Source organism: Phyllobates terribilis, unplaced genomic scaffold (genome assembly GCF_046119375.1).
Source record: "Phyllobates terribilis strain yellow unplaced genomic scaffold, ASM4611937v1 Scaffold_5__5_contigs__length_657084704, whole genome shotgun sequence".
NCBI classification, from domain to species: domain Eukaryota; kingdom Metazoa; phylum Chordata; class Amphibia; order Anura; family Dendrobatidae; genus Phyllobates; species Phyllobates terribilis.
In genome coordinates this window covers 93403080-93471978 of record NW_027362765.1, presented here as the reverse complement: position 1 = coordinate 93471978, position 68899 = coordinate 93403080, and the positions used below count along the sequence as shown (strand labels likewise).

General features: G+C 45.2%; 4 protein-coding genes across 6 annotated transcripts; 2 read left to right on the top strand and 2 right to left on the bottom strand.

The window, feature by feature from the left end:
• Window positions 1–12404: 12404 nt before the first annotated feature.
• CPSF4L (cleavage and polyadenylation specific factor 4 like) lies at window positions 12405–33561 on the top strand. Its single transcript, XM_073680992.1, has 8 exons — window positions 12405–12507; window positions 15836–15886; window positions 17317–17469; window positions 29136–29231; window positions 30749–30842; window positions 31012–31054; window positions 32944–33144; window positions 33223–33561. The coding sequence occupies exons 1-8, from the start codon at window positions 12405–12407 to the stop codon at window positions 33289–33291; spliced, it is 810 nt and encodes a 269-aa protein (XP_073537093.1). The 3' UTR covers window positions 33292–33561.
• Window positions 33562–34673: 1112 nt separating this feature from the next.
• MTNAP1 (mitochondrial nucleoid associated protein 1) lies at window positions 34674–45289 on the bottom strand. Of its 3 annotated transcripts, none has more exons than XM_073682543.1 (5): window positions 45173–45289; window positions 42635–43675; window positions 42394–42540; window positions 40069–40185; window positions 34674–34907 (listed from the first exon to the last, which is right to left on the bottom strand). In XM_073682543.1, exons 2-5 carry the CDS (start codon window positions 43671–43673, stop codon window positions 34879–34881), a joined length of 1332 nt encoding a protein of 443 aa, XP_073538644.1. In that variant the 5' UTR covers window positions 43674–43675; window positions 45173–45289; the 3' UTR covers window positions 34674–34878. The 3 variants fall into 3 exon arrangements, with proteins under 3 accessions (XP_073538644.1, XP_073538645.1, XP_073538646.1); XM_073682544.1 differs by lacking the exon at window positions 45173–45289 and adding an exon at window positions 44917–45154; XM_073682545.1 differs by lacking the exons at window positions 34674–34907; window positions 40069–40185 and adding an exon at window positions 41395–41731.
• A 624-nt stretch (window positions 45290–45913) lies between these two features.
• Window positions 45914–56574, top strand: VCF1 (VCP nuclear cofactor family member 1). Its single transcript, XM_073682542.1, has 4 exons — window positions 45914–46076; window positions 47835–47973; window positions 49904–49997; window positions 53878–56574. The coding sequence occupies exons 2-4, from the start codon at window positions 47957–47959 to the stop codon at window positions 54088–54090; spliced, it is 324 nt and encodes a 107-aa protein (XP_073538643.1). The 5' UTR covers window positions 45914–46076; window positions 47835–47956; the 3' UTR covers window positions 54091–56574.
• On the bottom strand, window positions 56539–66850 carry COG1 (component of oligomeric golgi complex 1). The gene is made up of 14 exons (XM_073682541.1): window positions 66452–66850; window positions 65444–65676; window positions 65055–65236; window positions 64014–64184; window positions 63737–63893; window positions 63198–63408; window positions 61790–62572; window positions 61455–61601; window positions 60700–60861; window positions 59722–59846; window positions 59535–59643; window positions 59198–59307; window positions 58762–58837; window positions 56539–56758 (listed from the first exon to the last, which is right to left on the bottom strand). The coding sequence occupies exons 1-14, from the start codon at window positions 66752–66754 to the stop codon at window positions 56621–56623; spliced, it is 2907 nt and encodes a 968-aa protein (XP_073538642.1). The 5' UTR covers window positions 66755–66850; the 3' UTR covers window positions 56539–56620.
• Window positions 66851–68899: the final 2049 nt, after the last annotated feature.

Genomic DNA, 68899 nt, shown 5'->3' with positions numbered 1-68899 from the left:
TGGTAATATGTTAGAAGCAAGATTTCTATATTAGGGCTATGAAAGGTTCTCTTCTGATGAATCCCCAATTATAACGTGATTCATATGACACAAAAGTCATTTGCTGGAAAAAAAAACAGAACCCTATAAACATCTATCCCTTTTTCTGCATAAATGAAGAAATCTAAATTGTGCTCCTGTTGCAATCTAATGGATCTACATGGAAATTCACTCCTGCTGGGTTTGGTACAAAGTGTCCTCACAAAATACAGAGGGACAGATGTGAACGTGGCTCCTGTCACATGCCAGCCCGAAACGGCCACTCTATTTTACTGATACACTAGGCCTTTGTCTGTCTCCAGGGTCATGTGATGTAGGAGGGGGGTGAACCGCAGCCTGGGATCTGAGTCAAAATCATGCAAACAAACTAGAGATAAAGGATTTTATCATAGCTTGCTCGTTGCTTACTGCATAGAACTATATCACAATGTTATGTAATGGTCACAAGTGTAAAGGCCCCGTCACACTTAGCGACGCTGCAACGATCCCGACAACGATACGACCTGTCAGGGATCGTTGCTGCGTCGCTATGTGGTCGCTGGTGAGCTGTCAAACAGGCAGGCTCACCAACGATCAGGGGAGCAGCGACATCGTGGAAAGAATCTTTCCACGATGTCCTGCTCCTGGTTACGAGCCTGCTGAAGCAGGAGCAGGCTGGTAACTATGGTAAACATCGGGTTACTAGGGGCACACGCGCACCTAGTAACCCGCTGTTTATCATGGTTACCACTCTGCTACAGTGAGCGGGAGGTTACCGCTCACTTTAGCAGGCTCGTAACCATGATAAACAGCGGGTTATTAAGTGCGCGTGTGCCCCTAGTAACCCGATGTTTACCATAGTTACCAGCCTGATCGCTGCTCCCACTGGTCACACACAGCGATGTGTGCTGACCAACGGGAGAGCAACGACCAAAAAATGGTCCAGGACACTTTGCAGCGATCAGTGACCTCACAGCAGGGGCCTGATCGTTGCAAAGTGTCACACATAGCGACATCGCTGGTGAGGTCGCTGTTGCGTCACCAAAACCGTGACACAGCAGCGATCTCGCTAGCGATCTCGCTATGTGAGACGGGGGCTTAAGTGTTATAGTATAAGTCCACATATAGCACAATAATCTCCATTTCACAAACATTCTGACAATTTACTTTCAAGCATAGGGACTTTAAATCCCTATGCAACACCCAGCTTCGTAACTTGAATCTCGTGGACCTCATTGCTAACTCGCTAACAGGGCCCTCAACTATCAGAGGTCTAGTCTAGCACTGATTTCATATGGGCCAACAGGACTTTTTTGGGCACCCTAGGCTCCAGGGGCCGGGTGTGATTGCAACCCCTGGGCCCACTATTATTTTGTTTCTGTTCCACCCACGACTTGCACACCTTCTAAGCCCCTGCCCTACTCACTGCTTGTTCCGCGCTGCTCCACCCAGTACCTGACCATCGCTCTGAGCTGCCTTGTGCAACAGTTCCAGCTCTGCCATCTCCATCCAGCTATAGGGAGGCGCGCCAAACTCTGCAGGAATTTGTATCCACTCTGTCCTGCAGAGATCTGCATCCCTGGCCTATCACCTACCAACAGGTGATATATCAGACAACTTCACCCTCCACTCCTCACCTGAACTTAGGTTCCTAGTAGCTCTCTCTCTAGTTTCCTGTATTGGCCTATTCCTGTTTTGTCTCTCCTGTTATCGACCCGGCTAGCCTTCTCGTTTATCCTGATCTATGCTATGTATATTGAACCTGTACTGCCTGCCCTGACCTCTGATGGTCTGACCACGTCTTTACCTTCGTCCCCTGTACCTCGTACCCGTGTCTCTGACCCTCCAGTTAGCGGCTGCAGACCCGGGGACAGCCCTGTAGTGATACTTGGTGTCTATTGGCGTCCAAGCCTAGTCTCACCATCAGAGGCTCTAGTGAATACCTGGTAGCCACTTAGTCACGCCTCTCCAGGTTAGACCGGCCTGTGGCGCAGTGGGTCCACACCCACCAACATTACAGTTTCAAAAGCTGCTGTACAGACTTAGGTGTCTCCATGGTAACAGACTACAAATAAACCCTGTGCAGTCTGCTCCTTCAGTCACACTCTCATCTGTCTGTCCTTTACTTTTTCTAACCTTCCGAATGTACGTCGGTATATTGTAGGGGGACAAATAGAAAGAAACTTGACTGCAGATTTAGACTATACAGGGCTTGTTTGTTGTTCATTTTCTTGCAAGCGAGGTTTGCAAAGGAGCTGTATAAACACTTTGATATGATTATTAAAACTTATTGCAAAATTGATCAGTTTTTGAGACATAAAAAAAAAATGTACTGGAAGCGAGTCTCCTGACCCGGACTTGATAGGCTCATATGCATATGAGATTCTCAAGTTGACCTGCAGCCAATCCATGCATAGCAGTCTATACATATGAAGCTGTCAAGTTTGGGGCAGGACACCCGCGGAAAGTCTGTGCATCAAGGTCCATACTCCTGTATACATATGAGACTCTCAAGTTATGGTCAGGAGACCTGCTGCTAGTCCATGCATTGTGGTCCGTACTCGGACGCTCAAATGAGGCTCTAAAGGTTCACATTTAACTATGACAGCTACAGCACTGTCTTCCCATATTGGTGACAATTTTCATGACTAGAGTTAAAGGGATTGTCAAGGATTCAAAAAATATAACTGCTTCTCCCATAAACAGTGCCATCCCTGTCTACTGGTTGTGTTTGGTCCTACAGCTCAGCCCCAATCCCTTTAATATAGCAGAGCTGCAATTCCAGATGCAATCTGTAGACAGGAGTGGTACTGTTTATTTTGGAAGAAGGCATCCATGTTTTTCCAATCCAGGTACTACCAATTCTCTGCAAACTTTTCATACTTCCATGAGTGCCATTTAGAACCCAAGAAACTTTTAAAACTACTAAGTTCCAGCCACAAAACACCATTAAGTGCCTACTAGGGTGGTTAAAAAAAAAGCAATACCAGAGCCTGTATGGCATAGAAGCCACAACTTGGAGAGTGGTGGGCAGGTTAACTGAATAAGAAAGCACCTGTGGTGACACTTCATTTGGGAATTGCAGACCCACCCTAAATTGTCACTGTACCACCCAATTAATAATGCTTCAGTTGACAAAAATGTAAAAAAGTTTGTTAATTATATTCAAAAATGTATTAAAAATATTTAGCGCAACTCATTAAATACTTTGCTCCTCTTTGTGCCACCTCACTACTGCATACTCTTATGATAGTGTAGCAACTTGAAAAAATAGGTAACACACTAAAAACTGCAACTGTCCCTACCAGCTCCTGTAAAGACTAGAGATCCCGACTGCAAAGTCCTTAGTGGTTCCTGTGTGAGCTGAGATAGCCCTAACCACAGAATAGAAAACGGCAACTTGGACCCATGCTGCTTGAGAGGCACTCGAGTTGCTCCTAAAGAACCAGCGGGCATAGCAGAGTTAAAATTACTTACAGAAGGGAAAGTGTGTTGAAATAGAAAGAAATCCAAGAGTGAGTAAAACAAACCACAAAATACAAAATAAAAGTTTAAGTACGTACTGTTAGAGAATATGCCGCCTACTTCCTAAAAATAAACAAGATAGGTGCAGGGTAAAGAACATAAACAGCAAAGAGATAAACCCTAGCTGGTCTTTCACTGACTGGCTTAAACTACAGCAGTATTGCTGGACATCCAAATGAGACTATCACCAGCAGGAAATATCAGCAGGGGGAAAGTAATAAAACTTTAGTATATAAAGCCGCACCCGAAAGGTGATAGGGAAGACAATGATAAAATGAAAACACCTGTTACCCTTGTTTCAGTCTTTTCAGGATAACAGAAACTAAACACCAGAAAAAAAGGTGTATCTGCTGTGGCTCGGCAGGCAGAGAAGCCGACCACAAAGCACAGGCTCAAGGGTTCGAATCCAGATGCATGACACATACATGCCAACTGGCCCAAATTTCTTGAGACAGTCCCAATTTTTCAGGAGCAGTTCTAGTCCAAAAAGGGGCAGAGTTTACACAAACTACCTCTACAAATCCAGACAGGATTGGGGTGAAACTACGTGTACAGCCAAATGTGGCATGTCGTTAAAGGGAATCTGTCACCCCCTGGGACTTTTCAGACCGCTAATATGGGCATACAGGTGATAGAAATGTGAGTCTATACTTACCTGTATGGCCCATATTAGCGGTCTGATTTCTGTGTAATCACATTTTTATTAAATGATTTCTGCGGACGCCAAGAAATCCCCGCCTACTAACCCTAATATTGTGGGCAGGCTGGAGCTTGTGTGGAGCCCCTGAGGGTTCAGTTGCCACAGAGGTACTGTATCTCACCCAGAGGTGCGGTATTTCACTCTCAGGTAAGGAAGGAGTACGGCTCAGGACCCTAACACCTGCATCCAACACATACCCGCAGTGGGGGTAGGGCGAGATTGCTCCTACGGGAGAGCACAGCCCCGAGTCCCTAGCTGTGGGAGGGGTCTATGTAATGGGTGTGGGTGGAGACAGTAGGCAAGGGGAGCACAAGTTAAGGAGGTATAAAAGCAAGGAACCATCTTGGTTCAGGGAGAGAGTAGTCTGAGGAGAAGTGAAAGGAGCAGGGGCTCTGTAGGAGCTCTGCTCCAGAGGCGGGCCTAGGCAAGAGGCCTGAACCTAAGGAGGAGAGGGAGCAGGAGAGGCTCCAGGAACAAGGAGTGAAGGGACCCTAGGGGTACGGGCCGTGCAGCAAGCCGCCCGTACGCCCGATGCTACCAGGAGGTAGAGGGGTCAGGCCAGATAAGGGGAACCGGTCCCTCAACTAGTGGAGAAACTGAAAGGCTCAGCTACAAACCGGAGACTGCAGCACTGTATGTACTGTAAGCCAAAAGTCCACACCAGTCTCACTAAGAAGGTAGCCACATAGGACCCAGGGGACGGAACATACGTCTCCCGCCAAGGCCCCAGGGTACCGGATAGAAGTGTCGCTAGGTGTGAGGTGCAGGGAGAAGGCCAGAGGAAGAACACAGAAGGGGGTCCTGTTAAGTACTCCAGAGATACCTGAGGGTGGACTGAGCCCCTCACTGAGTACGCACAGCACGAGAGGGGAGGTTGTTCTGGTACCTGTAATCTGGAATGAAACAACTGTGAGTAAAGACCCTGGGACTGCACTATCTTGTCTCTGTGTTCCTTGCTGCGCCAGCACTCACTACACAACCACCATCATCCACATACACTGCCCTGAAGCTAACTCTTCCTGTGGGGAGTAATAATATCCTTGCAGCGATACCACCAGCTTCAGAGGACTGTTCCGCAGCGGCGGCCCCCTTTAGCCGCACTCCCCAGGTGGCGTAGTCGGACATTTACACCTATATATATATATATATATATATATATATATATATATATATATATATATATATATATATATATATATATATATATATATATATATATATATATATATATATATATATATATACATATATATATATAATTACGCCTTGGATGGACCGGGTCACCGCCACAGGGACTACAACCCCCAGCATCTACAGGCCCGGGTACCCCACGGCCCAGGGGGCGCGTCACTTGCGCAGAATTTCCCTTCTTCACAAGGCTGTACAGACAGCAGGGAGAAGAACGCCGTCCGTACAGGAGAAACAGCACAGGCGCGGGATCCGGAGAGGTGGGGTAAATATGATAATAGGACTAGTAGGTGGGGGTTTCTTGGCGTCCGAGGGACACCAAGCTTAGCAGAAATCATTTAATAAAAATGTGATTACACAGAAACCAGACCGCTAATATAGGCCATACAGGTAAGTATAGATTCACATTTCTATCATCTGTATGCCCATATTAGCGGTCTGAAAAGACCCAGGGGGTGACAGATTCCCTTTAAAGGTGCACTCACATGTATCAGCGGTATTGTGGTCCTTGCCAATCAGCATAGAATGCAAATGGTTTTATGATAAGCAGTTTTAACCCTTTTCTGACATTTGCTGTACATGTACGGCGCATGTTGGGTGTATGAAGATTTGTACATGGCAGATGCAGTCTGTGCTATACAGCCGGCAACTGCCTCCAACAGCAGTGACTGGAAGTAGCACCGATGCACTTTAACCATTTAAGTGTCGCTGTCAATCATTTGGTTTGGTTGCAGGTACACAGACACCCATTGCCCCCTTACCTTGACATAATTGCAGGTTGCTAAGGCAGCAAGGTCCACTGACGGCCCCCATCGCTGTCATCTTGGTCCTTTCATGAAGCTCAGCTACCGACTGGGTTTTACAGGAAATCGGCATTTTCTCTACATGCTGCAATACTGAAGTATCGCAGTATATAGAACAAGTGATCATAAATACAAGTACCCTATGAGAAATAGAAAAAAAAATATTCTAATTAAGTCTTTTTACCCAGTTAAAAAATAAAATAAGCATATTCTGTACCATCACGTCCACAAAAGTAAAATCAAAGTATAAAAATATTTGATCTGTAGGGTAAACATGTTATAGCAAAAATAATCAGTGTCAGAATTGATTTTCTTTTAGATCTCACTCCTCCTACCCAAAAAATGCAATAAAAAGCAATCAGAAAAATCAAGTTCCCAAGTTATGCAATGAATGCATTAAAAAGGAATCCCAAGAATCAATAGCGTAATTGCATTTTTTTTTTTCACCATTTCACCTGCGTGGAGTCACGTCATCCAAAAGTACAACTCATCTTGCAAAATAAAACCCACATACGGCTATGTTGATGCAAAAAATAATGACAAAATATGGCTTTTGGAACAAGGTGAGGAAATAAAAGTACAACATTAAATACAATAAATCTCACGGTCCTTAATGAGTTAAGCGGCTGTGCCACAATCCTTGCTACATGGCAAAAATGCACATTTATTTTTCAAATGTTTCTCTTTTTTAATTACATTCATCTGTGGTTGCTGCAAAATGTGGTCATTTTGTGGTAAACCCACATTACATGTAAAAGCGCCATAATAAATTTGTCGCTTTTAATGTCTTATCTCAGCCACTTTACATGACTGAGTATTTCCGCAAGCCAGGCATGTCAAACTCAAATACACAGAGGGCCAAAATGAAAGACTTGGACAAAGTCGCGCTTCAACCAGTATACAGAATAATCGGCTCCACCTAGTCCTCCATGCAGAATAATGGGCCCTACATAGTCCTCCATGCAGAATAATGGGCCCTACATAGTCCTCCATACAGAATAATGGCCCCACATAGTCTTCCATACAGAATAATGGGCACACATAGTCCTCCATGCAGAATAATGGGCCCCACATAGTCCTCCATGCAGAATAATGGGCCCCACATAGTCCTCCATGCAGAATAATGGGCCCCACATAGTCCTCCATGCAGAATAATGGGCCCCACATAGTCCTCCATGCAGAATAATGGGCCCCACATAGTCCTCCATGCAGAATAATGGGCCCCACATAGTCCTCCATGCAGAATAATGGGCCCCACATAGTCCTCCATGCTGAATAATGGGCCCCACATAGTCCTCCATGCTGAATAATGGGCCCCACATAGTCCTCCATGCTGAATAATGGGCCCCACATAGTCCTCCATGCTGAATAATGGGCCCCACATAGTCCTCCATGCTGAATAATGGGCCCCACATAGTCCTCCATGCTGAATAATGGGCCCCACATAGTCCTCCATGCTGAATAATGGGCCCCACATAGTCCTCCATGCTGAATAATGGGCCCCACATAGTCCTCCATGCTGAATAATGGGCCCCACATAGTCCTCCATGCTGAATAATGGGCCCCACATAGTCCTCCATGCTGAATAATGGGCCCCACATAGTCCTCCATGCTGAATAATGGGCCCCACATAGTCCTCCATGCTGAATAATGGGCCCCACATAGTCCTCCATGCTGAATAATGGGCCGCACATAGTCCTCCATGCTGAATAATGGGCCGCACATAGTCCTCCATGCTGAATAATGGGCCGCACATAGTCCTCCATGCTGAATAATGGGCCGCACATAGTCCTCCATACTGAATAATGGGCCGCACATAGTCCTCCATACTGAATAATGGGCCGCACATAGTCCTCCATACTGAATAATGGGCCGCACATAGTCCTCCATACTGAATAATGGGCCGCACATAGTCCTCCATACTGAATAATGGGCCCCACATAGTCCTCCATACTGTATAATGGGCCCCACATAGTCCTCCATACTGTATAATGGGCCCCACATAGTCCTCCATACTGAATAATGGGCCGCACATAGTCCTCCATACTGAATAATGGGCCCCACATAGTCCTCCATACTGAATAATGGGCCCCACATAGTCCTCCATACTGAATAATGGGCCCCACATAGTCCACCATACTGAATAATGGGCCCCACATAGTCCTCCATACTGAATAATGGGCCCCACATACTGTAGTCCTCCATACAGAATAATGGCTTCACCCCTGGGTGGTAATTATGGTGTCGCGGGCCAAATAAAACCACCCTGAGGGCCAGATTTTGCCCACTGGCCAGGGTTTGACATGTGTGGCATAAGTGAAACTTATGAAAACTGTGTCAGTTGTGGTTATGACACAGCCATGTACTCCTATTTTTTGGGGGGAATATTTTGTAGAATTACCAACATTTTCTGAGGTAAATCTCTTGACAACAGGCAGCACAATGTCTGTACACCTGTAGCTACCAATTAGAGCTCATTTTTTATTTTCTAAGTTGCACTGGAAAAATGAAACAAGACTTCTGATTGGTTACTATGGGCAACATAGCCAGTTTCTGAGGCAGCTCTGACACATGAGGCCTAGGGTTTTAGTTATTACAGTATCTATGCCTTGTGATTGCCACTGGTTTCCATAGTATATGACGTGAATAGATTACATTTTTCACAAAATTAACGAAAAAAGCTGCACTTTTATGAAAATTATATAAAAACACTGTTAAATGACTACAACGAGTGTGTGACGCTCCGGGTGGAGGAGAGACGAAGTTGTGACGAGACGCCTCTCCTTCCCTGCTCGCTAGCCCACCCTGAGAGATGGGGGTACTCGGATCCGGGCCTCTGTGTAGGGTGGATGCAGTCGTGGCCCAGGCCCGTTCCGTGCCCAGGGTTGTCACATAAAAATATGGTCTAGGAGGGACGGTGGTCTTCGAGTGGTTTTGAATGACTACGCCACCTGTGGTGCCTGGTGATTCGCCACCAGCGCTGCGGCAGTCCTCTGAGGCTGGATGTTGTGACAGCCAAAGATAGTACTACTCCCCACAGGCGGAGCAGGGCCTCAGGGCAGAGGGAACAGGAGGATGGGAGTGGTAGTAGGAGACGTGGTGCGGTGCCACGCTGTAATAAAGGACCGGAGGCAAGGGATGCAGTCTTCCAAACTTTACTCACGTTGTTAACGGTCATCTGCAAGGCCTCTCCTTGCTCCTCATGGTGCGCTGCGGCCACCAGGAAGGGGATTCGGCACACTCCAGGTAGTTCAGGTGCGCTAATCAGGACCCCCCAGCACCCAGGTTTTCCTAGCAACTCCCACTAGGTCCTCTCCTGTCCGTGAGTGCTACGTGTGGTAAGCCGGGTCTCCCTCTGGACTATGCACAGAACAAGGGTACGGGTGGCGACTCCGCTCCGTCCGTTACTCGGTGGGATCCACTGAGCCTTCCGGGCTTTCCTGACTAGGACGTGAAGTGACAAAGTCAGGTATCGGGGGCCGGTACCCCTCTTGCAACAGGAGTCCCTCTGACTAGGCCAGAATAAAGAATACAGGTGGCGTATGCCGCTCCGTCCGTATTCTCCGGGATCCTTTTGCCTGTGGAGCTTTACTCCTCCGCTCCCCTCCAGGCCTTCTTAGGTAGGGACCTTGACCGGGTAGAGACAGCCGTTAACTCTAACCCGCTCCTCGCCTCAAGGCCAGAGTACGAGGACCGTGTATCTTCAACAGCTGCAGGTTCTTACAGAAAGCCACGTTCAGTGATGAAGATCACAATCAAAGACCAAGAACCAAAGATGGCCGAATATTAAATATGAATTAGTAAGTGTAACCTCTAGGTGTGTCCTCCACCCTCACCCACTACTAGGTTCCCCCTATCTTTGGTTCCCCCATCTCCTCTTGTCCCGGCTGGGGCAGCACCCTGGTGCATATTAGCCCCCCCTACAGGTGGGAGAGGTGTAGTGTTGAATGCAGAGGTGGAGTCCTGACAGGTGCTCCATCCTTACCTCGGAGAGGAGATACCACACCTCATTAAAGAGATGCAGTACCCCTGAGGCGACCGAACCCTCAGGGGCGCCACAAGTGAATACGCCCTCATAACCTTTTCTATGAGGAAAGCACTACTTGCTGGCAGTAGCTACTTGCAGACTGCTGTAGGGACACTTTACAAAGGTTGAAAAAAGACCTAGGTCCATCAAGTTCAACCTTACTCCACCAATGATTTCACTATTATGGCTAACAGTTGGCTGCTACCCTCATGGGGTTCATAAAACAACAGCAGAGGGCATCCCAGTGACTGGCAACCATTATAAACTTTTGAGTGCGCTTTTCAGTCCATAATAGTGCCATAGGACACCTTAAAGGCACGACAAGCATGCACAAGATCTTGTAAAGGCATTATGCAGCGACTTCTCCATCGGGAGGTGCTGTGGACGTGGCATCCGCTGACTGCTAGTTAGGTCTTGTACTCCTGCATGCTCACTACATGCCACGTGGCCAATGGATACCACGGCCGTAGTGCCTCTCGCCCCCTGAAGTGAGAGGTGCTGGAGATCTCCTATAATCAGAATAGGACTCTTGCATGATAAATTCAGCGGCCTGTGTGAACCTAACCTTACACAGGCAGACTCTGAGATGGATTCACTCCTGGTCACTTCCATGGCATTATACGCCACATGTAAATCTATACTAAATGGCAGGTTTCATGGAGGTCATCACTGTCCCCTTACTATGGAACATGGATGTCTTAGTCAGGGGTTAATGCCGTTCTGAAAGTAAGGCTAAGTTCACACCACGGTATTTTCTCTCACCGAGAGACTTGGACTAATTATGCTAATCACACTCTGATCAAAGTATGTCAGAGTGTTATCTGCTTCTCTCAGATGAAAAAGAATTTCCAGTCATGTGAACAGCCCCATAGAATAACATGTTTTGTCGGATCACACTCAGACTAAAAATATGGTCGTCTGCACGAGCCCTAATAGTCTTTTCAGCTTAGGGCTCATTCCCATGCCAGTAATTTTCTCATACGACAAAATTGTTTCATCAGTGTGTTTTTTTTTTTTTTTTTAATCCGAATTTGTTCAATGGGTCAGGTTTTTACCATCAGCGTTTGGTCAAAGTTTCATCAGCTTTTTTTTTGGAGTAACAAAAAAAAAAAAAAAGTTTATCTATATTTTTCCTAGTTAGCAGTCTGTGCTCGGATGGCATCTGGGTGCTGTTGGATTTTTTTTCATGGACCCATAGACTTGCATTGCCAAATTTGATCCGGCACTCCGATCAAGATTGGACATGTCTCCATGATATTGCATGAACCACTCAGTCTGCCAAAAATTACGGACATGTGAACATCCCCATAGACTTTCAAAAGGTATGAGCAGTATCCGTGAAAAATACGGACTCGTATGAGAAAAACTGACGTGTGAATGAGGCCTTACCTTTAAGAATATTTCTTATTCAGGGGTAGAGGCTGGATATTGTACAAAACATAGCATGGAGGTCATGGTAAAATCATTCTGAGGCACCAAAGCATCTCATGCTTCAATGAGGTATGGTGATTTCCAAAACTATGGATGTTTTAGCATGAAAATGCTTGATCTAAAAAAACACATAATGGTTCCTGCACAGGTCGGTTAATCAATTGCTGCACTTGTGTGGTCACAGGTGTCTATTAGTCACGGTGGACAATTCTTAGAACAAGATTATGCTCCCCCTCTTATTCCTGGCATGAGACCATCTTTATTAAAGGTGGACAAGAGGTATGGACTTGGGGCGTGTTCTATGTGTACAGCGCTGTGGAATATGTTGGTGCTATATAAATAAAGCAAGGTTTAGATGGCTGGATTTCATGGTCTGTGTATAGACCACAATGCAATGACTGACCTTGGGTCTGCTGACCCAATCTTACAGCTTCATAGGCATATGCAAGGCTGTAAATTCGGGTCAGGAAACTTGCAGGCAATCTGTGCATTCCGGTACGAATATGGCCGTCTGAACCTGAAAAATAGAATTATTGCAATACAATATGCAAGTGGCATGATACAAAAAAAAATTGGCAGTATTCATGGTTAAGAATTTAGTTTTAGCAAGAATATTACTGGTAGAGGCACCAAAATGACGCGGATATAATTATAAAATATGTTTTTAGTATTTAATTTTAGGAGGAGCGCATTGGTCTGTTCAGTTGCAGTCATGCAGGAGTTAATCGCTGGGCTTGACAAATTAAATTTTGCATTTGAAAAGGATGTGGAAAATCAAAGAGGGTCCCAGATCCTGCCCTTCCAAGGCATGGACAGTAAGTATGATTTACAGTGTCCCGAACGGTCTGAGGACAATAATGCAGGATCGTCATGAAATATTCATTGGGATGTACGGAGGGGAACGCTTGGCTCAAAATCGGATGCATTATTAATCTAGCGAAAGTTTGCAAGGGGTTAATTTGGTGCAAGACTGAGAAATACAGTTCAGTGGTAAATTGGCTGATAAATCTAAACTGCTTCTAACATGTGACAGGTTCTGAGATCTCTGCTGACGGCTCAAAACACCGTATCACATGTGTGCTGCTTAGGAAGAAAAAGCACGCTCACAGCAGTGTATAGGCTCATACACTCTATAGTGTGCACCGCTTTGTGTGGGGGCACTAATACAGGCGCAGAGTCAGAAGTATAGTCCTTTGGGTCCTGGGACAAAATTCAGATCTGGTTTAAGAAGATCCTATAAAGAAATGTGTTGGTCCCACTCCAAGAAAAAAGTACAGATAAAATATATAAATCTCACAAAAAAATAGCAATAACATAATTTCCTAAGTAATGCTTCCAAGCGCTCGTGCACACAACCGTAAAGATCAGACAAGTCATTTTGACGGATAGCACTCGTCTCCATGTTATTCTATGGGGCCGTGCACATGTCTGATTTTTTTCCTGATGGAAAAATTGCAGCTTGCACGAGTTGCATCTGATTATCAAATCACACTCAGCCATTCGTGTCTACGGGTCTGTGCAAAAATCGGACAGCACTTGGATAACATCCGAATGCGGTCTGATTGTCACGGACTGACAGAATGGAGAAAATAAAGAATTTTTTTTTTTCTTCTCCACATCAGAGAAAATTGGATCACACTGAGAGTGTGATTAGCATAATTAGACTGATTTTCTCGAATGAGAGAAAATCGTTGTGTGACCCCAGCCTAAATAGAGAGCACTGGCAGCAAATGGGTTAACCTGCACTACCGTTGAAGGATAAGGAGACAAGGATCCAATTCTGCATTTTATTGGTCAATGTGTTTCGAAGTTTCAAACTTCATCAGGACAAAACCACGGTGATACCTGTGATACCTAGACTAAATAGCAGTCATACAGTTGCCAAAAATAAATATTAGCACCATACTACTTACTGAACAAAGTCCACTATACTAATAGTATACCAATAAAAAACTGCATAATATGTTAAATACCGCCACACATTGACCATTATTTATCACCACATATTGACTGAGTATACTGCTACTGAACAAAATCCACTGTACCAAGACCAATATACCATATACAAAGGATAAATACAGCCACGCCGTGACCGAACCACATACTAGTGCATCGCAACTGAATAATACTACCATACTGATCATTATCAAAAACCACAGTGCTAAAACTAATATTACCAGCAGTGATATAATACACTGGTAAATCCAGTGATCAACGGTGACATCTCCAATTGAAGTCTTTAATTTTCGTTTCTCTTCTTCATCTGACCCAGACCACTATAACTTCTTCCAGCCGTGACTCGTCTCTGCAGAAAGAAACACAAAGACATCTGTGGCTAATCATTTTTACAGCACCTCTCCACTTTTTCTCCCAATTCTACACTGTGCCATAGTACCGCGCTGATGCCCTGCACAGTGACAGTACCTTCCTTTTATTCCCCCTACAGGAACCCCGTCCTCAAAAATTAAATATAGTACAGTAGTGATGTATCCCTTTGTGACCCCTTTACAGTAGAAATGTCACCCTCTGTGGCCCCCCTACAGTATTAAAGCATATTATCCTTTTTTGACACCCCCATTGCGCCGCTGCACTGTTGAAATGTCCACCTCTGATCTCAAATACAACAGTAATACCCCCACCCCCATTAGAGTCCAAATTTTATGCCTCGATACAATTGGAAAGTCCCAGATTGTTGCTCCATAAATTAAAGGGAACTTGTCATGATGAAAATGCAGTCCAATCTGCCGGAACCAAGTTTATAGAGCAGCTGGAGTGAGGTACATTAATATATAGTTTTGTGAGAAAAGATTCAGTATATCCTGTGTATTCATCATATAAACCTCTGCTGTTTCTGGAATTTTTGGTCCAGTGGGCGGGGTTATCATTGATTGACAGCTCGCTTTGGATCAGTGTACCTACATAGATAGCTGCCATTCACTGGACCGAAAATCCCCAAAACGCAGGATAAACTAAATCTTTTCTTGCCAAACTATATATCAATCTACCCCACTATCACTGCTCTATAACGAAGTGTCAGCAGATTGGACTTCATTTTCATGGTTTACAGGTTCTCTTTAATTATTATTTATGGGTCCCACTGGGTAATATTATTAATGTCCCCCATTGTGGAATAATATTGCCGCATACAATAATAATGTCACTTAATTAGCTCCATACAGTAATAATGTTTTCAAATTGGCTCTATACAGTGATAATGTCCCAACACAGTAATTATGGCTTTATTTAGTAATAATGTCCCCCAATTGGCCCCACACATTAGTATTGGGTACAGAATGGGGAACATTACTAATGTGTAGGGCCAATTGTGGGACATTATTGTATATTGACAATTGGGGGACATTATTACATTATTGGGTACAGAATGGGGAACATTAATGTAATAATGTCCCCCAATTGTCAATATACAATAATGTCCCACAATTGGCCCTACACATTAGTAATGTTCCCCATTCTGTACCCAATACTAATGTGTGGGGCAATTGGGGGACATTATTACATTATTGGGTACAGAATGGGGAACATTAATGTAATAATGTCCCCCAATTGTCAATATACAATAATGTCCCACAATTGGCCCTACACAGTAATGTTCCCCATTCTGGCCCCAATAATGTAATAATGTCACATGTCTTGGCTCTCTTCACATAGACATAAAAAAAAAAAAGAAAAAAAGAAGATTCTTCTCACCGGTCCTCACTCCCACGACGAGAAGCGTACTCTTCCTCCTCCATAGCTGACGCAGGTAGACGAAGCTGTGTAATGCGGTGACATCATGCACTGCCTGCGGTGGGCATACCAACATCAGCTGCTGGTCTCTGATTGGCTGGTGGCTTGTGTAGGTAGAGAGGTGCAGGGAGCCAGTGGCTCTCTGTTCTACAAATACAATGCAAGAATGCAGATCCAGTTGCAAATAGTGCTCGCATCGGCAGGTTCCCTTCCTCCGCTGACCTCATTGTACTGGGCCGCGATCATTACCCCCCTGAGGATCAAGTCTTTAAAAAAAAAAAAAACCTTTTTGCAAACCCTATAGACCAACAACTCATGAATAAATGGTTATAGTCCTGTAGGAGGACCGCTTTGCGCTATGTATAACAATCAATTTCTTCCCTATGTATTGTGCAGAGTCTGGAGCAGCTGTGTGTGACTTCTTCATAAAGGGCATATGCAAGAAAGGTAATGCTATATATTTATATATAAGCTGTATACTATATACATATCTCCTATTCCTGATTTACTAAATCTACATAAAAAGTGATAAAATGCTTAAAAATATAGTATTATGTCTTCTTTTGTATTCATATCCATAGCTATTCACTAAAAGTTAATTTATCTCTCACGTATAAAAGTCGCAAATTGCACAAAAACGTTTGACTTTTGCATTTTTACATCAGCCCATAACTTTTCTAAAAAGTGGGGCTTAGGGTTCACTGATTTTTATTATATGCAAAAAAAAATTCTGAGTTTCATCAGTGTCTCTGATTCGATTTTCTTGTGGGTTTAGTCAGTTTTTACCATCAGTTTAATCAGTTTTTCTGATGGAAGTTTCTCAAGCTTTTCCTATCAAACAGTCCGTAAGAAAATGGACAGACCTAAAATGGCATCTGAACGTTGTCCGAGTTTTTTTCAAGGACCCGTAGACTTGCATTGACGAGTTTAATCCATGCCTTGGACCAAAGACTCGTGACTACTTGGTCTGCAAAAATACATGGATGTGAGAATATAGACTATCATGGGTACGAGTTCTGTCCGCGAAATACATGGACGTCTGAATGAGGCCCTAGTGGAAGGAGAAGGGCCAATTGTGGCTGGACAAATTTATTATAAGGGCTCAGTCAGACGGCTGCATAAACTGGACAGAGATCGGAACGCAGTGCATGGACTGGCTAGCAGCTCTCCCAACCCAAACTTGACCGCTGCATAGAAATACATGAAACTGTCATGCTCAGGGAGAGCCACCAGCCAGTCCATACAATGTGTTTTGATCTCGGTCCGATTTATATGGCTGTCTGACTGCGCCCTAAGACTAAGGCTACGGCCCCATTATCAGTATTTGGTCAGTATTTTTTTCTCAGGAGTGGGAGCCAAAACCAGGAGTGGGTGATAAATGCAGAATTGGTGACTTGTTTCTATTATATTGTTTCTCGGATTGTTCTTCACCTGGTTTTGGCTCCCACTCCTGAGAAAAAATACTGACCAAATACTGATAGGCCACGGCTCCACTAACATAGGAAATTCCAGTCTCTCAGTTGGACGTGCAAAGGTAACATCTCTTAAAAGGTTCCAGTCACCCCATTTGCCACATAGGCCAACCGTACTACTTATGTCACCAATGTCTCATGTATAATGGGGGAATGGCCTTCAAATTAAGCCTCTGAAGACTTCACAAGGTTTTCTGACAGCTAATGAAATTAGTAATTCCACTTGAAGCTTCTTTTCTCCTTCATAAAATTTTTAACCCCCTCACCCACACATTTACTATATTCTCTTTATCATCTTGGTGTCGTCTCCTTTGGGGAACTCAAACTTCGGGGCTGGGTGTGATTTCTGGTCAAAGTCCCCAGTGTATTAATGTCAGATGCTTTTGGTTTTCCTGTTGTCCACAGGTCCAATGTGCCCCTTCCGTCACCTGACTGGAGAAAAGTCTATAGTCTGCAAGCACTGGCTGAGGGGTTTGTGCAAGAAAGGCGACCATTGCGAGTTCCTTCATGAGTATGACATGGGTCGCATGCCCGAGTGTTACTTCTATTCCAAATTTGGTGAGGAAAGAGGCCTATTTTATGGGTGAATGGTAGAGTGGGCGTGAATCGATTCGCTGGACCCAGTGCGTGGGCCACGTCAGTAATCTGTGGCTGCTCATTGAGAACCGTGAGAATGGCCTCCCATCTCACGGAATCCGTGGGTCTTCTTTTGGGTCTTTCTTTCTTTTGGCTAATCAAAAGAGGTAGTACATTGGTCACAGATTACTGACATGGCCGATGGACGTCAACGTTACTAAAGGGCAATCGGAATAAGATATTTGTTTCCTTAGCTTTGTTACTCACAGGTAATTGTACCATGGTTTAATAACCTATTAAGGAAATTTGTTGAAATAGATTATGTAGAGAATATGGACATCATCTAGTAGCCAGAGTGGACAGCTGTTAATAAAAAGCCAACCCTTGCCCAGCGTGTCCATGTGTTACAGTGCTGGCCAAAAGTATTGGCACCCCTGCAATTCTGTCAGATAATACTCAGTTTCTTCCTGAAAATGATTGCAATCACAAATTCTTTGGTATTATTCTCTTCATTTAATTTGCTTGCAAGGAAAAAACACAAAAGAGAATGAAGCAATAATCAAATCATTGATCATTTCACACAAAACTCCAAAAAAGGGCCGGACAAAAGTATTGGCACCCTCAGCCTAATACTTGGTTGCACAACCTTTAGCCAAAATAACTGCGAACAACCGCTTCCGGTAACCATCAATGAGTTTCTTACAATGCTCTGCTGGAATTGTAGACCATTCTTCTTTGGCAAACTGCTCCAGGTCCCTGATATTTGAAGGGTGCCTTCTCCAAACTGCCATTTTGAGATCTCTCCACAGATGTACTATGGGATTCAGGTCTGGACTCATTGCTGGCCACCTTAGAAGTCTCCAGTGCTTTCTCTCAAACCATTTTATAGTGCTTTTGGAAGTGTGTTTTGGGTCATTGTCCTGCTGGAAGACCCATGACCTCTGAGGGAGACCCAGCTTTCTCACACTGGGCCCTACATTATGCTGCAAAATTTGTTGGTAGTCTTCAGACTTCATAATGCCATGCACACGGTCAAGCATTCCAGTGCCAGGCAGCAAAGCAACCCCAAAACATCAGGGAACCTCCGCCATGTTTGACTGTAGGGACCGTGTTCTTTTCTTTGAATGCCTCTTTTTTTTTTCCTGTACACTCTATGTTGATGCTTTTTCCGAAAAAGCTCTACTTTTGTCTCATCTGACCAGAGAACATTCTTCCAAAACGTTTTAGGCTTTCTCAGGTAAGTTTTGGCAAACTCCAGCCTGGCTTTTTTATGTCTCGGGGTAAGAAGTGGGGTCTTCCTGGGTATCCTACCATACAGTCCACTGTTGTACCCTCGGACTGCAGGGCAGCTTGAACTTGTTTGGATGTTAGTCGAGGTTCTTTATCCACCATCCGCACAATCTTGCGTTGAAATCTCTCTTCAATTTTTCTTTTCCGTCCACATCTAGGGAGGTTAGCCACAGTGCCATGGGCTTTAAACTTCTTGATGACACTGCGCTAGGAAGACACAGGAACATCCAGGTCTTTGGAGATGGACTTGTAGCCTTGAGATTGCTCATGCTTCCTCACAATTTGGTTTCTCAAGTCCTCAGACAGTTCTTTGGTCTTCTTTCTTTTCTCCATGCTCAATGTGGTACACACAAGGACACAGGACAGAGGTTGAGTCAACTTTAATCCATGTTAACTGGCTGCAAGTGTGATTTAGTTATTGCCAACACCTGTTAGGTGCCACAGGTAAGTTACAGGTGCTGTTAATTACACGAATTAGAGAAGCATCACATGATTTTTCAAAGGGTGCCAATACTTTTGTCCACCCACTTTTTTAGGTTTGGTGTGGAATTATATCCAATTTGGCTTTAGGACAATTCTTTTTGTGTTTTTTTTCATTGAAGACAAATTAAATGAAGATAATAATACCAAAGAATTTGTGATTGCAATCATTTTCAGGAAGAAACTGAGTATCATCTGACAGAATTGCAGGGGTGCCAATACTTTTGGCCAGCACTGTATGTGGCTTGCCATTTGACTTATCAGCACTTTCCACAAAAGTGCCCTGTGGGCTAAACAAATGGCCTTCTGGAACCTCCTTAGCTACTTTTGTAGCCTCATCCTTCCATTAACCAAATCAATTGCCTTTTATCAACCTAAAAAGGGTTTGTCCTGATGAGACAACCCTTAAGGCTGTATTCAGATGTTGCTGTCACACTGTGTTTTTTTTTAATTTAAAATTTTGAAGCAAAAATGTAAAATATATATATATATATATATATATAATCACACTGTGGCCACAATATGTGAAAGCAGTCTTCAATATAAAGGTCCATTTTGCCTTGCTCCCACACCGCACCATTCAATGTGCCATAAATGTGCCCCCAAGAATTTGATAAGATTCTACCAGCTTAACCCCTTAGATCAGGGATGTTAAACTTAAACACACAGAGGGTCAAAATGAAAAACTTAGACAAAGTCGCGGGCCAACCAATATACAGTATAAGGAGCCCCACATACAAGTGCTTCTCACAAAATTAGAATATCATCAAAAAGTTAATTTATTTCAGTTCTTCAATACAAAAAGTGAAACTCATATATTATATAGAGTCATTACAAACAGAGTGATCTATATGTTAATGTTGATGATTATGGCTTACAGCCAATGAAAACACAAAAGGCATTATCTCAGTAAATTAGAATACTTTATAACAACAGCTTGAAAAATGTTTTTAAAATCCGAAATGTTATCCTACTGAAATGTATGTTCAGTAAATGCCCTCAATACTTGGTTGGGGCTCCTTTTGCATCAATTACTGCATCAATGCGGCGTGGCATGGAGGCGATCAGCCTGTGGCACTGCTGAGGTGTTATGGAAGCCCAGGTTGCTTTGATAGCAGCCTTCAGCTCGTCTGCATTGTTGGGTCTGGTGTCTCTCATCTTCCTCCTGACAATACCCCATAGATTCTCTATGGGGTTAAGGTCAGGCGAGTTTGCTGGCCAATCAAGCACAGTGATACTGTTGTTTGTAAACCAGGTATTGGTACTTTTGGCAGTGTGGACAGGTGCCAAGTCCTGCTGGAGAATGAAATTTCCATCTCCAATAAGCTTGTTGTCAGAAGGAAGCACGAAGTGCTCTAAAATTTCCTGGTAGACGGCTGCACTGACTTTGGTCTTGATAAAACACAGTGGTGCTACACCAGCAGATGACATGGCTCCCCAAACCATCACTAATTGTGGAAACCTCACACTAGACCTCAAGCAGCTTGGATTGTGGCCTCTCCACTCTTCCTCCAGACTCTGGGACCTTGATTTCCAAATGAAATGCAAATTTTACTTTCATCTGAAAAGAACACCTTGGACCAATGAGCAACAGTCCAGGTCTTTTTCTACTTGGCCCAGGTAAGACGCTTCTGGCGTTGTCTATTGGTCATGAGTGGATTGACACAAGGAATGCGACACTTGCAGCCCATGTCCTGGATACGTCTGTGTGTGGTGGCTCATGAAGCCATGACTCCAGCAGCAGTCCACTCCTTGTGAATCTCCCCCTAATATTTGAATGGCCTTTTCTTAACAATCCTTTCAAAGCTGCAGTTACCCTGTTGCTTGTGCATCTTTTTCTACCACACTTTTTCCTTCCACTTAACTTTCCATTAATATGCTTGGATGCAGCACTCTGTGAACAGTCAGCTTCTTTAGCAATGACCTTTTGTGGCTTACCTTCCTTGTGTGTCAATGACTGCCTTCTGGACATCTGTCAAGTCAGCAGTCTTCCCCGTGATTGTGGAGCCTACTGAAACAGACCAAGGGACTTTTTAAACATGTAGGAAGCCTTTGCATGTGTTTTTTTTAATTATTTCAATTTACTGAGATAATGACTTTTGTGTTTTCATTGGCTGTAAGCCATAATCATCAACATTAACAGAGATGATATCATCACCACTTGAAATAGATCACTCTGTTTGTAGTGATTCTATATAATATGAGTTTCACTTTTTGTATTGAAGAACTGAAATAAATTAACTTTTTGATGATATTCTAATTTTGTGAGAAGCACCTGTAGTCCTCCATACAGAATAATGGGTTTCACATATTCCTCCATACAGAATAATGGGCCTCACATAGTCCTCCATACAGAATAATGGGCCTCACATAGTCCTCCATACAGAAAAATGGGCCCCCATAGTCCTCCATACAGAATAACAGGCCTCACAAAAGCCTTGGGGGCCAAATATAACCACCCTGCGGGCCAGATTTGGCCCACGGGCTGGAGTTTGACACGTGTGCCTTAGATGCTGCAAACCATTTTGTCAAGGAAGTGGTTGTTCGTCGAGAGGGGGCTTCCACTATAAGTCCATCAGCACCTGCCAATCCTGAGTCTATCGAAGGGCAAAATACATCAAAATACATTAAAATATTGGATTTATTATTCAAGCAATCAGAGGATCGCATGTCCAAGTGCCATGGTTTTTGGCATCGGACACCACAAATGACAGCGCATTATAAAATCTGGCACCAGAGTCAGCCTGGTGCAAACAGCCAGTCGTTTCTCTGGCACTAACTGGGTCCATTTGGTCAGGATCCTGTAACAGATGCTTGGCAGACTAATGTGGCGTAACACCGCAGCTAATAGATGAATACAGCCCTCCAGCTAAGGTTGGTGGCATCCGGCCTGCACGGTGCTGCTGCTCCTGTTCTGTTTGTCTTCTGTTCCACATGACTGGACCTGAAAGTCTTCTGTAATGTCATAAACACACCTGGATACGAGGATCACGTCACTTATTAGCTGCTTTCCCAATCAATCTATGAAATGATGTGTATTGATTTATATTATTTGATATATTTTGGTTTTATACCAAAAAAAAGTAGTATGATTCCATTAGTCTGGCATCTGATAGTCTGGAAACATGGAATAAAAAAGGTTCCTGTCCTGGAATAGCAGGATTTTATACAATGGGCTGGAAATTTAGGACTTTTTCACCTGCAGCATTTTATGTCTTTTCTCGGTCTGTCTTGTATTAGGTGTAAAAAAAACAAAAAATAAAACCCTGCATTTTACAATAGAATGAGATTCCAAAAATCTTATTCACAAGTTGCATTTTTTCTTTCCTTGTATTTATTTATTTTTTTAACAGCAGGATGTCAATTTTTTCAGCATTTTTTTATTTTTTTTTATTTTTTTAAATCTACTGAGCTTAATGAGGAAAAAAAGAAGGCATTTTCTGTGCTAAAACACATACAAAAATGCACAATGCCGACCCCCCCCCCCCCCCAGCACTACAATTTAAAGTGGAATTGCTACTATTGTTTTTTGGTTGTCCACTGTGTTTTCTTTACGGAAATGTTTGCGCAAAAACCGAAGTTGTGCAAAAAAAAATAAATTGGTGACTTTTAGCATTTTTATGCCAGTATTGGGCAGATTTTCTTTTCTTTTGATCTGGGTATTCTATGGACAAAAGGATCCGCCTGAAAAATATACCGTGTGCAGAAGGAGGTTTTTAGAGAAGGTTTTTTTTTTTTTTTTTTTGTTATTTTGGATGTTGTTTTTATTTTTCCTGCAGTGTTTTTTTCCTACCTTTAGTATTTAGCAGTGTCTAGTTTGGAGCGGATTCCATCAGGATCCGCCGCATAGAAGTGACATGCAATTTCTTTTTTTTCAACTAGGTGTTTTCAAAACCTGAAATAGAAAAACTGCTCAAAAAAACTCCTCATATGAATATGATGAAATTGCTGTGTTGTGGATTAGGACAAAAGCCGCTTGATAGAGAGATCGCTGGGCAAGAGCTGCCAAAACCAGGGGAGGAGTCCTGAGGAGATAATTTGCATATTCCCACTGCATTTTGGGGTAAGTGAAGAGTCTACGCGAGCTCAAAGAACACTGGATTTTGGCTGTTGGAGCTGAAAAGAGGACATCGGTAAATGATGCTTTTTTTTTTAAGCATTTTTCACTGTTTTCAGAACATTAACAATAAGAACATGGAAGAGTCCAGGAGCCATTTGGTGAGCTGCATATCCTGCTACATGTTCACAGACTTGCCAGTGGAAAAGCCAAACTTCACATGCCAGAAATGCAAGCCTGTGTCCCTGTTGGAGGAAAAGTTGCGAAATCTAGAAGAGAGGTTAACTACCTTGAAAATCATTAAGGAAGGTGAAGAGTTCTTAGACAGAGCAGAATTATCTCTTCATGATTCAGAAAGAGAAGAAATTCGAACTGCACCTGACGAAACCGAGGAATGGAAGCATGTGACCCACAGAAGCAGGAGGATCGAGAGGCAGTCAGCACCCATACTGCTCAGGAACCAGTACCAGGCTCTCACGCAGGAGAACCATGAAGAAATACAGCAAAATAAGACTTTGCCAGCAATGAATAACCTTGTAAGCCCTCAGAATCCTCCTGGATGGAGAAAGAAGAATGTTGTGAAGAAAAAACGGAGAGTGGTGGTCATGGGGGATTCCCTGTTAAGAGGAACAGAGGCCGCTATCTGCAGACCAGACATAACCTCAAGAGAAATGTGCTGTCTTCCAGGAGCAAAAATTAAAGATGTGTCTGACAGGATATCAAGACTCTTCAGACCTACAGATCACTACCCATTCCTGCTAATACATGTGGGGACAAATGACACCGCAAGAAAGGACCTGGAAACCATCTGCAGTGACTTTGAAGACTTAGGCAAGAAAGTGAAAGAATTGGGAGCGCAGGTGGTCTTCTCATCCATCCTCCCAGTGGATGGCCATGGAACAATGAGGTGGAATAAGATTCTACAGGTGAACAACTGACTACGTCGATGGTGCCGTCAACAAGGATTTGGATTTCTGGATCACGGAATGAATTACCTATATGATGGACTACTTGCTAGAGATGGGGTGCACCTTACGAAGACTGGAAAACATGTATTTGGAAGTCGCCTTGCTACACTCATCAGAAGAGCTTTAAACTAGAACAATGTGGGAAGGGAAGCAAAAGGCCAGAAAAAGCCATACAGCTGACAAATACTATTGAGATCTCTGCTACTGGAAGTGGAAAGGAAGAACAAAGACAAAACTATTTAAATAATAAAAATATGGGAGGAAGAGAAACCAATCACAAACTAAAATGTTTTTATACAAATGCACAAAGCATGGGCAACAAACAAGGAGAATTGGAACTACTAATGCAGGAAAAGGAATATGATGTCATTGGAATCACTGAAACTTGGTGGGACGATACACATGATTGGAATAAAAGGCTAAAAGGATACAACTTATTTGCAAGAAACAGACTTGATAAACGAGGAGGAGGTGTTGCATTGTATGTTAGAAAAGCGTATATCTGCACAGAGATTGAAGCTTCAGAGACTGGGAGTTCTGTGGAAACTGTTTGGGTAAGAATACAAGGAGAGAACAACGGAAAGGACACCATTGTAGGTATTTACTACAGGCCACCTGGGCAAGCTGAAGATATGGATGAACTCTTTATGTATCAAATGACCAAGTTCTCCAAAAAATATGACGTAGTGGTCATGGGAGATTTCAACTATCCAAACATTTGTTGGGAATCTCTCTCAAGTAAAACTAACAGGTCAAGCAAATTCTTATCCTCTCTTGCTGACAACTTTATCTTCCAAAAGGTAGGGGAGAAAACAAGGGGATCTGCTACTTTGGATCTAATCCTTATAAACAGGGAGGAAATGGTTGAGGAGGTAAAGGTGGCTGGGACCCTAGGAGGCAGCGATCATGCTATTATAGAATTTTGGATAACTAGAGGAGGAAGACATGTGAAGACTCAAACTTCAAGGTTAGATTTTAGAAAGGCAGATTTTAAGAGACTCAGAAAGAGAATAGGAGGGATCCAATGGCTGGATGTCCTTAAGGACAAAAATGTCCAGGAAGGATGGGAAATTTTTAAAAATGAGATTCTCAAAGCACAATCGTTAACAATCCCGAAAAGTAGGAAGAATGGGAAGCATTTAAGGAAACCAGGATGGATGAACACAGAACTTAAACACATGCTAAAAAGAAAGAAAGAAATGTTTATTAAATGGAAAGAGGGAGGCATATCTAAAGAAGATTATAATGCAGTCTGCAGATCCTGCAGGGCACGTATCAGGTTAGCTAAAGCTGACAATGAATTAAGGCTTGCAAGAGATGTCAAAAGCAATAAAAAAGGATTTTGGGGTATGTCAAAAGTAAAAGAAAAGTCAAAGATGCTATAGGATTTTTACAGGATGAAAATAGAGAAATGGTAAGAGAGGATGTTGAGAAGGCCGAACTTTTTAATTCCTATTTTGCATCTGTTTTCTCTCAGAAAGAAAATGTAACATCAACTGATCTTCACTGTCCTTTTAAAGGAATAGAGGAATCCAAGTTATCTGTAAACAGAAAGATTGTGAGGGAATATTTAGCTAACATAAATGAGTTCAAGTCTCCAGGTCCAGATGAATTACACCCCAGAGTACTGAAGGAGATCGTAGAAGAAATTTTAGAACCACTCTCCATAATCTTTGAAAATTCTTGGAGAACAGGAGAAGTCCCAGAAGACTGGAGAAGAGCAAATGTTGTTCCTATCTTCAAAAAGGGGAAGAAGGTGGACCCAGGGAACTATAGGCCGGTGAGTCTGACTTCTATACCAGGAAAGATCTTTGAACAAATTATTAAACAACATGTATGTAAGTACATGGATAAGAATGAAGTGATTAACCAGAGTCAGCATGGGTTTGTAACTAACAAGTCATGTCAGACTAACTTAATTTCCTTCTATGACAGAATCACTGACTGGGTGGATCAGGGAAATGCTGTAGATATAGTATATCTTGACTTCAGCAAAGCATTTGACAAAGTATCTCACACCATCCTTATTGAAAAAATGACCAAGTATGCAATGGACCAGGCAACTGTTAGGTGGATTCATAACTGGCTTAGTGATCGGACTCAAAGGGTGGTTGTAAATGGCTTCACATCCAGCTGGATAAATGTCTCAAGTGGGGTACCACAGGGCTCCGTCCTGGGACCTGTATTGTTCAACATCTTTATCAATGATTTAGATGAAGGAATTGAGGGTAAACTGATTAAATTTGCTGATGACACAAAGCTAGGAGGGATAGCTAATACTAGAGAAGAGAGAGAGAGGATTCAAAAAGACCTAAATAAACTGGAGCAGTGGGCAGCAACCAACAGAATGGTTTTTAACAGGGAAAAATGCAAAGTACTACATCTGGGCAATAAAAATGAAAAAAGCATATACAGAATGGGAGGAATAGAGCTAAGCAACAGTACATGTGAAAAAGACTTAGGTATACTAATAGAACATAGACTGAACATGAGTCAACAGTGTGATGCAGCAGCAAAAAAGGCAAATACAATTCTGGGATGTATTAACAGAAGCATACAGTCTAGATCACGTGAAGTCATTATCGGTCTTTACTCCTCTTTGGTCAGACCTCATCTGGAATACTGTGTACAGTTTTGGGCACCACATTTTAAAAAAGACATAGACAAACTGGAGCAAGTTCAGAGAAGAGCGACCAGAATGGTGACTGGTCTGCAAACCATGTCCTATGAGGAACGGTTGCAGGATTTGGGAATGTTTAGCTTGCAAAAAAGAAGACTGAGAGGAGACTTAATAGCTGTCTACAAATATCTCAAGGGCTGTCACATTGTAGAAGGATCATCTTTATTCTCATTTGCACAAGGAAAGACTAGAAGCAATGGGATGAAACTAAATGGGAGGAGACACAGATTAGATATTAGAAAAAAACTTTTTGACAGTTAGGGTGATTAATGAGTGGAACAGACTGCCACGAGAGGTGGTGAGTTCCCCTTCAATGGACGTCTTCAAACAGAGGCTGGACAGACATCTGTCTGAGATGATCTAGTGAATCCTGCTTTGAGCAGGGGGTTGGACCAGATGACCCAGGAGGTCCCTTCCAACTCTACCATTCTATGATTCTATGATTATTCACAAGGAGTGAGCACTAGAAAGAGGGCGAATGAACCTTCCCCCATGCTCAATGATGGAACAAGCAACCAGCCATCACGGTGTCCTAAGTAATTACCTATGTGCTGTGAAACTGCTATGTATTGTGCCTCAATCAGGACTGTAAGGCCAAGCTGGGGGTGGGCGCCTGTAAGGGCCAAGCTGGGGGTGGGCACCTGTAAGGGCCAAGCTGGGGGTGGGCGCCTGTAAGGGCCAAGCTGGGGGCGGGCGCCTGTAAGGGCCAAGCTGGCGGCGGGAGCCTGTAAGGGCCAAGTTGGGGGCGGGCGCCTGTAAGGGCCAAGCTGGCGGCAGGAGCCTGTAAGGGCCAAGTTGGGGGCGGGAGCCTGTAAGGGCCAAGCTGGGGGTGGGCGCCTGTAAGGGCCAAGCTGGGGGCGGGCGCCTGTAAGGGCCAAGCTGGGGGCGGGCGCCTGTATGGGCCAAGCTGGGGGCGGGCGCCTGTAAGGGCCAAGCTGGGGGCGGGCGCCTGTAGGGCCAAGCTGGGGGCGGGCGCCTGTAAGGGCCAAGCTGGGGGCGGGCGCCTGTAAGGGCCAAGCTGGGGGCGGGCGCCTGTAAGGGCCAAGCTGGGGGCGGGCGCCTGTAGGGCCAAGCTGGGGGCGGGCGCCTGTAGGGCCAAGCTGGGGCGGGCGCCTGTAAGGGCCAAGCTGGGGGCGGGCGCCTGTAAGGGCCCATTTACACGGACTGAGTGACAATCGGTAAACATTTAGTAATCGGCGGTTGCTTAGTAGCCTTGTTTACCCAGGCAGACAGCAGTAGACGATGCGTACTGCGCGTTCTGTAATAGATTGCACAATGCTCTTTGGCTGCCATTGTTCTTCGCATAGGATGATGTACCGCTGAGAACGATGATCTTTTGCGCTACCCAAAATATAATTTCACCCGATGAAGAAGTAATCGGCAGAACGCTCGATTGTGATAACCTTTTAGTGTAAATGCAGCTTAAGTTCTACTCTGCTTCTCTGAGCCTGTGTCAATTACTGCATTATTTCGCAGCGGGCTAAGCCATAATCATCTCTGATTGCCTATTTACTAGTATACAGTTTAAACTATCACTCCTACCCACAAAGCTCTCCACGATTCTGTAGCCCTCTACATCTCCATCTACCACCTTACCCGTGCACTCTGTTTTGCAAGTGATGTGAGACACGCCTGCCCAATAATCCAAAACTTCCTCTCCCTGTCTCCAAGACTTTTCTCATGCTGCACCAGTTTTCTGGAATGCGCTACTGCACACAATCAGATTAATGCTAATTCCCAACATTCACAATTTTGAGCACATCCTAAAAACACATCCTTAGGCAGGCCTCCCCTAATCATCTAAATTATTTATCAGAACCCGATCTCTTCAATCATCAATGTCCACCCCCACACTCCTTGCACAGTAATAGTTTACATTGCATATACACAGATGATGGCTGGCTTATGAATTCCTATGTCATGTTTCCTTCACTGGAATGGGTGTTATTCTTTTTTTGGCTATAAAGCTTGTCAGAATCGATGGATTCAGAATTGTGCAACTTTACAACTTTTATTTTCCATGAAAACCAAGTGATATCTGAAAGAATGCAACGTTTAGTCTTCTCTCTAGTGTGAATACTGCCATGTGGTCTTCTGCTTCCCTCTAGTGGCAGACTGTGTAATACAAACTGTAGCAACTTCTAATTTTGTGACCCTTCATTATAATTATTAGGTGAATGCAGCAACAAAGACTGCCCCTTTCTGCACATTGACCCAGCCTCCAAGATTAAGGATTGCCCATGGTACGACAGAGGATTCTGCAAACACGGTAATAGTGTCACCAGAAAGTGGATTTTACGAGCGTGCTCACCGAAAGGGTTAATGAGGCATACTTGCTCATCACTAGTTATCAGTCATTGTACAGGAGGAGGAGGTGAGCTGTGACATCACCTACTGTGAATGGAGGATCCTGTGTCCTCTACCATATATAGAGATGTTATCAGTCATTTTACAGGAAGCAGAGGAGGTGAGCTGTGATGTCATCTAGTGTGAATGGTGGACCATGTGTTATCTACTGTATATAGAGGTGTTCTTTTACAGGAGGAGGAGGTAATCAGTAACATCACCTATTGTGAATGGTGAATCCTGTGTTATCTATTGTATATATAGGTGTTATCAGTCATTGTACAGGAGGACGAGGAGGTGAGCTGTGACATCACCTATTGTGAATGGTGGATCCTATGGTATCTACAGTATATAGAGGTGTTATTAGACATTGTACAGGAGGTGGAGGAGGTGAGCTGTCACATCATCTATTGTGAATGGTAGATCCTGTGTTATCTACTGTATATAGAGGTTTATCAGTCATTGTACAGGAGGGTAAGGAGGTGAGCTGTCACATCATCTATTGTGGATGGTAGATCCTGTGTTATCTACTGTATATAGAGGTGTTATTAGACATTGTACGGGAGGGTAAGGAGGAGAGCTGTGACATCATTACTTGTGGATTCCTTTCTTTACTGTATATACATGTGTTTCCTTTCATTATAATCCTGCCTGGAATGATATTGAGACTGCTGAAGTCTTCTATAGAGAACAGAAAGTTGAGTCTAGTATTTAGCCTAGTACTCCGTGTGAAAATAGCAAAATTTCTGATTTGCATATAGTTTGTGATAAGGAAAACTGAAGAAATTATTCTCAAAAATTGAAAAAAAAATATTTAAAACATAAAGGATTAATTTAAACAATAAATCATTCCCATTCGAGAGGTTGTCCAGGATTGGAGAAGAATGGCTGCTTTCTTCATGAAACAGCGCCACACATGGGTAGTGTCTAGAATTGCAGTGCAGGTTTTTTTTTGGACATTTTCCTACGTTTTATAGTGTAAACGCCACCTCTTCCATAATGCAATAATGAGTCTTTGTGCACCGTGGCTCTGTGGGTGTTTTCTTACAGCAGGCAGATGTTGTCCATCACCACAATACCCTGGGGGCCAAGACTGTCATACAATGAAGGCTACTCCTGGGAAGAACTATAGATCTAGTTTCTCCTACTCCCACTAACGCCCTACATAAGCTTTCAGCGGAGAATCACTGATGGATTTTTATTGCTTTTGCAGCAGGGTGCATTGTTTTCTGGGTGGGGATTAATCCCTTGTGTCAGTCATTGGATACTTTGTTGCAGCTTCTCTGCTTGTTGTTACAAACTATCTCCTAGATATCAGGATGTGGTACTTATAAGGGGTGCAGCGGTAGCTCGGACCCCGAGACTTGCACCAGCTGAAATCACTTTTACTCTGAATGGTCTTTACCTCTACTACTAATCCTCTTCCTTTCCCCTGCCCAGGTCCGGCCTGTAAGCACAGACACACCCGCAGAGTCATGTGCCCCAACTACCTGGTTGGTTTCTGTCCAGAAGGTCCAAGGTGTAAATATGTCCAGTAAGTAGTCGGCGTCCTACGCACTCCAGTGTGAACTTCAGCCTATGTCTTTACAGTGTGTGTATAAGCTACATGTCAGTAAGGGGGCGCTACAGGCCCAGTGTTTTAATTGTGCACGGTTTCCCCCACCTCTCAAATACCAATCATCTCTTATGTTTATGTTTTCCAGTCCAAAAGTTGACTTAGTAATCTACAGTCCAGACCACACAAAGGTTAGTACTTCGTAACGCTAACAGAATTAAGATTGCAGCTCTGGTGTACGATACCAGATGTAATTCAGGACAAATAATGTATTCAGTACACAAGGATTGCACCAACTGAATAGTGAGTGCAGCTCTGGAGTATAATACAGGATGTAACTCTGGATCAGTACAGGATAAGTAATGTAATGTATGTACACAGTGACTGCACAAGCAGAATATTGAGTGCAGCTCTGGGGTATAATACAGGATGTAACTCAGGATCAGTACAGGATAAGTAATGTAATGTACACAGTGATTACACCAGCAGAATAGTGAGTGCAGCTCTGGGGTATAATACAGGATGTAACTCAGGATCAGTACAGGATAAGTAATGTAATGTATGTACACAGTGACTGCACCAGCAGAATAGTGAGTGCAGCTCTGGGGTGTAATACAGGATGTAACTCAGGATCAGTACAGGATAAGTAATGTAATATATGTACACAGTGACTCCACCAGCCGAATAGTGAGTGCAGCTCTGGAGTATAATACAGGATGTAACTCAGGATCAGTACAGGATTAGTAATGTAAAGTATGAACACAGTGACTGCACCAGCAGAATAGTGAGTGCAGCTCTGGAGTATAATACAAGATGTAACTCAAGATCAGAACAGGATAAGTAATGTATGTACACAGTGACTGCACCAGCAGAATAGTGAGTGCAGCTCTGGAGTATAATACAAGATGTAACTCAGGATCAGTACAGGATTAGTAATGTAAAGTATGTACACAGTGACTGCACCAGCAGAATAGTGAGTGCAGCTCTGGAGTATAATACAAGATGTAACTCAGGATCAGTACAGGATAAGTAATGTAATGTATGTACACAGTGACTCCACCACTAGAATAGTGAGTGCAGCTCTGGAGTATAATACAGGATGTAACTCAGGATCAGTACAGGATAAGTAATGTAATGTATGTACACAGTGACTCCACCAGCAGAATAGTGAGTACAGCTCTGGAGTATAATACAAGATGTAACTCAGGATCAGTACAGGATAAGTAATGTAATGTATGTACACAGTGACTCCACCAGCCGAATAGTGAGTGCAGCTCTGGAGTATAATGCAGGATGTAACTCAGGATCAGTACAGGATTAGTAAAGTAAAGTATGTACACAGTGACTGCACCAGCAGAATAGTGAGTGCAGCTCTGGAGTATAATACAAGATGTAACTCAGGATCAGTACCGAATAAGTAATGTAATGTATGTACACAGTGACTCCACCAGCCGAATAGTGAGTGCAGCTCTGGAGTATAATACAGGATGTAACTCAGGATCAGTACAGGATTAGTAATGTAAAGTATGTACACAGTGACTGCACCAGCAGAATAGTGAGTGCTGCTCTGGAGTATAATACAAGATGTAACTCAGGATCAGTACAGAATAAGTAATGTAATGTATGTACACAGTGACTCCACCAGCCGAATAGTGAGTGCAGCTCTGGAGTATAATACAGGATGTAACTCAGGATAAGTACAGGATTAGTAATGTAAAGTATGTACTCAGTGACTGCACCAGCAGAATAGTGAGTGCAGCTCTGGAGTATAATGCAAGATGTAACTCAGGATCAGTACAGGATAAGTAATGTAATGTATGTACACAGTGACTCTACCAGCAGAATAGTGAGTGCTGCTCTGGGGTATAATACAGGATGTAACTCAGGATCAGTACAGGATAAGTAATGTAATGTATGTACACAGTGAGTGCAGCTCTGGAGTGTAATACAGGATGTAACTCAGGATCAGTACAGGATAGTAACTGAATGCATTTACAATATGTACAAGAAGCATAAAATTGGGCATACTTCAATTTAGTGCCTCCAGCCTTTGGTTTAGTGGCCCTGCTTTGTCTTACAGAATGCTGCGGCACCTCAGAGGGTCCAGGTCCCTTCACTTCCCTGCGATCCTGAGCCCATTTCGAATCCCCCCGCCCTTATTCTGGAGATGCCGCATCTCTCACACCTGACTGTCTTCACCATGATGCACGAACGCTTTAGGAAGATGCAGGAAAATGTCTGTGGGAGTCTGAGACCCCTGGAACAAGTCACATGTTTCAAAGTAAGGATAATGAAATTGCCTGTCCAGCAGCGTGCTCTTCTAGGTCTCTAATTCCTTTTTTTGCTTTGGACCATGCAGTGCGGAGAGCGAGGCCACTATGCCAACAAGTGCAGCAAGAACCGCTATGCCCTTCTAATGAGGAAGTGAGCGGCAGACGGTCGAGGAACGGCCACATGGGAACAGACAAGACCACCGCGTCCTCATCCAGTCAAGTGAGGACTTCCACGCTGCGAGAGTCATTCAGCTCTCACTTGCATGGACATGCTGGTATTTGAGCCCCGTGACTGATGATTTATCCCAGGAGACGTCCCTTAAATTGCTAAATTATAAAAAATAAATTATATTTTGGTAACCAGGTCAATTTCCAGGCAATACTAACTGGTCAAACAAAGCTGGTCCTATGTGGGAAGTCGACTCCAGGATTATAAAAATATGGCTGCTCTCTTTCTGAAACAGCGCCAACCCTCACTATGGGCTGTGTGTGGTATTGCAATGCAGCCACATTGAAGTGAATGGAGCTGAGCTGATCTACCAAACACATCCCATAGTCAAGGGGGATGCTGATTCAGAAAAAGAGCAGCCATATTTGTCTAAGCCTAAGGGTGTATCGTGTACCTAATGACTAGGGCTGGTCCACCACACGTACCAGCCGTGCTTGCGTCTTGGCAGGTAAGGGTTTTTGAGACACTAGAAGAACCACTACCCTGCTGATGCCGAAATGAGTGAAGCTGGAGCAGCCCTTTAATATTTTTAGGTCTGAAAAAAAACTTAAAAACCTGGCAATTTTTTTATTTTTTTGCGGGTTTGTTTTATTCTTCATTTTCTTCCAATAGCCATAACCTTTAATTTTCTGGCATCATATCCCCATGAGGACTCTTGTATTGCAGGAATAGCTGTAGCTTTAAAAGACCCCATTCATTTTATCTACTGAAAAATGGGGAAAAAAATTCAGAGTGACATAAAATATGATTTTGACATTGCTTTTTTTTGTTCCCTGTACGGTAAAAAATACTTAGAAACATGATTCTCCAGATCAGCATGATTTACGGCAATACTAAATTTGCATACTTTTTTTTAAATTTATTTATTTTAGTGGTGGAAAAAAATTCAGATTTTTGTAAATTAAAAAATGAAATAAAAAATATCTATTTTGGGTTGTGTCGCCATTTTCCAAGACACATGCTTCCCCCCCCCCCCCCTTTTTCGTAATGCGAACTTATGTTTCAGTTGGTACCATTTTGTATACAACAATTTCAGCGTTTCATATTGTATTTTTGTAGTTTTTTTTTTTTTTTATGTCGTGTACTGATCAGGTTAATTAATTTTATAGCAATTTTCAGTGGATCCCTTTATAATATATCCCCTAAAAGTACACATGGCAGAGACTGCCTCTTACACCTTATGCACTCTCCGTCAGCACCAGCTTCTTTATGGTTTCCAGCTGTCAAAAGAAACGGGGTTATCCTCAATTGTGCGATATAGGGAATCCAGTACATGGTTTCAGTCAGTAAACTCTTTTAATAATGGCGTGATCAGTACAGGTTCTCCGTTATAAATCAACTCAATAGTAGAAATAAACAGCCTCAACTAAAAATAAGTTAATCTTAATCATCACACAATGCAAAAAGTGAAATGTAAAAGAAGCTCCGTGCAAATATTCACAAGGCACTTGCTGACTGTTTCCCATGACATCAGAGTTGCTGATGATAGCTTCCGTGATGTTGCGAAGGGTCATCAGTGATATTTTCTCCAACGATCCTGCTCTGAAAGAAAGAAGTGAGAGGTATGACCAGATGCTCCTGGTCCCTAACAGAGGCACCCCTCCGCCATGTGCTACTTATCACATTGGTGCGGTATTTGACAGAATTGCGCCCCCTTCAGCACCTGGACTCGAGTTTATGCAGAATCTATGTGCTCACCTGCATATGAACCCCCTCTAGTGGGCAGAATGGAAAACTGCAGCACTGGAATCCCAAGAATGAAATGGATATACAGTTAAAGGGGGTTTCCGGCTTCTGAAAGCCCCCTTCCCCAGTGTGTGTGTGTGTGTGTGTGTGTGTGTGTATATATATATATATATATATATATATATATATATAATATACACATAGTGGGGGAAAAAAAGCCACCAATTGTGCAAGTTCTCCCACTTAAAAATATGAGAGAGGCCTGTAATTGACATCATAGGTAGACCTCAACTATGAGAGACAAAATGAGAAAACAAATCCTGAAAATCACATTGTCTGATTTGGAAAGAATTTTTTTTTCAAATTTTGGTGGAAAATAAGTATTTGGTCAATTACAAAAGTTTATCTCAATACTTTGTTATATATCCTTTGTTGGCAATGACAGAGGTCAAACATATTCTGTAAGTCTTCACAAGGTTGGCACACACTGCTGCTGGTATGTTGGCCCATTCCTCCATGTAGATCTCCTCTAGAGCAGTGATGTTTTGGGGCTGTCGCTGGGCAACACAGACTTTCAACTCCCTCCAAAGGTTTTCTATAGGGTTTAGATCTGGAGACTGGCTAGGCCACTCCAGGACCTTGAAATGCTTCTTACGAAGCCACTCCTACGTTGCCCTGGCGGTGTGCTTGGGATCATTGTCATGCTGAAGGATCCAGCCACGTTTGATCTTCAATGCCTTTGCTGATGGAAGGAGGTTTGCATTCAAAATCTCACGATACATGGCCCCATTCATTCTTTCATGTACACGGATGAGTCGTCCTGGTCCCTTGGCAGATAAACAGCCCTAAAGCATGGTGTTGCCACCCCCATGCTTCACAGTAGGTATGGTGTTCTTTGGATGCAACTCAGCATTCTTTCTCCTCCAAACACGCCGAGTTGTGTGTCTACCAAACAGTTCTACTTTGGTTTCATCTGACCATATTACATTCCCCCAATACTCTTCTGGATCATAAAAATGCTCTCTAGCAAACTTCAGAGCCCGGACATGTAATGGCTTAAGCAGGGGCACAAGTCTGGCACTGCAGGATCTGAGTCCATGGCGGCGTAGTGTGTTACTGATGGTAACCTGTGTACCGTTGGTCCCAGCTCTCTGCAGGTCATTCACTAGGTCCCCCCATGTGGTTCTGGGATTTTTGCTCACCGTTCTTGAGATCATTTTGACCTCACGGGGTGAGCCCCAGATCGAGAGAGATTATCAGTGGTCTTGTATGTCTTCCATTTTCTAATTATTGCTCCCACAGTTGATTTCTTCAAACCAAGCTGCTTGCCTATTGCAGATTCAGTCTTCCCAGCCTGGTGCAGGGCTACAATTTTGTTTGGAGTTTGGGGTCTGACTGCTTGAGGTTGCGGACAGGAGTCTTTTTATACTGATAACAAGTTCATACAGGTGCCAGCACTACAGGTAATGAGTGGAGGACGGAGGAGCCTCTTAAAGAAGAAGTTACAGGTCTGTGACAGCCAGAAATCTTGCTTGTTTGTAATTGACCAAATACTTATTTTTTTCAAATTTTGGTGGAAAATTTCTTTCCAAATCAGACAATGTGATTTTCAGGATTTGTTTTCTCATTTTGTCTCTCATAGTTGAGGTCTACCTATGATGTAAGTTACAGGCCTTTCTCATCTTTTTAACCCCTTACTGGCCTGGGGCGTATTAGTACGCCCCAGGCCATCACCCCCGGTTCAGTGAGGGCTCCGGCGGTGAGCCCATACTGAACCGGGCACATGTCAGCTGATTCTCACAGCTGACATGTGCCCGCAACAGCAGCGGGTGGAATCACGATCCACCCGCGGCTATTAACATGTTAAATGCCGCTGTCAATCTCTAACAGCGGCATTTAACATCGCCGCGCCGGAAGTGCGGCATTAGCCCCGCCCATCGGTGACCCCGTCACGTGATCGCGGGTCACCGATGGGTGGTCGTGACAACCCTAGGTCTGCAGCAGACTCCAGTGGTTGTCATGTAAAGATTACTATGAGCGCCACCTAGTGGTCGGCGCTCATAGTACAGGAGCATTTCTGCTACATAAAGGCGATCTGTTCATCACCTCTATGTAGCAGAGGCGATCAGACAGTTGCTGCTTCTAGTCTCCTATGGAGACTATTGAAGCATGCAAAAAGTAAAAAAAAAATGTTTTTTTAAAAAAATAAAAAAATATAAAAGTTTAAATCACCCCCCTTTCGCCCCATTCAAAATAAAATAAAAAATAAAACCCACATACACATATTTGGTATCGCCGCGTTCAGAATCGCCCGTTCTATGAATATAAAAAAATAATTAATCCGATCAGTAAACGGCGTAACGAGAAAAAAAATCCAAACGCCAGAATTACATTTTTTTGGTCGCCGCAACATTGCAATAAAATGCAATAACGGGCGATTAAAACTTCGTATCTACCCCAAAATTGTATCAATAAAAACAATAGCCCGGCGCGCAAAAAATAAGCCCTCACCCGGCCCCAGATCCCGAAAAATGGAGAGGCTGCAGGTCTCGGAAAATGGCGCCAGTTTTTTTAAATTTTTTTAGCAAACTTTGGATTTTTTTTTCACCACTTAAATAAAAAAGAACCTATACATGTTTGGTGTCTACGAACTTGTAATGACCTGTAATGACCTGGAGAATAAGAATGGCAGGTTAGTTTTAGCATCCAGTGAACGTGGAAAGAAAAAAAAACAAATAACAACTGTGGAAGGAATTGCATTTTTGTTTGCGATTTCACCGGACTTGGAATTATTTCCCGTTTTCCAGTACATGATATGGCAAAAATAGTAATGGTGTTTAAAAGTAAAACTCGTCCCGCAAAAAATAAGCCCTCATATGGCCATATTGACCAAAAAATAAAAACGCTATGGCTCTGGGAAGAAGGGGAGCAAGGTCGTGAAGGGGTTAAGTGGGAGAACTTGCACAATTGGTGGCTGACTATATATTTTTTTTTTATGAATATAATTATATTTTTTTGGAAGATTGTTTTTAATCCATTCGACCCTGTTGTTTTCCCTTTAGGATAAGCGTCACCTATGGTATTTGGTAGCTGCTTATCACAGATTAAAGGGTTTTTCCAGTTTCAGAAAATCCCTGTGTCCCAGATGCTGTTTTTTAATCACCATCCCTGGTCCAGAACTCCGACGCTACTTCCAGTGTCTTTTAATGTCTGCAGTGCTGACGTCACGTTGACAGTATTTGCCTGAGTAGGTGGCAGTGCCGTCGATGTGACGGCAGCACTGCGGACGCTCGGTGCTGGACCCGGGGAGGGTGAGTAAAGCTCAGTTTGTTCTGTTTTTTTTTTTAACAATAACAATTAAATTGTTATTCAGCCAGTCCGAGAATTGCATTGCAATCCTCGTCCTAGGTATACAGCCATCTGACTCGTCCCATACAGAGAGGGCAGCAACAGGACAGATGGAAAAACCTAATTTACTTGCACAATTTGCTAAATCGACAGGTTTGCAAATTCGTGGTATGAAAGCTGCATTTTTATTGTGCTGCGATTCTTCCGAAATTGCTCTAAAATTGCAGCGTTCGGAAAATTTTATAAAAATAAATAAATAACCAGGATTTTGTACGCAGCCTGGAATATGAATATACGACCCAGCACGTCTCTGGAAGGAGCGCTTGCTCGCTGTTTTATTCTGCAGTCTCCAGTTAATTCAGTCTTTCGGGCTGGATGAGATGTATTGCTTTTTTATGGCTCCAGGAATACATTGCTGTGCGCGGAGTTAATGTTTTCCTTCCAGCTGTTGCAATATAATGGTCCGCAATGAAACGTGATTTACCGGAGCGGCCCGTGCTGGGCATGAAGTGCTCTCCATGGTAATGTGATATCCTCTCTGAGCGTTAATATGCAGATAGCTCCGGGCTTTGCTTTACACGGGTTCTATGGATCTGATCCCTCTATTGCCTTCAGGTGAGCAAAACCCCGAATATCTCCGGGCGGGAGATGTTATTACTGACTGTCAGGCTTCAATCAGATCAGGAGTGGCAGGAATATGGCGCTAACATGTGTCCGCCTTCATACGCACGCGCTTTATTCCGGCTGTGTGTGCTGTATATCAGGGCCAATCTGAGGCCTATGACTACCCAATAGGGGGTGCCCATAACGTTTTTCCTTGCTGCTGGTACTTTTTGGGGTTCAGTTATTACTGTGGCCACCTGTTTCCAAAAACCAGCACCACCCCAATCCACAGGTTGCATATGGTTTTGCATCTCAGTCCCAATCACTTCAGTGAAGCTGAGCTGCGATACCAGACACAAACCCATGAATAGGGTGGCCACAGCTTTTGGAAAAGGGCTGCTGGATTTTTCTAATCCTGGACAACCCAGTAACCGATAATTTTTAAAGGGATTATCCACTTTTGTGGCTTTTTTTTTTACTAGGAAAAAAATGTATTTGGGACTTAAAATAATTTTTGCCATTGAGTTTCATTAAATATTTTGCAGTTTGGCTTTTACAGGTTTCCCTGCACATTCATCTTTGATGTGATCGGACAGGTAAAATTTATAAACTACTGTCAAATCATTAAAACCAGCTCACTGACGGATTCTCAGTTAACTCATTCTGCAGCCAGCAATAGATAGTGCAACGCAAGAAGGTAATTGCAATTGCAAACATAATTTTTAGCCCCAAATACATGAATTTAAGTAAAAAAAAACTGTCCCCAAAAGTAGACAGTTCCTTTAACCTACAGTACAGCAAAAAAGCTATATGTTTGCTGTGTGTTTCTATGGTTACAGACTACAAATAAGACTCTGTGTAGTCAGATCCTTCATACATGCTCCCCTCTGTATTTCCTGACTGTATGTTAGCAACACTCAGGGAACAGATGAAGGGATGTGTGACATGGAGATGCATAGTTCTACGCAGGAGCTGTATACACAAAATGGTAGCCACTGGGGTTGTCAAAATGGGAACAAAGCCGGGCATAAAAGGCAACCTTAGGATTACATTGAAGTAATCATACTTATGTGGTCGTAGTTCCAGGAATAGCTGAGAACACAGTAACCCGCAAGAAGCATGGTCAGCCCTCCCGCGCCGCCCTTCTTCACATTGATGTACTTGTTGTAGTATCGTCCCCAAGCTGGAAAAAGTTACATGGATGTAAAATGTTAGATGTAAAAAGGAAAGGGTTAACTAAACTGTGTCCTTATCCTCTGAAACATAATAAACCTCTATTTAAACTGGCAATAAAGGGCGGTCCAGGATTTTTTCAAAATTTGGGCTCTGGTCAGGAAATGGTATGTAAAATAATAATAATAAATTACCTGCCTAATTAAAAGTTTGCCCTTCCAGCTACGCTGTCCTGCAGCAGAGACGTCACGTCCACCATACGTGCTAGCTTGACCACTGATGTAAGTGATTGACTGCAACCGTCAGGTAAACAATGGACGTGATATCAGCACTTCAGAAACAGCAAGGCAGCTGGAGTTTGATTAGGTAGTGGAAAGGCTAAGGACCTGGAATTATATCTGTTTTGAAACATTATGAACAACCCCTTTAAAGAGAACCTGTCACTTGCTCAAAACTTGAGATAAATATCTTGTAAAAATCCGTGAGCTCCCCTGATTTTGCCACTCTTTTCCGTTTTGCAATGTGACACTCCATTGCAGAGATATTCACAGTAGTTTCTTCTGGAGCGCACTATGTGAAATCTCTGCTTTGCAGTACAACTGTGAGTTTCTTCAGAGTCCTCTCTGTGGGCGTGCACTTTCACCCCTCCCTCCCTCACAGAAGCAGCCACAGTTTGGCAGATGATCTAGCATTCTTAGACCCTGCTGAGTTGTGATTGGCTGCTTCTCAAGGGAAAAATGAAAGTATACACCCACAGAGAAGGCTCTGAAGAAACACCCAGCTGTACTACAAAGCAGAGATTTCATATAGTGCACTCCAGAAGAAACAAATGTGAATATCTCTGCAATGGAAGGACGCAGCGCAAAACTAAAAATGGCGGCAGAATCAGGGGAGCTCAGGGATTTTTACAAGATATTTAACTCAATTTTTTTGAGCAAGTGACAGGTCTTATCACAAGGATAAAGATATATCCTCCTAATCGGATCCAACTGCTATGGCTACCCCTCAGAATGAATGAACTGCTCTTAATGGGGGTTGTAGAGTATTAGAAAAATGTTGCTTTCTTTCAAAAACTGCACCCATGTGTCCGCGGATGACTAGTTTTGTGAATTGGGATAATCTGTCATATCACACCCAAACCTGTGGTTGATGTGGCGCTGTTTCTTGAAGAAAGTAGCTATATTTCTCAATTCCTTGACAATCCACTCAAATGGTTACAGGCTCATTCACTGATTTTGGAGGACCTCACTGACCTAAATTTTATGCGGATCAGGCAAAATTTGATATGTCTGTGTGTTTTTTCCTGGGAAATTCTAATCCAGGAGAAGTTATTCTCTGCCAATTTAATGTCCCTTAGTATGTTGTTGAATCTAGTTTAAAAAAAAATTATGCAAAAACATAAAAAAAAAAATCCTTATGCTCACCTCTTCAGCCCCTGCTTCTCACCATCAGCCGTCCAGTCCTCGTCATGTCTTCTGATCTCTCGCTGCTTGCGTTGAAATCCTCAAGCCTTTCTGAGTGAGCCGGGACTTCAGACTCTGAGGCCTGGAGGGATTCTGCGCAAATGCGTGAAATGTCATGATATGCTTTGTGACCTGGTGTGCGCATGCACAGAACAATCTCTGTGAGAGGCCCGGGGGTTTTGGCGCAAGCAGTAGATGCGACAAGGACCGGTCGGGTGACAATGCGGGCTGGAGAGGTGATCGGTAAGGTGAGTATAAGGATTTCTTAATTTTTTGATGGCCTCATACGGTTCAGAATTTTGCTGAATGCGCCTAATCAAATTACTAAAAAGCCACATTTTGGCAAATGCTGAGTTTTGTAGAAATCTATTCCACTCTAAATTAATCGCTCATCTCTAGTTATGACGATATACCATAATGTTCTTGGATAGAAATATCCCCTTAACAGGAATCTTTCAGATATTATGGATTATTAAAAATGGATTTAGTGATGGTAGAGAACCCTTAGATAGCAATATTAACCAATTTGGAAATTCCCCTTGGCTTCCAGCTTGTAAAAGACAAAGACCTGGTAGTGAGATGCCTAAGAAGACTAGCGCCATCATTGACTTAAAAGGGTTCTCCACTTTAGTCAATCCATTTTAATAGTAAGGGTAACCAAAAATTTTCCACTGATCAGTGAAAGAACCTGACCACGAGTGTTCAATTCTCCTGCAGCTCCTCCGCAGGACAAATAAGGTAACTTGCTCTCTCACCATTTGCCATAAAAGTTGGAAGGTTCTTTGGTGTAAAGCTATGGTTGGCCAACCAGAATGGAAGCTCCCCGAGTCTGACATCCATCAGGCGCTTGGATATAGACTGGTTTCTTAGAATGGACATGGTACGAGCAATCTTGGAAACTTCTATGGACAGAGAGAAAGAAAATGACCCAAAGAGCATAAAAAGAATGAGGGATCCTTGTAGGATCCAAGCAATCTAACCATGGTGGTACACTACCAGGTAGACTTCCCATCGGGTCTGGCATCCCTGCTCTTCTACCAAGTGGATCCCATTGATCTTGTCTTCCAGGAACTATGCACAATTGGACATAATTGGGATACAACTGAGGAATCCACTGCAGCCCTAAGGGACCATCGACTATCTGCACGGTTTTGGGTGGGATTAACATGTCCATCTTGAGCTCCCTATACTTCCCGGTAGTCCCAAATGTGTCACAGTCATGCATTTCAGCTTTTATATTGCACCCAGTTGGAGATATTCCCGGTATTTGTGTTTTAACTCCTTCCTGAGAAGGGTTGGTGGACCACTTGAAAACCATCAAAGCCTTGGTAAATCCTGAAGGAAACCTTGAAGCAAAATTTTGGTCCATCTGTTCATAAGGCCGTACCCCATCTGAATTCTCTACGACGTCTTTTTCTGAGATCTGATTGGGCACGGATAATCGAAGCAAATCTCCTTCAAAATTTTTAGTACTGACTTGGTCTCTCACAGTCTCAGTCTTGCCCAGTCTTGGACTTTCCACAGTAATTGGTACCGATCTCTCAAGTTTGGGGCTTAATATAAGGGCCTGCTGGATTGGCACAAGAGGTTCTGTCAACGTCATCAGCTGTTGATCTTGCTCTTTTGGTAAGGTAACCATCTGATTTGTCCTCATGGCTGTCTGTAGAACTTTCTTGGACTCTTCGATGATTGCTACAGCTTTCTTCTGGGTCAACATATTCCCTGATGTGACTTTTCCAACTTTCATTGCTGTCGTCCGTGATGAGGATATGGTTTTGTCTTGCAGAACTTGAATTTTGACTCCTGTCTTACTTTTCCCTTTGGCTTTCATGTCCTGTCTATCTATATTTGGTAAAGATATCCCCGTTCTTTTCATGGGCACCTGTTTGGCAGTCCTACTTTGATCTCCAGGCTCTGACCCTGCAGTTTTGTCACTGGTTTCAGCCATCTTACAATGAGGTAAATGGGATTTCAGCCTCTTAAAAGCCTTCCCGCAAAACGGGCAAACGTCCATTGGAGAAGATGGTTCTTTCATCACTGAAGGGAAAAAAAAGAACGAAGTTTCAGGGGTTATAACCACAGTGTTTAGTAATGGTTAAAAGGGAGGGGGAGACGTCAGATCTCTTGGTCCTCCACCTGATATGGGAATGAAGGTTCCTGATCCATGTCCTACCTGGTGGAGCAGCCACCACATTGAGGCAGGGAATGAATACAAAGGTGGCTGCGCAAGCTTAGTTTACCCTAGTCGCCTAAGGGAAGGGAACTGTATGATGGTGGGGTCAAGAATTGAGGCTGTAAAACAGCCATGGGAATTAGCCTTCACGATGTCTAGATGTGGCAGCCGCCTTACAATATGAATGGGTGCCACGCGGGCCTGCTCCCCTGCTTGCTTTGGGTCTTAGTGGTGGGACACCCGACTATCACAGTATTATGAGAAGTTCTGCAGCACTAATCCCTCTCCGGGCCACTCCCAGTGTCTGGATGTTGTCGGTGACCGGGAGTAAAAAGACGTGTAGGGATGTAGGAGTAATTATCTGTATAAAGAGTAGGACTGGACTGGGGGGTCTGTATATAAAGGTGGGGGCCTTAAAAAGAATGTGGGGGATTGACTGTTGTGAAATGTATAAAGAGTCAGACTGTTCTTGGTATCTGAATAAAGTTAGGGGGCTGGCTTGGGGGATCTGTATAAAGGTAGGGGGCTGGCCCGGGGTTCTGTATTTAGGTGGTGGCTGATCTGGGGGTCTGTATAAAGGTGGTGGCTGGCTTGGGGGTCTGTATAAAGGTGGTGGCTGATCTGGGGATCGGTATAAAGGTAGGTGGCTGATCTGGGGATCGGTATAAAGGTAGGTGGCTGATCTGGGGATCGGTATAAAGGTAGGTGGCTGATCTGGGGATCAGTATAAAGGTGGTGGCTGATCTGGGGGTCTGTAAAAAGAATGTGGGAGATTGGTGCGATCTGTACAAAGAGTCAGACTGGTCTTCATATCTGCTGGTCTACGCGATCCTTTTAAAGGTTGGGGTGGTTTAGGGGGTCTTTAGAAAGAGAGGGAACTGGTCTAAGTGATCAGGTGGGTACAAGGTGGGGGGGGTGTTCAATAAGGCTGTAGAGGATTGGTCGGTGTGGGCTATATAAAAAGGGGCTGGTCTGGGGGTTCATAAAAGGGTGTTTTGTTTTTTTTATAAAAGGGGTCTGTTTAAAAGGAAAAATGTACTTTGGTGTTTGTACAGGGGGTGCAGTGCGTATCCTAAATAAAGGGACCCAAGACCCCGTTACGCACCTTTTCAGGATCTCTCAGCATAAAGATGTGTCCCGGTTCACTGACTGCAAGCAGAGAGCTTGGAAATAGTGAGGAAATGAAAGACAAAGTCTATCAGAAAGTTCCTAACCTTTCCAAGATGCGAGGATTGCACTTTATTCCTACACTATTGGGTGATCACTGTCAGAAACCATGGCCTCATGTAATTGAATATGTGGGGTCACCCACAGCTCAGCCCCCGTTCCTCAAGCAGGGGAGAGGCTGCGCCGGGATTTACCTGCTGCTCCTGGGATCACATTACACCTCACTCCTCATCCACATGAGGTCCCTGACCCTGGACTGCACGTATGACGTCATCTCACAAGTGACGGTCACATGGCCACACCTTTGCCACTGTGATTGGCTGAAAGGACTTGTCCCTGGGAATGAGAGCGCCGCCATATTCGTAGCGGCAAAAGTACTTTAACGGCTTCTATATTGTCACTGAACATCTCTCAAGCATTACAATATAGCCGTTATGGAGACTGCTAGTACACGTACTTAAAAAACCCCGCAAAAACACGCATACACTCCAATAAAATGGCGACGTAGATGAGGCGACGTGCAGGATCACGTGGACAGGTTTGTGCTTCGTGATTGGCTGGATCCTCCAAGATGGATATGAGTGCCTTGTTGGTAGAGGCAGTATACACATTTACACCTCGTATCTAATGTGTAATGCTGACAGTCTCAGTTTGTTGCTCAAGATCAACCAATCGGAATCCTTGTTTAATTTTCAATTAATTTATTGAAAATAAAAGCGAAGTTCTGATTGGTTGATATGGCTGGCGCAACTCTCCATATATATTTTTCATTATCAGTTTGATATTTGATTCTAAAACATAAATATCGATGAAGTGGAAACAAATGTGTTTTTAGAGCAAGGTAGTTTTTTTTTGTCAAACCATTAATATGGCCGCCTTCTTCCCCCCCACTGGCGACACTTATGAACGCGCGTTCTTATTGGCCAATTGGAACGTTCTTAAAGGCTTGCGTTATGACGTCACAAGGGCCTGTGTATCCGGCTGCAGCTACGGTTTGGAGCATGGAGGCTGGCGGGGCCCGTGTGTGAGGAGGATGAGCTGCAGGGGGAGAGGCCGGGGCCGCAGCCTCGGGGAGACACAGCGGAGAGGACGGCTCAGGTAAGGGGGCGGCTCAGGGGGGCAGCAATGGCGCCGCTCCTTTATACGGCATGTGCGGAACTACAAGTCGCAGAATGGCCGGTTCATGGTCTATGACTGCTATACTGAGCCTGGTGCCGGGAGAATGGACTAGAGGTGGCAGCAAGGGGTTAAATGAATGCTGGCCACTGACTTTACCCTGATGGCTACTATATGAGGCTGTCAGACTGAGTCAAGCTGGCCCCTGAGTCACAGATCTTACCCTTCTGTAGACGTAATCACTCTTTAACTCCGCAACTGCCAACCATTTTTCTTTTCTCAGCCAAGAGCCATAATTATCTTTCCGTCGCTGTACAAGACGAGTCGTAGACGTGACGGACGCCGTTAATTTTACCGTAAAACGGGCTGAAAAACTTACAAAGTACAAGTGCTGCGAAACGGTGGCAAAAAACCACTCCATCAACAATGGCTTTTGATTTTCCACTGTTCATATTGCTGCAATAATGACTGGTGACCTGATTCTGCGGGGCGGTGCGGTCACACCGATGCCAAGCTGGGGCAGGGTTTGGGGGCTTATGTGGTAAGGAGAGAGAAAAAAATGTTACTTTATTTTCCCTCTGAGGGGCCGTAGCTTTTAGTGATCCCATTAGATGGGTTTGATCGCGCAACAGAAAAATGCTATTCTGGGGTTTTGATGTATTTTTGTTTCAATTTTTTTTTTTTTTCTTTCTTTTGTGGACGCAGCGATACTGGATCTGCTTTATTTTTAAAACTTTATTTTTGTCTATTAAAAGTTTTAAAGAAACAAACTTAGACTAACTTTTTTTTTTTCTTCTTTTATTCACTCTACGGGATTTATATAATAGTCAAAAGTGACGTTCTCTTGTAGGAGGACTAAGATGGCGGCCATGCTGGTTTTTTAGCCTCAATTATGTCACGGTTTTTAAAAAGTGGTAAAAAAAAAAGTAACGTTTTTACTTTTATAATTTGATCACTATTTTTTTTTTTTTTTTGTTGGAGGGGTCACTTTTATTGGGGCGACAGAATGAAAGCAATGCTGTTTTTTTTTTTTTTTTTTTTTTTTTTTTTAAATATATATATTTTTTTCCATATATTATTTAACTTTTAGACTAACTTCATATTTTAGCTCAGACTATTACGGAAGCAGCGATACTGAATAAATAATTGACCCGTCCCCTTCTGCTCATCCCCAAAAATAATTCTATTCAGTATCGCCGCCTTAGTAATAGTCTGATCTATCAAAATATGAAGTTAATAAGTATATGTAATTATGTAATACTTTTTTTTGCTATTTTTGAGTCCCCTGAGGGATTTCAAACCTACGGTCACTTGTGTCAAACTATTGTAGTATATAGTGAAAATCACGGTCTCTTGATGATGCACGGCCTGTGGCTGGACTTAACAGGAGCTACAAGGACCTTCAGTGGCACGCACCCCACGATCACTCTGATCGTAGGGGGGAAGGAGCTGAAGGGTTAAATTATTATTTATTTATTTATTTATTTATTTTTTTTTACAGTGACTGCAAAAGGATAGGAATTCGGTCCAGGCCGAACCAAAGTGGTTGAGGGCAGAAATGCTGCCAGCAGCAGGGGGCGGCTTTTTTTTTTCTTTAGGAGTAGGCAATGAGTGCCTTTACAGGGTCAATCCATTACACCTCTGTCTGCCCCAGGTGTCTCATACTTTGGGTGGGTTTCTCATGTTACATTGTATATTTGATGTACATAATTAACTATAATCTTATTTCTTCTTTCCTAGCCTGCACTAAGCAGCCGAGAAATCTTAGTGGACAGCAGCCCCCACTTAATTACTGTGGGACCCAAACCCACCCTTCATTTTCAGAAGAGGACCCCCGGTACAGCCGGACGCCAAAGGCCCAGATGTTGCCTGACAGCAGGTCAGTAATGAAGCCTAGAATTTCTAGTATAAATTCATTTTTGTGCTCAACACTTAAAGGGGATCCTGTCACTGGCACTGTTTATGTATGGAAGTTGTGGCATGGCTGTATAGGCGCTCCTCTCTTCCACCTAATCCATTTTTTATTTTTATTTTTTTTGCTGAGATCCTATGTGCCACTCATCAGAAATCTAGTGTAGAAGCCATATGCAAATCAGGCATGAAGTGCACTGGGGGTGTGTCAATAAACAATGCAGTATATAACACAACCCTAGTTCACTTCCTGCCTGATTTGCATATGGTTTTACACTAGATTTCTGATGACTGGCACATCGGATTTCTGAAAATAGAGATTTTTTCTTGGTTTAGAAGCGCAGTGTGAAATTGTGACCCAAAAGCTATGGCAGAAAACAACAAAAAAATGTGCCCCATGTACTGTTTTTTTAATAAGCATTTTGACTGGAGTTCCCCTTTTAGCTCACCTCTCTATTATAGCTCCCCACTAGTATGGGTGTAAACGGCAATTTACTTTTATCCTTGGGTATTACTGAGCCATGGTGACAGCCGCACTGGAGATATTCCATGGGGAGGGGGGCTGCAATCTGACACTGACACTACAAATTCCAGCAGGACGTGAACATGCTGCTATAATTGCTCTTGCCTTCAGTTGCAATACAGGGGTGTTACCAGACTTCTCTCCTCACTGTAAGGGGATCCCACCTGCCGAACATTTACACTAAATATCTTTTCTCTAAAATGCACTTTAAAAGGGGTCGTCCACCTTTACGAACAATTATTTTATTTTCTTTACTTAAATGCATAAATTCAGGGCCAAAAAAATACATTTTTGCTATTGGATTTAATTGCAAATGAATATTTACAGACTTTGTTTTCCTGCACATTCAACTTTGATGTAGTCTGAGAAAAAAAAACCAAACAAACAAGCATTAGACACTCTGTCAGGATGAGCTCGCTGACTGAGCTTTCAGTTAACTCATTCTGCAGACAGCAGTAGACAGGCTATAGTTGATAAACTATGTAAAATTTGTAATGAAACCCAACTGCAAAAATAATTTTTAGCCCCAAATACATGTATTTAAGGGAAAAAAAATTGTCCTCAAACATGGATGTCCCCTTAAGTTTCCAACCTTTGTAGTGTTGCAGTTTTGCAGGAGTTTAGGTCTTGTCCCCTTTACCCTGGATTACACCCTCATATTGCTGTGCCAGTCTGTTTTGATGCCGCATCCGTCATCGAGTTGCTGGATACTATAGAGAAGCTTCCAGGCAAAAGCTGCAGAGCAGACAAAAGCGTGGGGGTCGCTGGAAAAAAAACAAACTGGTTAACACAGGATTACAGGGTTATTTTTAGCCTGTAACCATGGAAATGCATAGGTCTGTGCAGGAGCTGTGTACACAAAACGGTGAGATCATACAAGTCTGTCCAGTCCTAGATTTGTTTGCCATTGCAGTGGTGTGTCATTGCTTTAGTCTTTTCTAGCCGAAGGCTTAGCTTTGACGTGGCCGATAGCAGAAAACAGTCCCGACGCCGTGCGTGTATTGCCATATATGACCATCTATTACAAGGTGCCTTCATACAATTATACATGTGGCGTCCACCTCGGACAGTTCCAGGGCCGTGCTGTATTGGTGTCCTCCGTTTACAAGGCATTAATGGTAGTGTGCTGCCTGATATCGGTCCTGTGGTTAAAGTAACGGGAGCGGAGCTGCAATACCAGAGAATGGCCGCCACCTTCTGAAAAAAAGTAAAACAAAAAGCCTTTGATAAAAAGTAACAAGCCCAAAGCCTAAGGCTGCACTACCGAAGCCGAGGAGAATGGGTCTAACTTGTCGTCCATGTCAATATCTACGTCCAGCTTTTCTGTAGGACTGCTGTTTCACTGACATGTTCATCTCTTTATTTGCATTTGTAGAAAGAGACGGCGAAACAATGATGTCTCCCAGCTCCCACAGACTAAACGGAGCACCAGGAGCCAAACATTCCAGGACTGGGAGGCCGAGGCAGAGGTAAAGTGACACTCCCTGCGGTGCGACCACTTAGCAGGAGATTAGCAGAGTCTCCCCCCCCCCTGCAGTGTGACCCCTGCGCAGGAGATTAGCGGCATCCCCCCTCCCTGCGGTGTGACTGCTGTGCTGTAGATTAGCAGCATTCCCCCCCTCCCTGCGGTGTGACCGCTGCGCTGGAGATTAGCAGCATTCCCCCCCCCTCCCTGCGGTGTGACTGCTGCGCAGGAGATTAGCACAGTAGTACTATTCACAATGGGTTTACATAAATATATACATTACAATGAGCAAACTAGCCATGACAGACTTGTACAGAGGGGAGAGAGCCCTTGCGGGCTTACAATCTACAGGGTAATGAGGAAGGAGACAGTAGGACAGAGGGTTGCGGCAGCTCCGGTGGTGAGGTCATAGTGGGGTCATTGCAGGCTGTAGGTTCTGAATGTTGAGACAATCAGACGTGTTGGGCGTCACTAACATTTCAGTAGGTTGAGGAAGGGACGGATTCTGGAAATATTTTTGAGTTGGAGGTGGTAAGAGCTATGATGTGCGGTTTGAAGGACAAGGCAGAGTCGAGGGTAACTCCGAGGCAGTGGACAATCTGGTACTGTGGAAAGCATGGTGTCATTTATTGTGATGGATAGATCGGGTAGGGGATAAGTGAGATGGAGGAAAGATGAGTTCAGTTTTGTGCACATTGAGTTTTAGGTAGCGAGAAAAGGAGAATATGGCTGATGGACACTCTGGGATTGTGGACAGAAGAGAGGTGACATCTGGACCAGAGAGGTAGAGCTGAATGTCATCCGCATGTAGATGATACTGGAAGCCATGGGACTTTTGAGTTGTCCCAGGCCAAAAAATATAGATGGAGAAGATTAGGGGTCCTGGGACAGAGCCTTGAGGCACACTGACAGAGTAAGGGCGGATGAGGAGGTAGTATGGGAATGGGAGATGCTAAAAGTGCGGTTGGAGAGGTATGAGGAGATCTAGGGCAAGGTCTTGATGCCAAGGAAAGAGAGGATTTGTAGTAACTTGGAAATGATCTACTGTTGAAGGTAGAGGACCGCTCTAGAAGGAGGAGTATAGAGAATTGTCTGTTAGCTTTGGCGGTAAGTAGTAAGTACTGTTGGTCAGGGCAGTTTTGGTGGAGTGGTGGGGACGGAAGCTGGATTGTAGATTTCGAAGAGTGAGTTGGATGAAAGACTGGAGGAAATTTCTGTATGAACATGCTGTTCAAGGAGTTTTGAGGCAATCAGGAGCAGCGTTATGGGGCGATAGCTGGATGTAGAGATCAGGTTGAGTGATGGTTTCTTGTGATCGTGACATGTTTAAAAGCAGAAGGGAAGGTTGCAGAAGTTAACAATTAAGTTGAAGAGATGGGTTAGGGTTGGGATGAGAGGAGGTGGGATGGATAAGGGTCAACCACACAAGTGGTGAGGTGTGATTTGGAGAGCAGATAAGTGAGCTCGCCTTCAGTGATGGTGGGGAGGGAGGTTATGGGGAAGGGCATTGGCCTGTTATGTGGAGGGGTTGTGGTGGTTGAACAGTAAAGACTTGTCTGGTTTGGTCGGTATTGTTTTTGAAGTGTCTGGCAAAGTCTCCTGCAGAGATGAGGGGGGCAGTAGTGGGTGGAGGAATGAGAAGTGTTGACTAACTGGTTCTGGGATAGAGAAGGTATGAGGCTTGTAAAGTAGTCCTGTTTAGCAGAGGTGAGTGCCGACTTGAATGTGAAAGTTGGTTGTTTGAATGTGGTGATGTCTTCATGCGAGAGTGTTTTCTGGGAGTTCTGCTTTGCAGACCTGGACACTTGCCAAAGCTTTTTTGCCAAGTTGGTGTGCCAGAGTTGCCTATTGATTTGTCGCCCTTTGCTATGTACTGGAGGGGTGACCAAATCAATAGCTGCTGCCATTGTGGCGTTATAGAATAGTGATTATATGGTGAACAGCGGTAGAATAGTCAGAGAATGTGTGAGAGATCTCTGCAGGGGTGTGCTAGCTGCTGGACTTGGAGTGTGGGTGGGGGCAAGTGGAGAGGACAAGGCTGAGATGGTGAGTAGATGGTGGTCACATAGGGGGAGAAGAGAGATGAGGTCTGATGTATGACCGTCTTTGTGGGTGGATGCTGAGGACCATTGTATGATAACCAAAGGGTCAAGCAAGTGACAGGTTTGGAGGCTGCTTACTGGCGGGTGTCGGATGCCAAAGTCAATCATGTTGATGGGAATGGAGGTTGGTATATGATGGCTTCTTGGAGGTTGGAGGGAGAGTGGATATTGCAGAGTGCACTTCAAAAGAAGGGAGGGTAGAGGTGGGATTGGGTTGAAGGTGCAGTTGTTAGACAGGAGACAGGCCAACGCTTCCACCGTGTTTATTACCAGGGTGATGTGTGGGTGAAGACCACCATAACAGTGTAGCAGGAGAAGAGGCTGTGTCTGAGGGTGTCAGCCATGTTTCGGGGAGGCCCATGAGAGAGATTGCGAGAAACGAAGGTCTTTAATGATGTGGAGCTTATTGCAGATGGAACAGGAATTGGCTTTCCAGAGTTTGCGGTAGCTTTTAGTAGGTGGGGAGTGATAGCAGGGAGAAATAATGGGATTTATTATCAGTGGAGGGACAGGCTTAGAAGATATGTCACCAGCAGTGCGGAGGAGGTGGGGGAAGGAGAGTGCCTGATTTGTTTTTAGAAGGAGGTTCAGGAGCAGGTCAGGGGGTTAGGGTATGTGCCCACGGTCAGGAGCCGCCTGCGGCCCCAACACTGCGAAATAGCCGCACGGCTTCCGTCCTCATTATGCAAATGAGCGGCGCCAGTTTTTTTTTTCACATGCGGACTTTCCTCAGATGTTAATCTATGGGAAAAGTCCACATGCGGACCCGCAAGAGAAATTGACATGCTGCCGGTCTGAAAGATTTCTTGAAATCCCATCCACTATGCTGTAACATTTGGCCGCTGCTTATTTGACGCTGCATAAGCACGCAACTTCAAACCCACAGCAGTTCCTTACTCTCTGCACATACCCTAAGAGGGCAGAAGAGACCTATTTGGGGGATGGCAAAGGAGAAGTAAGTTTAAGTGGAGCCACAGCCCTCGGTCAGCGGCTGGGAAACAAAGACTTTGATGCTCGCTTGTCCGGTCCTTCACACACCCCCTTCTGGCAGCGCACCAGTCGCTTTATTCAGCTCCTCCACCATCACCTTCTGTGAAGATGGAAACTCTGATTAATGCAGCAGCAGCTGGAGATGTGATAGCTGCCATGTGTTGAGTTGTGCCCAGCACCCATCCATCTCCCCATGACTCGGGTTGGGATGGGATTAAAAGTGAGCCAAGATGTGAGAGGACTCGGCAGGGAGCAACCTGGGCTTGTGTGGGTCTTAGGCTGGAGCTACATGGAGACTTTGGCCACGACTCCGGTCATGCTGCCAGAGATCGTTCTGATGTTGCTACATCCCCATGGACACCCCACGATCAGTGCCCGCTCCATATAGTGATGGCATCTCTTCTGCAAGTGTCACCAATAATGTAGTGGGAAGTTGGGGGCTACCTCCCAAAGCAAAATCTGACTAGTGACCTCTATCAGTGGCTACCTCATTAGTTCGGGTCCAAGTCTAAAAACCTGGCAGGGTTCTGGTTAAGTGTGGATAATGACCAATAAATGGCACTAGAGAGATTTTTTTTTTTTTTCCTTTTGAGAGCATATTTGCATAATTTTCACATCAGGCAGTGCCCTAAAGACTCTACAAGATAAACCAGCACCATCAGGGAGACTTGTGATCTGATTCAGCGCCATCATGGGGTTGTAACAGTGTTGTAGGGTGGCCGCAGCTTTCCCGATTTGGTTGCAGTAATCTATCACAAACATTTCTGTGATTTATTTTTCATTTTCTTTTAGTCTTTAGGAAGCGACAGCAGTAACGGCAGCCTGGATCGAAGCAGTGGCTCCGAGAATCCACAGACAGTGGCCGGATCGGGCCCCGCCACACCGCAGCCAGTCTCTGTCCCAGAGCAGTCGGCGCTAAATCAGGGACCCTATGTACAGATCAATCAGATCTTAAAGGAAGCGCACTTCTCCAGTCTACAACAGCGGGGCTGCCCCTCGTCCTGACCTGCCAGCCATGGATCTTACCCAGCAAACTGTATCTTATGCCAATATTACAGCCCTCAGGTTGTACACCCAGTTGTCCGGCAGCTTTGTTCAGTTGTTTCAAACTTGCTACCAAGTTAACAGATTATTACTTGCTCAGTTCAGCCCCTTTCTGGGTGCACGGAGGTGCCATTTTCTGTTGTATGAGGCCCTTTGGACAAGGAAACCCTCCGTGCTCTGAGATGCCATCTTGCCGTGTGCATTTAGTTGTTGTGTATATTTAATTTGTATATATATTCCCCCGCCCTCCCCCTTCCTGTTCATTAGCACCTTTTGGGGGGGGTAAATACACTTGCTTGGTTCCACTTCCATTTTTCAGACCACAGGAGCAATGGAACAAAGCGCCTTTTGTCTTGGACCAGAGCTTCCATCGCCATTACTTTTTACCACCTTGCGTGGCATAAGGGTCACCCTGTGGCAAACCAGGGAGCTTCTTTTTCATTCTTCTGACCCATATGCCAGCTAGCCAGTCGGGATGGGGATGTGCCCCCAGTTTTGTGTCACTTGGCTATAAATTAGTGTTGTGGTCGGGCTCGACTACGAGCGGACGGTAGTTGTCCTGGCATTGAAGCCTGACGTTATGGATGCTTTGTTTTTGCATATGTTATCTTCTACCTAAATTCATCCCACCTTTTATGCTTTTTGTTTAAGACCTGATCATAAGTTTAACTATCAGGTTGTTTACTGAAGGGATCGCAGAGCCTGGTTGGTTGTGGTATTAGACCACCACAGCCATCGCAACACTGAAAGGTGGCAGCAGATGCATTGGCCACTTAATCCAGCTACTGCTGTGGGGGCAACACCTGCTTGCCAGATACTGTTCATGTGTCTGTTCTACATCACTGGTCCATGATACCTGACAAGTTGCCATCCGCTCCTCTCATGAACATAGCTGTTGGATCACCCCTTTAATGCCTCAGTCAAGGAGCAGCACCCTATGTGTGCTGCCATATGGTGTCTGATAAGAGCACTGTATGTGTACTTGAGATCAGAGTAACCGCCCGTAGGGCCATGAGCCACGGCCGCCCTATTAAAGACTGGGTTGTTAGATTTGACAGGCTATTTACTTGCTCATCACCTTTTATGAAAATCATTGTGTAGCGCCTGATCTGACGTTGAGACATTACTGCACACTGGGCGGGTAAACTGTATAATGCCCGGCAAGTATCGTGCAATCTGTCCCCATTGTAGGCCCCTTTGTAATAAGCCCCATGGTGGTCACTTTCCCTGTGGCTTGAACTCCTTCTCTTTGGTGCTACATTGGTACAAAGCCATCGATCGCCTCCATTTATACTCAATACCACTTTGGTTCACAATGAGCAAAATGCAAAAATTCCTATTGGGGTAGATTTTTGCAGACGTTTCGTACCAGTGATGGGAGATGTCTTGTTGGCACGTACGTAGATTTCTACCAACCTGCCGGACAGGTGTGAGGCTTTCTCGAACAGATCTGCTCCTCGAATATCCCCTTAGTTTGGGTTCACATGGGTGTATTTCATGGCCTGTATACAAACTGCAATGTGCAGACTGACCGCTGGGGTCCCAACCTGAACTTGCACATTTGTGTCTGACCTGCGCTCAGTCAGGGCATTTTAGTTATGCATACAGACTGTGAAATATGCCCGTCTGAGCTAAGCCTTAGACTGCCTAGGGTCATGTCCAAGAGTTTAGGGTGGCTTAATATGGCAGGCAGACACCCACTCTGATCATTAATAAGGATGGAGTATATATGCATCAGCTTGGGGGCAGCAAAAAATACATTTTAAAAGGGGAAAATTGTAAAGTGGCTTTGCAAAAGCTTGGTAGAATTTGCATTGTAAGGTAGGGACTACATGGCTGCAAAATATTGTGCTGCCAAATCTGGTTGTCACTCCTACATAAGGGGTCACATGTGCCAAAAAATAAGGCACCAGAACGTCAACCACATCTGACTTTTTTTTTTTTTTTGGTCGCAGTACCCTCACGGGTTGCAACGGGACCCCATTAACTTGTATTGCGCTGCAATGTAGCAGCAACACTTGGGGAACCTTAGCCGTCACCAACATAGCCGTGTAGCCCCAGTCTAATACAAATGCTCAAAAGTAACCTGGACGGGTAAAGTAGATTAAACAGCATCACTCCTCGCTCCAGGTTGTGTGCAGTATTGCGGCTTCGCTCCAATGAATGATTAAGAGCTACAATACTGTACAAAGGGGGCTCTATTTTTGGAAGACGACTCGCTACCCACACTCTACCCCCTGCCCTTCTGGCACGTGACCACCTGCAGTTTATTTCGGAGAAGTGGTCGTCAGTGCGGTTTACGTTATTTTTCTATTTTCTTTTGCTGCCGGAGAATGCAAGGAAGTTTTGTATCTTGCTACAATGTTACCCTGAATTATGAGGTGGAAACACAGGCAATACAAACTGGGATTGATGCACAATAAAAGTTATTTAATTTGCTCAAAATGCCGGTTTGTTTCAATATGTGGGTTCTTCAGCGCGGGCGGTGGGGTCACTTGGTCATGCTGGACAGCCAGCCCAGTTTGAAGAGAGATGGGGCCTGTGTCTCGTCATCCTGCGTCGCCAGTTGTCTGAACAAAGACCCCGGTCTGAATGTGTCGTCTTCAGCTTTTGGGACAGTCGCTGTTACCTGCGAAGAACAGGTCAGGAAAATATAATACATCTTGTCATAGGGGAGATTTATTGAAACTGGTGGAAACCAATCCAGAGTGCGACTTGTAGGGACCTCAGGAAGATGGGCTCCGATGTATAGATACAATCACTGCAAAGTTTCATGCAATGGGAAAATCTGTGGAGCTGTGACTATCGGAGGTCTCTAGGGGTCCCAGAAAACTGGAAATTTGTTAGTTATATGCAACCAATATCTATTTTTTTTTTCTGTTGATGGACTTGTAATATATATATTTTTTAATGTGGTGAGCTGTAGTTTATTACTATTATGATAACCTGACTGGTGATCAAAAAATGCAATTCCAGAATATTTACTTTAATTTTTTTCTTTACAATATTTACTGTTTGGGTTAATTTTGATTGGATTTTTAGGAACCTGAATCTGCTTATTCTTGTTTCTTATTTTCAAAACTTTAGATTTCCCTTTAAGTCCCCTTACAGGACATGCATGTGAGACCGCTGCTTCTATATCCTTGTCAAAATGACGTCCTCCTGTAGGAGGAACAACATAATAGCACTGGGGGGTTTTGACCCTGATCACATCGTAGGGGTGGCGAGATTAGAGCTGGGTGAGCACCAGCCATCAAATCCTTTAACGCACCAATCCACTTTTTTTATTGCAGCGCTAGAGTGGTGCTTTAACTGTAAGTCACCTGCCATATACTCACCTTGCGCCGCCTTCATCAGTTTCCCCACTGCTCCGATTCATGTCCTGTGAAAAGTGACCTGCCCGCAGCTCCAGTGTCTGCTGGAGGGCGTCGAGGTCACCAATCATTGTAAGTCTGGGAGCCTGGTTCTGGTCCTCAGACTTGTATTGAGAGTTTGTGAGCGGAGCTTATGAATTCCAGCTGTCAGAAGTTGCGCTCACAAGATGGCACAGGGGTACGACGCCAGAGGGAGAGTATATGACCGGCGTCTTACACTTAAAGCACCACTCCAGCTCTGAAAAAAAACACACTGGAGTGGTGCTTTTGAGTGACCAACAGCTGCATCTAAATGGTTAAACAGCAGTAATCTGACCTAGGTCTGGTTACTGCTGTTACAGAACGAGGCCACCTGTGTAATACAGCCGACATCTGCTTGAGAGACTGAACCAGCTCCATACACCGGCACCCAAAGTAGGGGTAAAAGGATTGATTCTGACTTGTAAGTGCAGCTCTGCAGAGTAATACAGGATAAGTAGTGTTAATGTCTGTACAGAGTGATTGCACCAGCAGAATAGTGAGTGCAGCTCTGAAGTATAATACAGGATCTGCACAGGATAAGTAATGTAATGTATGTACACAGTGACTGCACAAGCAGAATATCCTCAGATGAGACCCATGACTACATTTTAGCACAGTCAGCCCCCTTGCTCTGCAGGCACGGGAGCAAAGATATTACAGATCACAGATGAGTCAGCAGGGAGAACCAGCTCCGTTCTTTACCCTCGTGACATTCTGACATCTGGGCTAAGCGCTGCCAAAGCGAACAACATGCACTTATAAAAATGCGATTCACTGCAAGACACATCAATACCCTTCAGCCGCTTACACATCAGACTCCCGCCCTCGTGGCGCAGACTTCTAGAGCAGGATGTGGCTCGCTAACAGCTAGAAGATAATTCACAGGAGTAAAAAAACAAAATGTGTCAGGAATGAATAACAATGCCCCGCTCCTGATCATCTGCAATGTGGAGCTCTCCAGGTGTTGCAAGACTACAACTCTCAGCATGCCCTGGATGTTTGATGAGCTTGAGAGCCATGATTCTACAACCGCTGGAGACCACTGCCCTTTAATAATGGATAGCCTGTACTTGGCATGGGTTAGCAGTACTCCATCGATTGGCACAGCCCTAATTATCTTTATGATAGGGTGCCATCCGTCCCCATCTAATAGTAAGTGCTAGACCAAAAAATGGTGCATAATGGAACAAGGTGGGGCAGAGCGTATATCTCACACGTGCACTGTCGCAGCACTCACCTGCGTTCTCACCTCTTCCACGGTTCGGCTCAGTGACTTCCGTGAACTCGTCATACTGAGCGGAAGCAGCCCGAACCTAAAAAACACAAGCCCATAAGTCGCTTCTTGGTCACAGACTGGATGCACCTGGTCATCTTTGTGATCCCAGCAAAGGGCAGCAGCAGACCCCGGAGACCCCTACTTGCAAACTTCATAAATTGCTGCGATCACATGTGACAGATCTGCCCGGTTTGGAGGAAGATAATCGGCAGCAGATCACAGGTGCAGAAAAGTGGGTGAGATTTTAATTTGTGGGCAAAAATTTGGGGAAATTGATATGAAATACTATTCCAGTGTCTTTGTTACAGCACTGAGTGCGCAGCCCCAACAGGTGCACTTATTTTCCGTTGACTTCTGTGGTCGGACTCCCTTCCCACACATCTAAAGCGGCCATTACCGTATCTGGCTGGACGCCAATGGCAGCACATTGTGCGTCTCCTGGACCCCCAGCGTGGAACTTCTGCTGATGAACTGGCTTTCAGCTCCTGTGAGTAACCCAAATAGGACCTGCAACAGGAAAGGGAAGTCACTCCTAAGACTGTGCCTCCATCATGTCAATCAAAAGCAGAGCCACGGATAATGTAGGGCTCCCGTCCAGTGACCACAGATTAGTGACATGCCCGCTGGACCGGGTCCTGCAAATCGATTCTCACTATCTCTATCTAAGTCCATTTGATAATCCAGAATCAGATCCACCCGAGGACAGGTTATAACACCGCACACGAGCCACTTACTGACGTCCTCTGGGCCAGTCGGTTTAGGTTCACATTCAGGTGTGGGGTAAAGACGTCCAAATCGAACGGATCGATGCGACCCTCCAGCTGATCGGCCACATGCTGAATTCTGCAACATAACCACAATCCCATGACAATCGGAGATGCAAGAATCCTATGACAACACTCCCTGTTGCCAGTAACATACCTGGAGTCTGGCTTCGTTTTACCACTCTTTCCATCTTCTGCACGGGAGCTGAGGACTAGGCACAGGTAGCGGAGGTCAAAAAGCAGCTGCAGAGCTCTGGTCTGTGTGACGGGATTTGCCGATTTCTGCAAAAAAATATAAATATATATCCTGCAAGTGAACTGAGCTGCAGCATAGAGTATACGAAATAGCCACAGTGCAAGTAGAATAGTGAAGGGGACAAAGTAGTGGTATATTGGGGTCCAGGAGGTCATGATTTAACATCCAATTCCTACAGACCCCAAAGAACTTGGGGGGGCTGTCTATGTTCAGAAGACGACTGCATTCTTCCAAAGACAGCACCATATTTGTTCTAAGGCTGCGCGTGATATTGCAGATCAGCCCTGCTCACTTTGCTTGAGGGGGACACAACCTATGAAGGAGGATTGCCATTCAGTTCAACCTAAACCTCCTTAAACAAGCAGTACCCAGCTTCTCTTCAGTGCTGCAGGCCCCCTCCCTTGCTTTGCTGTCCTTTGTGCTTCCTGATATAGATCAACAGTGGCAATTTTTGTTTCTATGGATGAGGAGACCATTGATGGTTGTGAACTTAGTGACTATGATCCACTATGTGATCAGTATTCATTACTATTTACACACTCCACATTTCATTAGTTGTTCATTGGCATCGTCAGATCAAGCTCTCCCCTGCAGGCATAGCAGAGCTCGAGCATAAACAACATGGCAATGAAAACGCCGTGTTGCCGTGTGAGCGTTTTTTTTCTTTTATTAGACAGGGTCTTAGGTTCATCAGAATTTCGTGAATTAGACAGATTAGGTGCATCTTCTGCATAGCGGCTACAACCCGGCTCTCAGATGGTTTATTAGGCAGGGTCATTAGATTCATCTTCTGCATAGCTGAGCTGTGCTACAACCCAGGTATCATCAGCACCTACAGTATTAGAACTACTGGAAATCAGATATATAATATGACCAAACCTTTCCCAAACCTTCCTGGCACAGCTTCTCGTATGCACTGAGTACTTCATCCAGGCAGTTCCTCAGTAACGCCTGCAGGGTCACTTTGGGCAGGGCGTGCCCTCCAACTCGGTTGACCGCTTGGCACAAATTGAACAGAAGCGACTGGACGTACCAGGAGCACTGCAGCCGGAAACCACAAATACAAAGATTATGATCGGGTCAGGGAGTGGACATAAAGCAGAGAAGATATTAGTGAAGTCATTCATTACTTACAATTTCATCCCACAAGAGAGTAAATTCACCATGGCTACTGTCATTTTTTAGCGGTTGTTTTTGAAGCTTGTATTCAACTGGAAAGGATAAGTGGGCAGAGCAGTGTCCTTTTCAGTTGGATACAAGCGGAGTACTCTGCCTCACAATTGTGGCACAATGTAATATTCAATAAAATTCCAACAACAGTAAAGTAAAGGCTCCATTTCTATGGTGTAGAGAAGTTGCAAATTATAAGACAAATTTTATAGTGATGGGAAAATTAAGCAGCGTCTAGACTGGGAGATGTGGGGCGTCCTGTGGACCAGGACACGTGGATGCCAGAAGTTGGGGCAAACGGGACACAAATCTACACCTGCTGCTAACAGATTTCATTTTCTGGCATCAGTATAGCCAAAGATGCCCCAAATTTACCAACAGCTGTGTCTCTTAATAAATGTGCCAAGTACCGCAAATCAGGCTAAGACCGACGTTTACAGCGTCAGTCCTAATAAACTTCCCACCTGACCAGGGAGTCGGATCTTTGATGTGACGCTGCTTCCTGCCTCAGTTTCCTCCTGAATTTCTATTTCATCCCACTGGGTGGCGGTAGCGAGCACCGATCCGGCTGTGCTCTGCAGCAAGGTATTCACGAAGGAACGGACTAAGTGCTGTGGGAAAAGGTGCGAATAAGAAAGGCTACTTATAATGCAAGGGGCAGCAGATGAAAATAAGAAAAACCACTTTGCGCAAGAGCTGCTGTAAGAGTTCAGCTCTGAAGCTCGCAGAATTCTGAATGCAGCTCTGGATTGTCTGCATTGTTTTATGAAGGGGGAATAGTCCGCCTCCCACCACTTACTTTTACCACGGTGGCGCTCCAGATGGAGTAGGCATCCAGGGACTGTTTTACGAGTTTGTCTTTCAGCTCCTGCCACTTGCAGACGACTTGCGGCTTGTCGGCGGCCCTCCCTTTACCAGACTTCTTGGTGGCCTTAGCCTCTCTGATCGTATGTTCGATGCCGCCGGACTTTCCTAAGATGCACTGCTTCAAATGAGGGCAGAGTTCGCTTAATGACTGGCACAGCCTAGCCAGGAACAGTACCCTGCCCAGTGTGTACCCGCACGTGGCAGCGTTACCAGCTGGCTCCGAATCTGCCGCAGATTTCAACTGTGCCCTGACCGAGTCCTGGATGTGCTGCATACACGTGAGGCAGTGCTGGCATAACATCTCCTGCACCGTCCTGGCATCACCGTACCGATCGAAAGCCGAGGCTTTGCCGCCGAGAGGTTGGTCCTGCTGCTCACCGGCTGGTGCCTCCCTCGGGAGGTAGGACATCAGGTCCTCCAGCTTCACCTTCAGTTTGGAGTCTATGACTTGGCAGAAGCTCTGGATGCAGGGAGTGACCGCCTGGGCTTTCAGGGAGAGGCCGCTCCTGCGCTGGGGGCCGCGGTTTGCCACGCTGATCCAGGCGGCATCTGGCAGAAGGTCACTTTGGCTTTCGGACCACAGGAAGGAGCAGATGTTACTTTCGTGTTGGATGTGCTTCAGGGAGTCCGGGCTCCTCTCCAGGTCCTGCAGGGTGGAGAGCAGCAGCTGCACCGAGTCCGAGGAGATCGACTCCAGCCCTTCTTTTATCAAAGTCTGCGCAACAGGGAGGAAACAAAATGTCAAGATTACAAAGGGTTATTGCAAGTTGTCACCCCATCCCCAGGGTAGGTGACAATCTGCTGGGGGTCCGACTGCTGGGACCCCCACTAATCCTGAGAACCGGGCTCTAAAAGGCCCCTTTACAAGGGATGTGCATGTGTGTCATCTACTTTGCTGAAGTTGGCAATAACCCTTTAAGGTGTCCATACATGTAGCTGCCGACTGAGCCGCTACCTCTACGACCCCCCCATACACGTGTGCAAGAAAAAGCAGCTACCAGACACTTCAGGCGGCCGCTTATCTCTAATGATAACAGAGGATTGGGCATATCGAAATCCAATATGCGAGATCCTTCTTTTCTTCCATCATCTGTCATTTAGGTACACGACACAGGTCAGCCGTTGTCTTATGGGCGCTGGGATGCTGAGAAGAGCATGGTTCTTCCTATTCGGTAGGAATGTCAGGGGGACCCCGGCGGCCCGTAGACTGACAGGGGGAACCCGGCAGCCCGTAGACGGGCAGGGGGACCCAATAATGGACAATCCCTTTAATGAGGCTACTCGGAATTTGGAAATGATCTCTAATGACCGAATATATAAGCCCCAAAGCGAGCACCAACCTGCAGTCTGTCCAAGAACAGCTGCTGCATCATGTCCTCCCAGAAACGGATGGGACGATCCAGTAGTCGCTGACAAACTTTCCCCCAGTTGTGGCTCATGGAGTCGCTGGTCAAGAGCTCCCACACGGCGTCTCTGATACCAGCCAGGCCCTTCAGGGTCTTCACGTAGACCAGCAGTGCCGAAATCCCAGATTTTATGTCTTCATTGCACCTGGCAGAAATACAACAGTGGCATAAGATACATGCCCTTACCCTCGTCTCTTGTCTTAAAGGGATTTTCTGCTCTTAAAGGGATTATCCCACAAACATTTTGTCATAGGATATACATCTAATCATGGTGCCTGGGACAATCATGAGACTGGGGGTCCTGTTAACCTGTGTAAATACATCCCAGCCCTGCAACTGAGCAGTTCCGGCCGCCGTTGACACCGGGAACAGCTGATTGGCGGGGGTGCTGGGTGTCACACTCCCACCGACCAGACATTGATAACCCATCAATGTTAAACCCCTTTAAGTACATACAAGACCTGGAATCTTACAGGTTAATCCACTGCTGCAGAGTTTCTCGTAGATAGTCCTGGTTTATAGGGCGAGCGAGGGTCCGCAGTGTGGGCTGGAAGTCCAGGACGGAGGGCGGCAGGTGCTTGGACCAGTTGACGGACTGCATCTCCTCTCTTAATACTTTGATGCCTTTCCCTGTAACAGTAAAGACCCATAAACGAATATGAGACTGGCACTGTGCCAGCGGCAGGGTGGGCACACAGGCCGGCGGGTAAGGTGGGCACATGTGAATGATGGGAGAAACGGGCATCTTACCTCCGGCCTGCTGGGCGGTGACTGTCTCTAACATAGAGAACAGGAGGCCACAGCTGAGGGCAGGGTCGGCCGGCACGGCGTCGGGCTGCGTGTAGAAGAGGGCATGGGCCTGGTACAGGGTATTTGCCAACAGCTCTACCAGGGAACACACCTGGGACTTTATGCTGGAGCCTGAAAGACAAGAAAAAAAAAATGATGGATGGCTTAGATGGCCATTCTAATATAGCCTTATACAAAAGCAGCACAGAGTGTTTCAGCAGACTGCCGCTCTTAAGGCACAAGCTGACAATGGTAGCAGCAGAACCCCATCCTTACATCAGGTTCTCACTTATTTTACATGCAGTCGTGTCCTCATGTGCGCGTACTGCGATGTGCTGTGCTGAAACACTCTGTGCTGAATAGTAATCCAAGTCCTTGAGCGGTCTGCTGGTGACTTCGCTTTGGTTTTCAGTTCCCTCCCAACATGACACGGTCCCCGTGACTCCATGTCCGGGCTAAAAACCTCATCAGTGCGTCCAATTTTATCAGTTGCTCTGCTGAAATCCTCTGTGCTGCCAAGTAATAACCTAGCGCCTTAACTTATTAACCAGCAAGATCATTTCCCTCCCCTCTTTCTCCTGTACATGCGCAGCCCGTCATCACTAAAATCCCCACGTGAGAAAGCACCGCCTCCCATCAGATCAGCACACTCTGCTCCTGAAATACTCTGTGCTGCTGAGACCCTAATTCCTACTGCTGACAGCTCTCTCCATCCCCCTCCCCACATGGCACCGTCCGCCTAATATGCAGTCCGATCCTCACTGACACCTTCTCCCGCACGTTGCCTCCCATCTCCGCTCCTGAAATACTCTGTGCTGCTCTTCCTGTTGACTGAAACCAGTCTCCTCTCCCGACAAGTAGTCCTGTCCTCCATAACACCATCACATGACTTAACTGCACTCAACGTGATCAGTGTACTGCTCTCCTGAAATACTCTGTGCTGCTTAGTACTTAGCAGTGGGTGGCCTGTACCCCGTGTGGCCCCCGGGCCGAGTCCCTCACCGTGGTGCGGCTGGTTGAGCAGCTGCTGAATCCCGGCCTTCCTAGCGAGCAGGAAATCAGCCAGTGCTTGTCGCGGGGAGCTGTCCTCCAGGAGCATGATGGAGCAGAGGGCCTCCGCCACCGACTGGTCAGAGGCTGAGGAACATCTCAGGAGCGACTTGCTCTCCTGCAGAATGGTGGCGCTGCAGAGGGGAAATGGAAGACACACCTTAAAAAAAAAAAAAAAAAAACAGGACCGCCTTCTTCCTACAACAGCACCACGCCTGCCTGCAGGATGCTCTTGGTGCTACAGCTCGGCCTCATTCATGTCACTAGAGCTGAGCCGCAGTACCAGACGCGGCCTGTGGTGCGGGATGGCGCTGTACTTAGAAGACGTCTGCAGTTCTTACCGGAAGGTGCCAGAGGCCGCCACCTGGCGGATGAGTATGGGGAACTTGGCGAGGACGGGGCTGTAGCGGGAGGTGGAGGAGTCCAGCTGCAGGAGGGAGTGCAGGTGGCAGCACAGGAGGTAGAGCTGAGTGGCGCGCAGGAACTGGGACGACTCCATGGCGCTCCAGATCTTCTCGGGGATCTCCAGCAGCAGCTTGATCTGGGCGGCCGTGCAGTAAAACCGCTCCTGGGACTGAAGAGAAAACGCCGAAAGGTTAGAACTCCCCCTGTACAGATGCGCGGCAGAGCCGGCCGCGTTCTCTGCCCCTGTACAGATGCGCGGCGGAGCCGGCCGCGTTCTCTGCCCCTGTACAGATGCGCGGCGGAGCCGGCCGCGTTCTCTGCCCCTGTACAGATGCGCGGCGGAGCCGGCCGCGTTCTCTGCCCCTGTACAGATGCGCGGCGGAGCCGGCCGCGTTCTCTGCCCCTGTACCGATGCGCGGCGGAGCCGGCCGCGTTCTCTGCCCCTGTACCGATGCGCGGCGGAGCCGGCCGCGTTCTCTGCCCCTGTACCGATGCGCGGCGGAGCCGGCCGCGTTCTCTGCCCCTGTACCGATGCGCGGCGGAGCCGGCCGCGTTCTCTGCCCCTGTACCGATGCGCGGCGGAGCCGGCCGCGTTCTCCGCCCCTGTACCGATGCGCGGCGGAGCCGGCCGCGTTCTCCGCCCCTGTACCGATGCGCGGCGGAGCCGGCCGCGTTCTCCGCCCCTGTACCGATGCGCGGCGGAGCCGGCCGCGTTCTCCGCCCCTGTACCGATGCGCGGCGGAGCCGGCCGCGTTCTCCGCCCCTGTACCGATGCAGCAGAGCCGGCCGTGTTCTCTCCCCCTGTACCGATGCAGCAGAGCCGGCCGTGTTCTCCCCCTGTACCGATGCAGCAGAGCCGGCCGTGTTCTCCCCCTGTACAGATGTAGCAGAGCCGGCCGTGTTCTCCCCCTGTACAGATGTAGCAGAGCCGGCCGTATTCTCACCTGTGCGGTGCCGCCTCCCCGTTGTCCCGGGGCCGGGCCGGCCTTGGCTCTCAGTGCCCCGCAGTAGCGCTCCATCCCCCGCACCGCGTCCACCACCAGCCCCGCGCTCCTCCGCATCTCTCCGATGGTGTCCGCCGCCTCGATCAGGTCCCGGTATCGCTCTCCCACCATCTGCCGCAGCTCTTCCTTCTTCTGCTCGATATCCGCCCGCACCTTCCTCTCCAGTCCCCGGATCTCCTCCGCGCTGTGCGCCTCAAACAAGGCGCTGGGGTCCAGCACCTCATTCAGCTTTACCGCCGCCATGTTTACCTGCCAGCAGTCAGGAAACGGCAGTCACTTTTTTTTTAGACTACATTTCCCGAAATGACTTGCGAAGAAAATACATGGTCCAGAGTACTAAACATGTCGCAGGTGGCGTGATGGGATTTGTAGTTTATTAGAACCTACAATGGAGCTTGTCACGTGATTGGTGGGTAAAAGCTGAACTACACATCCCGCCATGCCTTGCGAACCATACTGACTGGATCATTGTCGAGTAGGACGGAAGTTGACATTACGGAACTCGTAGTTTTCACGCGTTAGACTATGTCACGTGGGTAATGATTTAATCATGTGACCTGAAGATGTCGTTTATGATTGGTTAGTTGGGGGTTATTGCTGTTTGCAGTTGCTTCAAGCTACAGCTCCTTATATACATTTTTTTCAGGCATTTTGTTCACTGGGAATAAATGTGCATGCAATGAGCTCCCTCTAGTGGTGACTGCATGACTTTATTTAAATTTCCAATTTTTTTCAGTTCAAGAAAATCGAAAGCGTCAGAATTGCCATTATTCAATCGCCTCTCCCTTCCACCCAGAAAAAAATATATGCCATAATAAGATACTAATCGTACTGACGAAATGGTAATCATGTTACCATTTTTACTGCACAATGATTGCCGTAAAAACAAAACCTAAAAAACAGTGGTGTCATTGCGGTTTATTTTCCTTGTTTCACCCTACTAGGATTTTTTTTTCAGTAGAGTTTATAGTAAAATGAACGGTGTTGTTCAAAACTAAAAGTTGTCCTGCGAAAAACAAGCCCTTATGCAGCTATGTCAATGGAAAAATAAAAAAGTTATGGTTTTTGGAAGAAAAGGAGGGAAAAAAACGAAAACGCAAAAATGAAAAATCACCCAGTCATTCTGGAGTTAAAGTCTAGAGCAGTGAGAGACACATAGGAAGGGAGATGTGAGATCCAGAATGGCAGAAGATCATAGACATATCAAACTGTGAACAGCTGAGCTGGAGAGATGAGAAATAAGGAAAGGATCAGTGGAGTAGAGCTGCTCAATGGGTGTCATGGGACTGTGGGTGCTAAATCTGCAGGTCCATAGACTGTGAGTCCTAAGACTGTGGGTCCATAGACTGTGAGTCCTGAGACTGTAGGTCCATAGACTGTGTCTTCGGAGATTGTGGTTGCACAGAATGTGAGTCCTGAGACTGTAGGTCCTGAGGCTGTGGGTCTTGATTCTGTGTCTTCTGAGACTGCAAGTCCATAGGCTGTGAGTCTTGAGACTGTAGGTCCTGAGAGTCCTAAGGCTATGGATCCTGAGACTGTTGCCCCTGAGATTGTGAGCCCTGAGACTGTTGGTCCATAGACTGTGAGTCCTGAGACCGTGGCTCCTGAGATTGTGAGTCCTGAGACCGTGGCTCCTGAGATTGTGAGTCCTGAGGCTGTGGATCCATAGACTGTGAGTCCTGAGACCGTGGCTCCATAGACTGTGAGTCCTGAGACCGTGGCTCCTGAGATTGTGAGTTCTGAGACCATGGCTCCTGAGATTGTGAGTCCTGAGGCTGTGGATCCATAGACTGTGAGTCCTGACGCTGTGGATCCATAGACTGTGAGTCCTGAGACCGTGGATCCATAGACTGTTAGTCCATAGCTGTGAGTCCAGAGACTATGGGTCCATAGACTGTGAGTCCTGAGGCTGTGGATCCATAAGACTGTGAGTCCTGAGGCTGTGGATCCATAGACTGTGAGTCCTGAGGCTGTGGATCCATAGACTGTTAGTCCATAGCTGTGAGTCCAGAGACTGTGGGTCCATAGACTGTGAGTCCAGAAACTGTGGGTCCATAGACTGTGAGTCCTGAGACTGTGGGTCCATAGACTGTGAGTCCTGAGACTGTGGATCCATAGACTGTTAGTCCATAGTTGTGAGTCCAGAGAGTGTGGGTCCATAGACTGTGAGTCCAGAGACTGTGGGTCCATAGACTGTGAGTCCTGAGGCTGTGGATCCATAGACTGTGAGTCCTGAGGCTGTGGATCCATAGACTGTGAGTCCATAGCTGTGAGTCCAGAGACTGTGGGTCCATAGACTGTGAGTCCAGAGACTGTGGGTCCATAGACTGTGGATCCATAGACTGTTAGTCCATAGCTGTGAGTCCAGAGACTGTGGGTCCATAGACT

Bases quoted from the DNA above. Each gene is read 5' to 3' on its own strand.
- VCF1 (XM_073682542.1), top strand. The intron at 49,998-53,877 runs GTAAAGTGACAC...ATTTTCTTTTAG, and splicing joins ACTGGGAGGCCGAGGCAGAG to TCTTTAGGAAGCGACAGCAG.
- CPSF4L (XM_073680992.1), top strand. From the start codon at position 12,405: ATGCAGGAGTTAATCGCTGGGCTTGACAAATTAAATTTTGCATTTGAA. The intron at 17,470-29,135 runs GTGAGGAAAGAG...TATAATTATTAG, and splicing joins TTACTTCTATTCCAAATTTG to GTGAATGCAGCAACAAAGAC. The intron at 33,145-33,222 runs GTAAGGATAATG...TGGACCATGCAG, and splicing joins AACAAGTCACATGTTTCAAA to TGCGGAGAGCGAGGCCACTA.
- COG1 (XM_073682541.1), bottom strand. From the start codon at position 66,754: ATGGCGGCGGTAAAGCTGAATGAGGTGCTGGACCCCAGCGCCTTGTTT. The intron at 60,862-61,454 runs GTGGGAAGTTTA...TTCCGGCTGCAG, and splicing joins AGATCCGACTCCCTGGTCAG to TGCTCCTGGTACGTCCAGTC. The intron at 59,644-59,721 runs GTATGTTACTGG...GTTATGTTGCAG, and splicing joins AAAACGAAGCCAGACTCCAG to AATTCAGCATGTGGCCGATC.
- MTNAP1 (XM_073682543.1), bottom strand. From the start codon at position 43,673: ATGAAAGAACCATCTTCTCCAATGGACGTTTGCCCGTTTTGCGGGAAG. The intron at 40,186-42,393 runs GTGAGAGAGCAA...AACTTTTTCCAG, and splicing joins TCCAACTTTTATGGCAAATG to CTTGGGGACGATACTACAAC. The intron at 34,908-40,068 runs GTATGATTACTT...TCTTTCTTTCAG, and splicing joins CTGGAACTACGACCACATAA to AGCAGGATCGTTGGAGAAAA.